Source organism: Podarcis bocagei, assembly GCF_964188305.1.
Source record: "Podarcis bocagei genome assembly, chromosome: W".
Classification (NCBI taxonomy): Eukaryota; Metazoa; Chordata; class Lepidosauria; order Squamata; family Lacertidae; genus Podarcis; species Podarcis bocagei.
The window spans coordinates 10379212-10451300 of NC_138131.1; the positions used below are offsets into that span (position 1 = coordinate 10379212).

At 44.8% G+C, this 72089-nt stretch overlaps 1 protein-coding gene across 1 annotated transcript; it reads left to right on the forward strand.

Annotated features, from left to right (window-relative positions):
* The first annotated feature begins 29786 nt into the window (after positions 1-29786).
* LOC308577837 (protein SET-like) lies at positions 29787-39396 on the forward strand. Its single transcript, XM_081178234.1, has 8 exons — positions 29787-30096; positions 33054-33111; positions 34046-34188; positions 34730-34833; positions 34971-35084; positions 37030-37200; positions 37306-37446; positions 38573-39396. Exons 1-8 carry the CDS (start codon positions 30024-30026, stop codon positions 38594-38596), a joined length of 828 nt encoding a protein of 275 aa, XP_081034360.1. The 5' UTR covers positions 29787-30023; the 3' UTR covers positions 38597-39396.
* The last annotated feature ends 32693 nt before the right edge of the window (positions 39397-72089 follow it).

Below are 72089 nucleotides of genomic sequence, written 5' to 3' on the forward strand. Positions count from 1 at the left end.
TAATGTGGATTACAAAATCTTTGCAGATATCTTGGCTAGAAGACTGAAAAAAGTTTTGGCAGAGGTGATACATAAAGACCAGGCCGGCTTTCTCCCTGGAAGACATCTATCGGACAATATGAGGAATATAATTAACATTTTAGAAAAGCTGCAGGTGAACATTAACACAAAAGCAGTCTTGATTTTTGTAGATGCGGAGAAAGCCTTTGACAACATTTCCTGGAGTTTTATGAAGAAAAATCTTCAGGGGATGGGGGTTGGACAAAACTTTGAAAATGGTATAGGTGCGATATATTCTGAACAAAAAGCTAAATTGATAGTAAACAATATGGTCACAGAAGAGTTTAAAACAGAGAAAGGGACACGACAAGGTTGCCCAATTTCCCCATTGCTTTTCATTTCGTTCCTGGAGGTTTTGCTAAATATGATTAGAAGGGACCATTTGATTCAAGGTATCCAGGTTGGAGTTAAACAATACAAACTTAAAGCTTTTGCAGATGATCTTGTTATGACATTACAGGAGCCGATATCAAGCACTAAGAGGGCCCTAGAAGTAATCCAGGATTTTGGTCAAGTGGCAGGCTTTAAATTGAACAAATTGAAAACTAAGGTTTTGGAGAAAAATTTGACGCCGATAGAGAAAGAGAGGTTTCAGAAAGAGACAGACTTAACAATAGTAAAGAAGGCAAAATACCTGGGGGTGAATATGACATCCAAGAATGTGAACCTATTTAAAGACAACTATAAGAAATGCTGGTCAGAGGTGAAAAAAGATCTAGAAATTTGGACGAATCTGAAGCTTTCCTTGCTGGGTCGAATTGCTGTTATTAAGATGAATGTATTGCCGAGAATGTTATTCTTATTTCAATCATTGCAAATTATTGACAAGATGGACTGTTTCAAGAAGTGGCAAAGAGATATATCTAGATTTGTCTGGCAGGGCAAAAAGCCCAGAATAAAATTTAAGATTCTTACTGATGTTAAAGACAGAGGGGGGTTTGCCCTGCCAGACTTAAAACTTTATTATGAGTCAGCAGCTTTTTGCTGGCTGAAGGAATGGCTACTTCTTGAGAATACAGATGTTTTGGATCTTGAAGGGTATGATAATATATTTGGGTGGCATGCATATTTATGGTATGGCAAGGTAAAAGCACATAAGGCATTTAAAAACCAAATTGTCAGGAAAGCATTGTTTAATGTCTGGACAAGGTACAAAGATTTTTTGGAGAGTAAAACCCCAAGGTGGCTATCACCTATGGAAGTGAAAGCTTTGAAAAAACTCAACATGGAGGCTAAATGGCCAAAATATTGGGAAATTTTAGAACAGGAAGGTGACAAACTGAAATTGCAGAGTTATGACAAACTTAAAGAGAAGGCGCGAGACTGGTTACATTACTTTCAAATAAGAGAGGTTTATAACTTGGATAAAAAAATTGGTTTCCAGGTGGAAAAATCAAAGTTAGAAACAGAATTGTTAGAACCCAATGCTAAGATACTTTCAAGAATGTACAATCTGCTGTTGAAATGGAATACTGAAGAAGAAACAGTAAAATCTGCAATGATAAAATGGGCACAAGATATAGGATATAATATTATGTTTGCTGACTGGGAGAAGTTGTGGACCACCGGGATTAAATTCAGGGCATGTAATGCCCTAAGAGAGAATATTATGAAAATGATGTACAGGTGGTACATGACTCCAGTCAAGCTTGCAAAAATATACCACTTGCCCGATAACAAATGTTGGAAGGTACATTTTTTCACCTTTGGTGGACATGCCCAAGGATCAAGGCTTTCTGGGAAATGATATATAATGAACTGAAAAAGGTATTTAGATATACCTTCCCGAAGAAACCTGCGGCCTTTCTCCTGGGCATAGTTGGCCAATCGGTGTTAAAGAAGGACAGAACTTTCTTTATGTATGCATACAGCAGCAGCAAGAATTCTCATCGCAAAGCATTGGAAGACACAAGACCTACCCACCTTGGAAGAATGGCAGATGCAACTAATAGACTATATGGAGATGGCGGAAATGACTGGCAGAATCCGAGACCAGGGAGAAGAGTTGGTGGAAGAAGATTGGAGGAAATTTAAAACTTATTTGCAGAAATATTGTAAAATTTTTGAATGTTGATGACATTGAAATGAATTGCAGGGGTTCTAGCAACAAGGTAAAATGTAAGACTGGATTAATAATAGATAAACTAATAGGACCTGAATTTGCTGGACCAATTTCTAAAAGGGATACAAAAATGGGAGATGTGAGGAAGTCAGGAAAATAAGTTAACTAAAGATGAGAAATTAAGAAAGAGGGAATTTTTGTTTTCTTTTATATGTGTTCTTTCTTTTTCTTTATTTGTGTTTAATGTCTGTATTTTTGTATTTTGTAATTTTGTATCTTTTTCGTTTTTGTATTTTTCTAAACTTTCCTATTGTTAAAACCTAAAAAAAAATATTTTTTTAAAAAACAAAACAAAACATATCCAGCTGTCCTCGTCCAGAGCCAGAGCCTTTTTGGTGGAACGCTTTGTCTAATGAGACCAGGGCTCAGTTCAATCTATCTCAGTTCTCTCAAATGTCATGGTGAGTGGGCTTGCACATTCCTATGACCCTTGTGAGCGAAGCCGTTGGGAATCTCATACTCCCTGCAGGGTCACCCAAGGCGGTAAGGTCAAAGAAAATTAAATATGCTCAGAGTCCTGTAGTGATTTCATGCTCTTTATTGCAGCTTGCAAAACAGTGACTGAATTTCCCCCCAAACCTCAGGCTTTTATATACATTATTTACACAACGAGTCCCATCTGACTGGCTGATTCTGCTTCCCTCCTGGAGCCTGATTGGTCTTTTCCTGCAAGCCAATCAGTTCTTGCATTCTAGGATCCAAGCTTAGTACATAACATGGAAGGAGCTAGACACAGAATGATCCAAGAAGTCCTCAACGGCAGAACAGGTGGATGATAACAAGCATTGTGTTACAACGGCTGTGAAGGCGGATGAAGGCTGCAGCAGATAGGATCCACCAGTTCGTCGTGACTACTCATGCCATCAGAACAGAGCCCTACTGCGAAGACTGTGCGTTGGTCAGTGTGCACTGATCTACACACATAAAACAAATTCACGCACAGGCGTCTTCCAAAAACCCAACCCAACCCCCCCAAACCCTCCCCGCATGGCAATCACTAAATGGCTACAGGGGCAGGAATGTGAAGCCCCTAGTCATGAACCAACACATGTCCACCGCTCTTAACCACTACACCACACTGGCTCAAAGACTAATAGATGGCAGCTATACATAACCTTTAGCTTAAAAAATAGCAACAATATCTAACTAATGGAACAGTGCAGCGTACTAGCTAGTGTCATAGAATCATAAAATCATAGAGCTGGAAGAGACCGCAAGGGCCATCTAGTCCAACCCCTGCCATGCTGGAACACACAAGCAAAGCACTCCTGACAGATGCCCAGCCAGCCTCCACTTAAAAACCTCCAAAGAAGGAGACTCCACTATTCTCTGAGGTGGCATATTCCACTGTCCAACAGCCCTTACTGTCAGAAATTTCTTCTTAATGTTTAGGTGGAATCTCTTTTCCCATAGTTTGAATCCATTATTCTGCATCCTAGTCTCTAGAACAGCAGAAAACAAGCTTGCTCCCTCTTCAACATGACATCCCTTCAAATATTTAAACATGGCTATCATGTCACTCCTTAATCTTCTCTTCTCTAGATTAAACAAATCCAGCTCCCTAAGTCTCTCCTCATAGAGCTTGGATTCCAGACCTTTTACATTTTGGTCACCCTTCTCTGGACATGCTCCAGCTTAACAATATCCTTCTTCAACTGTGATGCCCAGAACTGGACACAGTATTTCAGGTGTGGTCTGACCAACCAGAATAGTGTGGTAGCATTCCTTCACTTGATCTAGACACTATACTCCTATTGATGCAGCCCAGAATCGCATTGGCGTTCTTAGCTGCCACACCACACTGTTGACTCATGTTCAAGCTTGTGGTCGACTAAGACTCCCAGATCCCTTTCACAGGTACTATTGTCAAGCCAAGTGTCCCCCACCTGTGCATTTGATTTTTTCTATCCAGGTGTAGTACCTTACATTTCTCCCTATTGAACTCCATATTGTTGGTTTTGGCCCAGCTCTCTAGGCTATTCAGGTCATTTTGAATTCTGACCCTGTCCTCTGGTGTATTAGCAACCCCTCCCAGTTTGCAGTCATTTGCAAATTTGATTAGCATGCCCTCTATTCCATCATCCAAATCATTTATAAAAATATTGAATAGCACCAGGCCCAGGACAGAACCTTGTGGAACCCCAAAAGTCATTTTTTCCAGGATGAAGGTGAGCCACTTATGAGCACTCTTTGGGTTCAGCCCGTCAACCAATTACAAATCCACCTAACAGTAGCTTTGTCTAGCCCACATTTTACTAGCTTTTTTTGCAATAATATCATGGGAGACCTTTTCAAAGGCCTTACTGAAGTCAAGGTAAGCTGGTACAAGGGAAAGCAGGATTGTAATTACCGTAAAAATTACTGATCACTTTGGATCAGCAGTCTCAACCTAACCCGCTATGTGGGGAGAGCCACGTGTTCCTTTGGAAGGCAAATGGAATACAGTGTGATATACTGACAGCTGTTTTAAAAGATGTCACTGTAACTTAAAATCCAGTATCAGGAAAAAAATAAAAATAGATGGTCCCTGTGTGGATAGTCAAGTTTGCATGATGGGGCCACCTCCAGTGACCATGTGGCCTGATATAAGAGGATTCTAAAATCAGTCCTGAAAGTAGACTGATTGAGAATGACACACACATAGCTTTTGCTCTGCCATTAACAAGGTGAGCTGCAGCAAATTCTTGCCTCCCTTTGGGCTTAGCAATATTTCCTACAGCATTCTTGTTGAAGGGCATTGGAGAGTTAGGTGAGGGTCACTTTTCTGTTTTTCCATCAAGCTCCCAGACAAGAATGCTACAGCATCAGCCCCAAAAACTCAGTCTCATAACAAAAAATACTCAACTGAGTTAGGGCTGAGGGTAGGGGAAGTACAATCATGATCTTTCCAGTCCTCTAGAAGCTGACCATTTTGGTCATGGAGCCAAATATCTGTTCCCAACTTTAAAGAGTCTAAACAAGTAAAGAACAAGCTTGTCCTTTACATGCAAAAGCCCTGCAATTCACCCATTGGGCAACTGATAATGAGGCTGGGAGGAGGGAGGTAAGGACTAGCACCTTCTCTGCCCTCCACCTCCAACAGCTACACCTGAAAGTTTCATGATGGGGTTCGATTTGAGAAGCTGAATGTTTATAAAGGCACTTAGCCAATTTCTGCCACAGAAATTCTGAACAGAAACACTCTGCAGGTTCAGCCCCCAAAAGAAACTGCTCTATGGTCTCTGTGTTGGGAAATGGGAACAGATCTTGCTCATCACCAACCTTCCCTCCGCAAATCAGTATCACTATGAGGCTGAACTGAACAGCTTGCTCCAGAGTTTTAAGAGATACGTTTCTGTGGTGTAGTGGTTAAGAGCGGTGGACTCTAATCTGGTGAGCTCGGTTCACTTCCCCGTGCTCACTTAACGTAAATGCAGAATCTGAGGCATGAGTTGCAACAGTGTGGAATCACCTTTCCAGAGGCTGTGTATTCCTTCATGATTCTACATTCTTTGGGTTCAAGTTGGGAAGCGATTGCCAGCCAGCTTGCTGTTTTGCCTACTGCTCAGCTAACGGTAGCGCATGTTACTGCTGTAGTGTTGAATGAAGCAGATTGGCGTAGTGCTAGCTGCATCACTAAGGGCGAGTCCTCACAGACGTCATCCCAGAATGCAGTGCAACCACTAGATGGCGCCAAAGCTTTGAAGGCAGTGAAATGCTACTCGTGTGGACATCTAGGCCACGTGAAAAGGGAGTGCAAACATCCCAAGGCCAAGGCAACCGAGCAGCACAGCGAAAGCTCAACGCGTGGAAAAGGCAAAGGCAAAGGTCCAAAATCCAGGACAATGCAAAACAAGGTAATGGTCTCACGCTTCACTCCAAAGGTCCAGAAGACGTCTAGATGTTTCTTCATCGTCGACTCGGAAGCCACCAGGCACGTTTGTCGGGACAAACATCTCTTCGTGTCTTTTACTCCGCAGGAAGGTGCAATTCACCAGGCGGATGACCACACAATCTCCAGTCAAGGCTATGGAACGGTTGTTCTTCACAGCTTGGATGCATTGATACACAACGTTATTTTTGTTCCAGATGCTGCACACAACCTGCTGAGCGTCTCGTAGCTGACTGAACAGAACATAGACGTTTCCTTCAAGAAGAGGAAGTGCACCATCACCAAGAAAGATGACTTTGTATTGCATGCTGATCATGTTGATCGTTTGTTTCTATTGCATTATGATGATTCTGTTGATGTTGTGCAGGATGAAAGTTCTTGTATTGCAGGTACTAACAAGGTTTTGCATGCAGGATGTATTCATGATTATCACAGGAAATTTGGTCATTTACACTTCGAGGCAGTTTCCAAAATGCCTGCCTTAGTTGAAGGTATGACTATTTAACCCTGCAGGTACCACATGAAATGTAAGGCATGTGCAGCAAACAAGGTCAAAATGGTTGCGAAAGGTAAGGTGTCTAGTAGACAGGCTACAGAACCATACCAGGTAGTGCATGCTGATCTTGTTGGTCCACTATCACCCTCTTAGGGTGAAGCCAGGTACTTCATGGTCCTCATTTATTCATTTTCCAGGTATATTCATGTGTTCAATCTCAAGCAGAAATCAGAAGCGTTTCCTAGGTTCAAGGAATTCTGTGCTTGGTTGGAAAATGTGCATGGTGAACAGGTGAAGTGTCTATTTACAGATCGAAGGGGAGAATTCACTTCTCAGCAGTTTGAAGCTTTTCTGACTAAGAAAGGAATTCAACATGATTTGTCAAGTCCACGGTCTCCTTGGATGAATGGACTTTGTGAGAGGGCAAGCCAAACATTGCTTCAAGGCTTGAAAACCTTGCTGCATGATGCCAATCTTCCAGAGAGTTATTGGGCAGAATCGCTCAGCTGTTTTGTTTACACTTATAATGGCAGATTATCATCAGCGATTGGTTGTACCCCCTATGAAAAGATGTTTGGCAAGAAACCATACATCAAGCACCTGAGAATTTTTGGTTCTGACATGTGGGTTCACACACCACAAAGCTCCAAGTTAGGCAAGCGTGGTTTGCCTGGTATCTTTCTAGGGTATCAGAAAGGTTCTTACAGAGTAATGATGACTGACTCTAAGACAATTAGGCTCACTAGAAGTGTTGAGTACAATGCCAAGTGGGGGGAGAATGTGGGAATTTTCCAATGTTATCCTGATGACAGTGAAGAGACTGAGGATAAGCAGCAGCAAAACCCCACACCCACTGATGAAGGTTCAGATTCTGAATCTGAAACTGAATCAGATGATTCAGAGGATTTCAAGTGTGCTACGGCCTCTATGCGACCCTCTGAAGGCTCTGATCGAGAATTGGAGGAACCACTGTTCACTATAGGCCACTTTTCTCCTAAGAAGAGGAGAGCGTTGAAGACCTACGTCTAATTCGCAGGTCTGAAAGAGCCACAAAAGGTAGACCTCCAAAGAGATTTGCTGATGAATTTGCCAAAGCAGCAATAGCTGTAACTGCTGTTAGTAGCTCCAAGAAGGTATTTGAACCTTCAAGTTTCCAAGAGATCCAGGCTTTGGATTCGAAGGATGCTGAGCCATGGTAAACTGCCATGAAGGCTGAGCTTGATTCCTTAGAGAAGAACAAAACATGGGAGATAGTTCCAGTAGTTCCAGGAATGAGGCTGGTTAGCAGCAAATGGGTCTTCAAAGTGAAGACAGATCAAAATGGGAAGATAGTCAGACACAAAGCCAGATTGGTAGCCAGAGGTTTTCACAGGTACCAGGAGAAGACTATCACGAGACCTACTCACCCACCGTGAGATAGGAGAGCATTAGGCTTATGCTCAAACTTGCTGAAGAGAATCTACACATTTCTCATCACGATGTGAATACAGCATTTTTGTACGAAACCTTAGGTGAATCACTTTATATGCTTCCACCTGATGGCGTACAGGTAAAACAGGGATTTGTTTGTTCTCTGAAGAAGTCCCTATATGGTCTCAAACAAAGTGCACAGTGCTGGCACTCTAAACTCACTGAAGTGTTGTTTTCTCTAGGTTTTCAGCAAGGTAAAGCTGATCCATGTGTATTTGTCAAAGAGGAAGGGCAAAAGAAGCTGTATTGCTTGTTTTATGTTGATATTCTTTTCTTTTGGAAGGATGTCAAAATGTACAATAGCGTCCTAGCTCAACTGAAAGAGCACTTTGACATGAAAGATCTTGGTGAGGTATCCCACTACCTATCTCTGGAAATAGAGAAAGACCAAGATGGTGATATTCTAGTACACTAGTCACAGAAAATTGCTGATGTGTTAAGCAAACTAAATCTGATGGATGCTAACCCTGTAGACACACCAATGACAACAGGTTATCAGGTAGATGACACCGAAGAAGCATTTTCTGACACTACACTGTACAGAAGTGTGCTAGGCAAACTAAACTTCATTGCCAGATGTTCAAGACATTGCAGTCAGCTGTAACTTGCTAAGCAGACAAGTCAACAATCCTACGGTTAAGGATTGGAAAGCTCTGAAACGCATAGCACGCTATTTGAAAGGCACTATGCACTACAGACTGAGGCTTAACACTCAGAAATCTGGTGGTCTTGAGATATTTCCGGATGCGAGTTTTGGAAGTGACACTACAGACAGGAAAAGTACGTCTCGAGTTTGCTACATGTACAACCAGGGTCTATTTGGTTGGTCGTGCAAGAAGCAAACAACAGTTAGCTTGAGTACTTGTGAAGCTGAACTGAATGCACTGTCTTATTCACTTGTGGATTGTGAATGGTTGTTACAGTTGTGTAAAGACATGAGAATTCCTGTCAAATGTCCAATCCAGGTTTATCAGGACAACAAAGCATGTTTGGCTTTGCTGACTTCTGAAGGTTGTAAGCAAAGCACGAAACACTTACAATTGAAGCTGCAACATGCTAGAGAATGTGTTCAGAAATGACTCGTAACGGTGTCCTACATGCCAGGTAATGAAATTCCTGCTGATTTATTGTCCAAGGTTGTTCCAAAGGATCAACACTGTACCTATGTACAGAAATTGGGTTTGTACTGAGATTCTACGAACACGCTGCCCAGTGGTGTTCACAGAAAGGGGGAGGATGTTAGTTTCTGTTTCCTCACTGAGTAGCTGCTTGCAGTCACAGGACTGTTTACATTCCACAGTCCAGATACTGTTGGATTCTCACGGGAAAGGAAGACGGGATGTGACGTTTACTGGTTTCCTGTTTTCCTTTGTTCTTTCGTTTTCCTTTGTTTAGTTGCTCTCTGCTTCTCATAGAGAGAAGATGTGTTTTTCTTTGCTCTCTGCATAGCTTAGTAATAAAGCATGGCAAGTAGCCCATACTATCTCATCCTTCCATTAAGGACTTTGTTGTTTTAATGCTCTGCTGTGCTCAAAGGAAGACCGGAGCTGAAATTTCTAATACTTTTGTCCTAAAACCATTTGTAGCTGAACTGACGCAAGACAGGTGATTGTTTTTCATGGTTACTTTGGTGGTCTCCATCTAGTTGGTTTGATAATTTACATTCACAGGTAAGATCATCAGAATCTCTGCCTTGGATATTCTTGAGGTTTAGCAGCGTCAAAAATTTCCAGGTGCAGTTCTTCACAGTGGAAGCTATGAATATGAATGTCATTTTAATACAATGTTCTTGCTAATGCAGAACCATTTCAGATAGAGTTTGTATTTTGGTCATTCCATGGACATTGGTGTGATCTTACAATATAATTTGGTGGAGTCCATTTAACAATCATGACAATCCATTATCTGTATGCAGTAACAGCAGCCAGAACTCTTTTGACCCAGAAATGGGAACAAGAAGAAATGCCTACGACTGAAGAATGGAGATCGAAATTAATGGATTACGCGGAACTGGACAGATTGACAGGGAGGATTCGCAACCGATGAGACAAAAGATTCACTGAGGACTGGAGTAAATTTATAGAATATATTTAAAATATTTGTGATAATTATATAACGTTTGTAAGTTTTCAAGAAGCTCTGTAAGAAGATTTGGTAGAAATATTGTTTAAACAACATGGTAAAGACTTCTGGAGGCGGCGCGAAACGGTAATGGCGGTCCCCTTCGCGCTGTGAAGGGGAGCTCCGCAGAAACGGGTCGTCCGCTACGGCACAGCGGAGACCCATAAAGATAAACCACAGGCAGAGTGAGCCTGTGGCCGTGGGACTCGGCGGGCACCAGAAGCGCCCCCCGAAACGAAGAAGGAACCCCGTAAGGGGCTCCGGAACGTGGAAGGGTGGTGCGGTGCTGTGAGTTGATCGCTCTTTCTGCGGAAGTGAAGCCGCGCGGCTGCTACCGATGAGCGCTGACCTTTTTTCCTGGAACAATTGATTTAAAACTACAAACCCGTAAGTAGGGGAAAATTAAGAAATTTCGGGACTAAAGAGATTGAATTTGGCTGAAAGCGGGAGATGTAACCAGGAAGTCCGTCTCCCGGCTGTGCTTAAAGAACTAAAGTAAAGATTTTGACAAGCTGGAATCGCTTTAAAAAAAAAAGGTTTTAAAAGTGTGGATTACTGTGCAACAACTGAAGACTAAGAGAGACCTTTGTTGGTTACCCTCCCCTTCCTTTGTGGATTGTTTAAAAGAAGCCCAATTCACGGGCTGCCAGGCTAAAGGAAAAAAAGAACTGTCAAGCTGCTGAAACTGTCTAACTGTCGAAAGTGTTACATTGGAGCGTTACAGTTTGGATACAAATGGGGAAGCTATTTCTCACCCCTTTTTAGAGACTTTGTTTTAACTTTGGGAAAGTTCTGCATCGCAAAAGGGAGCTGAAGGATCCTTTCAATGTGTTTTAAACTGCTGGGATTTTAATGGCGGAACAACTTTATTCTTTCCTTTGAGACATTGTTGCACTCCCCCTAGAGGATTGTGGATTTACAATTGTCTGGGACTTGCTTTTTGTTTTGATTCTCTGCTGCCTTGTTGTTTACTCTCTGGAACTGTCTTTCCCATGGGACTGCATATAGCCTGACCTTGGCACGTAGACAGGATTGGAATGAGTGGCACGGGGAAAACAAGATTGGCTAAAACGAAAGCTAAACAACTAGTACAAACAACTTTGACTTCTCAGCCACGCAGATCATCTGTCCCAGCTGTTTTAGGGATACAAGAAGGGGAAGCTGAGCAGACATCATTAGAGGATATGGCTACAGGAGGATCTGCTGCACTTCTAGAACAAATTTTGGGACAATTGGAAAGCTTAAATAAAAAGGCAGATGAGCATTCGATAAAAATTGACCAAGCTACAGCCAGTATCAATAAATTGACTGAACAAGCAATCGGGAATTTACAGGAAGCAACTGCAGAAAACCGCAAATTGGCTGAGGAAGCTAATCAAAAAGCTGTGGAAGCCAATCAGAAAGTTGAAGCAATACAGGTGGAGGTAAAACCTTTGCACAAACAGATTAACGAACAGCAGGCCTACCTGTCTATGATCGAATTGAGAAATAGGGAAAATAATCTCAGATTGAGAGCCATCCCGGAACTTGAACAGGGGGATTTGATTGGTTATCTGACACCAGAATTTTCAAAGTTCTGGGCTACTGAAGAAGATAAGGACTTTAAAATCGTAAGTGCTTTTAGACTGGGAAGAGTGGTGAGGAAGGACAGATCCAGAGACTGTTTGATCATTTTGAGATCCAAGCAAGAGAGAGACAAAATATTAGGCCTCCACTTCGAAAAATCACTTGTTATTCAAGGCAACAGGGCAGAAATCTACAAAGATATTCCGAAACAACTTTTGGACCTTAGATCTACATATACAGAATTAACAAGATTGCTGAAAGGCAACTCAATTCCCTTTAGGTGGGAATTCCCTCAAGGATTATCCTTTAACTTCAAAGGAAAGAAAGTCAAAATTAAAACAGCAGAAGACCAACAAAAATTTCTGGACGACCACGAAGAGGACCTTCAGAAAGGGGCTGTAGGACCTGGGTCTTGGCCACCACCACAGCCTATACCTACACCCTCGGGTCAAGAAGACCAGAAGGAAACGCCACCACAAGACTAAAAGATTAATCCAGGATGTCTCTGCAGCTTCTTAGTTGGAATATAAATGGAGGGAATTCTCTGGAAAAAAGGACAAGAATATTTCACATATTGAAGAAAGAACAATTGGATATTATTTGCTTGCAGGAAACCCATGTGACTAGGCTCCACAGAAAGGTGCTAATTAACAAAAGACTAGGCCAAGAATTTATATCATCGGACAGAGTCAAAAAAAGAGGAGTGGTGATTTATGCAAAGGAGAGCCTATCACCAAAGTTTTTATTTAAAGATGAACAAGGAAGAATTTTGGCAATTGAGATTCAGACTCAAGGAGAAAAGTTTTTGATATTAGGAATATATGCACCGAATGAGGGGAAATCAGAATTTTACAAGAAACTGCATGAGACTATGCTGGATTATCTGGACTATAGCAACATCATTATGATGGGAGATATGAATGGGGTGGTCTCCACAAACATGGATAAGTCACAAAATCAAAACTTAACAAAAGATGGCAGACTACCTAAAACTTTCTTTGAACTCACTGACATTATGGAATTGGTTGACATTTGGAGGATAAAGAACCCCCTAGGAAAAGAAGGAACGTTCTTTTCTGAAGCCCATCTGTCATGGACAAGAATCGACCAAATATGGATAACTAGAGGACTGGCACCTAAGACTAGAAAAGTGGAAATCTGCCCAAAAACCTGCTCCGACCATAACGCTATGAAAATGGAAATGAGACTAACCCCAATTGGTTCCTTCAGATGGAAAATGAATGACACCTTGTTAAGAGATCAGGAGGTTGTGAAGAAGGCCCAAAAGACATTAAAAGACTATTTTGAAATAAATTTGAACACCACAGTGGAAAAAAGAGTAATCTGGGATGCAAGTAAAGCTGTTATGAGAGGGTTTTTGATACAACAGAACACGATAAAGAAAAGACTTTGGAATGAAGAAAAGGACAAGATCTTAGAGAAGATAAGAGATGGTGAGAAAAAATTAAGATCAAAACCCAAATCTCAGGAGATTCTGAGAGAAATCAAATTCCACCAAGCACAATATGCTAAATTGATAAATCAAGAAGTTGAGTGGAAAATTAAATTAATGAAACAAAGATCATTTGAATCAGCAAATAAGTGTGGGAAACTGCTAGCATGGCAGTTGAAAAAGAGACAAAAATTGAACACGGTTACAAACCTAGAGATTGAAGGGAGAAATATCCAGAAACCTGAGGAAATTAGAAAGTGCTTCCAGAGATACTTTAAACAACTTTACACGCAAGGGTCGCAGAAAGAGACTGAGATAGACCAATTTAAAAAAATTAATGGATTACCAAAATTATCCCAGGAAAAGAGAACAGCTCTGAACCATAAAATAACACAACAAGAAATTGAAGGTGCCATTCAGAATATGCAGCTAGGCAAATCTCCAGGACCAGATGGACTCACCTCCAAGTATTATAAGACATTGAAAGATCTCTTGATTCAACCACTAATGGAGGTGTGTAATCAGATCATGGAGGGGAAGAAGGCACCGGAATCGTGGAAAGAAGCTTTCATCACATTTATTCCCAAATCGGAAACTGAAAAGACTCAACTTAAGAACTACCGTCCCATCTCACTCCTAAATGTGGATTACAAAATTTTTGCAGATATTCTGGCAAGTAGACTTAAAAAAGTGTTAAATGAAGTAATTCATAAAGATCAGGCAGGCTTTCTCCCAGGCAGACATTTGTTTGATAATACTAGGAATATTATTGACATTTTGGAACTTCTGCAAACTAATATCAATACAAAAGCAGTGTTAATTTTTATTGATGCGGAGAAGGCATTTGACAATATCTCTTGGAAGTTTATGAAGAAAAACCTTGAAGGGATGGGAGTGGGACGGGGGTTTGAAAATGGAATAGAGGCAATTTATTCAGAACAAAAAGCTAAATTGATAGTTAACAATGTGGTGACAGAAGAGTTCAAAATTGAAAAAGGAACACGACAGGGGTGCCCCATATCCCCTTTGTTATTTATTTCAGTCCTGGAGGTGCTTCTGAATATGATTAGGGAGGACCGGTTGGTGCAAGGAATACAGGTCGGAGTGAAACAGTACAAACTTAAAGCTTTTGCAGATGACTTGGTTTTAACATTACAGGAGCCAGAATCTAGTACGAAAAGAGTTTTAGAACTGATTCATGAGTTTGGTCGGGTGGCGGGATTTAAATTGAACAAGCAAAAAACTAAGGTTTTGGAGAAAAATTTGACACCTTTGGAGTCAGAAAGGTTTCAGAAAGAGACTGAGTTAAATGTGGCTAAAAAAGTGAAATACCTAGGGGTTAATTTGACTGCTAAAAACTTGAACTTATTTGAAGACAACTACGAAAAATGTTGGTCAGAAATCAAAAAGGATCTAGAAACTTGGTCAAGATTGAAACTTTCCTTGTTGGGTCGAATTGCAGCTATAAAGATGAATGTATTGCCAAAGATGTTGTTTTTATTTCAAACCCTACAGATTGTGGACAGAGTGGAATGTTTTGGAAAGTGGCAGAAAGATATTTCTAAGTTTGTCTGGCAGGGCAAAAAGCCCAGAATAAAATTTAAAATTCTAACTGATGCAAAGGAAAGAGGGGGATTTGCCCTGCCGGACTTAAGGTTATATTATGAAGCTGCAGCTTTCTGCTGGATGAAAGATTGGTTACTTTTAGAAAACACTGATGTCCTAGATCTGGAAGGGTTCAATAATGCTTTTGGTTGGCATGCATATTTGTGGTACGACAAGGTAAAAGTTCATAAAGTGTTCAAAAACCATATTGTCAGGAAAGCAATATTTATTGTCTGGACAAAGTACAAAGACTTATTAGAAAATAAGACCCCAAGGTGGTTATCACCAATGGAGGCTAAGGCCCAGAAAAGACTCAATATGGAGGCCGGCTGGCCGAAATATTGGGAAATAATAGAAAAAATTGGAGACAATTGGAGGTTGCAGAGCTTGGAGAAATTAAAGAATAAGGTGCGAGACTGGTTACATTACGCTCAAATTAAAGAGGTTTTTAACTTAGACAAAAAGAAAGGATTCCAGGTGTAAAAATCGAAATTAGAAACAGAATTGTTAGAACCAAAGACTAAGGTACTTTCTAGAATGTATAACTTGCTGCTTAAATGGAACACTCAGGATGAGACAGTTAAATCAGCCATGATAAAATGGGCTCAGGATATTGGGTATAACATCATGTTTGAGGACTGGGAAAGGTTATGGACCACCGGAATGAAATTCACGGCATGTAATGCCTTGAAGGAAAATATCGTGAAAATGATATATAGGTGGTACATGACCCCAGTCAAGCTGGCAAAAATATATCACCTGTCTGATAATAAATGTTGGAAATGTAAGGAGGCTGAAGGGTCATTCTTTCACCTCTGGTGGACTTGTCCAAGAGTGAAGGTCTTCTGGGAAATGATCTACAATGAGTTAAAAAAGGTACCGTATTTTTCGCTCTATAACACGCACCAGACCATAACACGCATGTAGTTTTTAGAGGAGGAAAACGAGGAAAAAATATTCTAAATGAAACAGTGGATGTATGATTTTTATGGTTCATGCTGTGGCCACAGACATGTGATCTGACAGTGAGTTTGGGGTAGCCCAATGCAAAAATCCTGAGGATCCATGTGGATCCGTGCTTTGTAACCACGTTTTAAGTGGGGAGGGAAGGAAAAGAACTCAAGGGACAAGGAGATTTTCCACGGGGAGGAGGGAGGGAAAGAGCACTGTTGCTTTAAAGGTATACTTAAGGTATTTGCCCTGTGCCTGGGTTTTTTTTCCATTTAACAGTTTGCAGCCTTTTCCTTCCGCTCCTTGTTTTGAGGCGGAATAGATTTGAGCAAGTGAGGAGGACTTTGATTGCAGGGGATTCGCCATTAGCTGTGTAAAAGCGCTCCTCCTTGCAGGCTGAACGATAAGCAGCCACCAGCAGCAATAGAATGGAGCACAACAAAGCGGTAGGGGCACTAGGACCCAGACAATGCTCAAATCTATCCTGCCTGAAAACAAGCTGCTCCGTCCCAGCCAATCAGCTGAGACGCGGGGGATTTGCGAAGTTTTCCCCTCTCCCTCATGCCCTCCCCAGCCTTTTTTTTTACTTCCTGGTTTTCACTGCGCTGGCTCAGAGCTTGAGGTTGGTTTTATTTTGCTGCTGGTTGCTTAAATTTTATCTTTCCTGCCGTCTCTCTGCAGCCTCATTGCTCTGTTTAGAGAGAGCGCAGACCTTTGCTAGCGTCTGTCCCTCCTCCCGTGTAAGCGGCTGCTGCTGGCATTGCTGCTATGGCTCTCCTTCCCTCCCTCCTTCCTGGCTCCAGGTCGCTTTAAAGAAAGCAAAGTGAGAGCCTCGTAGAGCGTGTAAGTGGCTCCCGCTTTGCCTGACTGACGGCAGCCATGGCTCTGATCCGTGCATTCGCTCCTTAACACGCACAGGCATTTCCCCTTACTTTCTCGGAGCAAAAAAGTGCGTGTTTTGGAGCGAAATTTACGGTATTTAAATATACCTTTACTAAGAAACCAGAAGCCTTCCTCTTGGGCATTGTCGGCCAGAAAGTGTCAAAGATTGACAGAACCTTTTTTATGTATGCGACTACAGCAGCAAGAATACTTATTGCAAAATATTGGAAGACACAAGATTTGCCCACACTGGAAGAGTGGCAGACGCAATTGATGGATTACATGGAACTGGCTGAAATGACTGGAGAATCCGAGATTTGGGAGAAGAAACAATGGAAGAGGATTGGAAAAAGTTTAAGGACTATTTACAAAAACAGTACAAATTGTATGAATGCTAAGAAATTGCACGAGTTAGAAAAATATGGTTCCAGTAACTTGACTGTGAGATATTGAAAACTAAGTGATATGCAAGAAAAGATCGAAACTTAAAGTAATATTACGTTTATTTCAAGTTATAAGTAATTGACAAAATTGCTTTAAGCTTAGAAATATAACATTTGAGAAGTACAAAACAAGAAATGAAATATGGTAACAATTTGCTGACATTTTTATTATAGAGAATGCAGGGTAAGGGAGATGTGAGGAAGTCCAGTTAGTTATATAAAAAATGTTATGAATAGTTGTGTTTTTTTCTTTTTTTCCCCTCTATACTGCTCGTTGGTGTAATTGTATTTGTTTTTTTCTTGGTTTGTTATTTCCTTGGTGAAGGGAACCTGTGTGTTTACTATGTGCTTTTTATTTTATGTTTGAAAACTGAATAAAATATTTTTTAAATAAAAAAAACAAACAAACTCACCAGGAAGAAAAGAAAAAAAATAAACAACATGGTAAGATAAGATATATATAGTGCAATATAAATTAAGAAATGTGAAGATTTGTGATAATTACGGAAAATTGTCAGACATGTTGATGGAAGTCTAAAAGAAAAAACGATGTGTGATGCGTTTTTGATGTTTAATAATGTTATAAATTTGTTTTTATTGGAAAATTAATAAAAATTATATATATATTTTTTAAAAAACAAACATGACGATCCATGAGGATTAAAGTATTTAATATAGTGTTTGTTCCTTGGCTGTGATCTGTAGTTTTTGAGGTTTATTCTGTGATCATATACATCATGTGTGATTTGATAGTGATTTCAGGGTGACCAAACATAAAAAACCTAAGGATCCATGGGGATCTGTGCTTCATGAGAATCTTTTTACAGCATGGCAGTGCGCCAAAGTGATCTGGCCATGAGCAGCATAGGTGGTTGGGTAATGAATATGGGGCGACCCAGAAAACTGTGGAGCCATAATTTTTTAAAATATATATATATTCAATTTTATAAGGATAGGGAAGTACAGAAAGGGAAAGGGGGGAGGGGATAGATAGATAGATAGCTCAGAAATTTAAAAGACCTATAAAGATTATCAAATCCTACAAAGTACTATTACTACTACTACTACTACTACGAATAATAAGAAGAATATATTTGTACCCTGCCCATCTTGCTGGGTTTCCCCAGCCACTCTGGGTGGCTTCCCAAAAAATGAAATAAAAATACATTAAAAAGTCACACATTAAAAATGTCCCTAAACAGAGCTGCCGTCAGATTTCTTCTAAATGTCAGGTAGTTGTTTATCTCTTTGACATCTAATGGGAGGACATTCCACAGGGCGGGTGCCACTACCAAGAAGGCCCTCTGCCTGGTTCCTTGTCGCTTTGCTTCTCGCAGTGAGGGACCCACCAGAAGGCCCTTGGTGCTGGACATCAGTGTCTGGGCAGAACGATGGGCGTGGAGACGCTCCTTCAGGTCTACTGGGCCGAGGCCGTTTAGGGCTTTAAAGGTCGGCACCAAAACTTTGTTTTTTGTTTTTTTTAAAATAATTTTTATTAACTGGCCAATCACATCAAATTAAATCATATCACATAAATTCCGAATTACAAAGCCAAATTTTAAATTTTGTTGGGGGGACCCATATTTCAAGATCCAAAGGGGGTTCTGATCATCTTCTTGCTGCTGCGTTAATGTCCCAATCAGTCCAAATCAGTCCAAACAAAGTTCATAGTTCTATCCCATCTTATCTTGCTGTTTCCACATCACATCTTGTTCATATATTTTCTCTTTTTTCTTTAGGATCTCTTCTGATAGTCTCCTTAAGCCGATAAACACCAATAGTAATAATAGTCCTGTGTGAATTTTCCGTTCTTCCAATCCTCAAATCGAGATGGTTTCCATATATCGTCTCCTTCATAGATAACATCACTCCATCATAGTCTCGTAAAGCTGTCGCTCTTAAGTCCCACTGAGGAGTTTAACCCACAATATATAAACAGCTCTATTTCTCGCTTTCTCCTCCCAGACTCAAGACCTCCGACAGAACTTCCCAATATGGCGACGGCATTTTTAACTGCGTCATTCCCAAGCTCTTACACATTCCACGCTCTTCTTAAAACGTGCTTTGGTTCGAAAGTTTATCTCCACACAGCCTTAAATCCACAGCTTAAGTCCTTAACACAACGTTTCTGACTCGTGAGGGGAGGGGATTCTTGTTTAATCACATAAGAAAAGTAGGGAGAGTTTTTTTCCCCTCCCCCCTCAGTCATTTGCCGTACCTTGTCTTGGAGTATCTTCTCATGTTTTATTCTTATCTTGTTTTGTCAGAGATCTCTCCTGTTAGCAGTCTTTACTCCCCCTTCTTTCTTGAAACATGTGCATTCCTTTCATCCAAATTGTTTCCTTTGAAGTTCTGCATCTAGTGGCGCGAATCAGGGACGGCGTTCAGGAGTGCCGAAATCCCACAGGAGGGCTTTGTGCCTAGTGCCCCCACCCCCACAAATTCGGGGGTGGTATAGGGCACAGCAGACAAGGGCCGTCCCCCCCCCCACAATCCTGGGGGGGTTAAGGAGGCTAATTACCCCCATCATAGCCTCCAAATTACCTCGTGTGGGTCGGAGAGATGTTATTGTCAGCCATCTTCCAATGCGCCCCCTAGTGGCCCCCTAAAGGTCAGCACCAAAACTTTGAATTGTGCTCGTAAATGTACTGGGAGCCAATGTAAGTCTTTCAGGACATGTGTTATATGGTCTTGGTGGCCACTCCCAGTCACCAGACTAGCTGCCGCGTTCTGGATTAGTTGTCGTTTCCAGGTCACCTTCAAAGGTAGCCCCCACGTAGAGGGGCTTGCAGTAGTTCAAGCGGGAGATAACAAGAGCATGCACCACTCTGGTGAGACAGTCTCCGGGCAGGTAGGGTCTTAGCCTGCGTACCAGATGGAGCTGGTAGACAGCTGCCCTGGATACAGAATTGACCTGTGCGTCCATGGACAGCTCTGCGTCCAAAATGACTCCCAGGCTGCGCACCTGGTCCTTCAGGGGCACAGTTACCCCATGCAGGACCAGGGAGTCCTTCAAACCAGCCCACCCCGTCCCCCAAGAACAGTACTTCCATATTGTCAGGATTCAACCTCAATCCATTAGCTGCCATCCATCCTCCAACCGCCTCCAAGCACTCACACAGGACCTTCACCGCCTTCACTGGTTCTGAGTTGAAAGAGAGGTAGAGCTGGGTATCATCCATATATTGATGGACACCCAGCCCAAACCCCCTGATGATCTCTCCCAGCAGGTTCATGTAGATGTTAAAAAGCATAAAGGGGAGGACGGAACCCCGAGGCACCCCACAAGTAAGGGCCCAGGGGTCTGAACACTCATCCCCCACCACCACTTTCTGGACACAGCCCAGGAGGAAGGAGCAGAACCACGGAATAACAGTGCTCTCAGCTCCCAGCTCCTCTAGACAGTCCAGAAGGATGTTATGATCAATTGTATCAAAAGCCACTGAGAGATCCAGCAGAACTAGGAAACAGCTCTCACCTTTGTTCCTAGCCCACCAGAGATCATCAACCAGCGCGACCAAGGCAGTTTCAGTCCCATGATGAGACCTGAATTCCGATTGGAAGGGATCCAAATGGTCCGCTTCTTCCAGGCGTGCCTGGAGTTGTTCAGCAACCACTCGCTCAATCACCTTGCCCAAGAATGGAAGATTTGAGAGTGGGCAATAGTTGGCCATACTGGCCGGGTCTAAAGATTTTTTTTAAGAAGCGGTTTAATGACCGCCTCTTTCAGCAGGTCTGGGAAGGCTCCCTCACAGAGCCCATCGCCCAGCCCTTCCCAGGTAGCTTTTATAAGCCAAGATGGGCAAGGATCAGGGAGACAGGTGGTTGGTTTCACGCACCCAAGCAGCCTGTCCACATTCTTGGGGATAACGGATTGAAATTGATTCCATGCAACTTGACCAGACAGGGCTCTAGCACTCTCCCGCCCCGGCCCTGCTCCCACGGTGGTGTCTACCTCCTTCCGAATAATAGCGACTTTATCTGCATAAAAATTTGAAAAATCGTTGCAGGAGATATTGGGGTCTTTACAAGGCCCTGGTGATAAAGGTGGTTCTGTTAAACTGCAAACCACCTGAAAGAGTCTCCTGCTACTATTTTCTGCAGATGCAATAGAGGCGGTGAAGAAAGTCTTCTTCGCCGTCGCTATCGCCACTTGGTAGGCTCGACGTTGAGCTCTAACCTGTGTCCGGTCCAATTCAGAATGAGTTTTCTGCCACAGGCACTCTAGCCGTCTCAGCGATTGTTTCCTCGCCCTCAGCTCCAAAGAAAACCACGGGGCTGTCCGGCTCCATGCAGTTGGAGAGGGCGCTTCGGAGCCAGACAGTCGATAGCCCTGGTTAACTCCACATTCCAGCGGGCCACCAGGGAATCAGCTGAAAGGCCATCAACATGGGATAAAGAATGCTCTACCACTCTCTGGAAACCATTTGGATCCATTAAGTGGCAGGGGCGGACCATCCGAATTGTGTAAGAGAAACCTGGTGGACAAGCAGCAGCTATGACAGAACCATCTGCTTCATCCAACCAAGTCTCTGTTACACATGCCAGGTCAAGTCCTCCATCCACGATCAAGTCATGGATGGCAGTGGTCTTATGAATCATTGACCTAGCATTGCACAGCAACACCTTCAGGTTGTGTGGGTTTCCCTTGTTGAGCGCAAATATAACATTGAATCACAATCATACAAAATAACTCAGCAAGCTGACATTTATCAAGAGTTAAACAAAGGTTAGTGTACTAAATATTATTTCCAATTCTAGGTAGTTAGCTATTGGAGAAATGCCATATATGATTATAAAAATCTAAAGCAAGAATTATTTTAAAATATGATTTCATTTCTAGATCAGTCAGACAAGATTTATTCTACTATATATTTCTTTCTTTATCATATACACACAAAGCTTCTATTTTTAAACAGGAAATATTTTTGTAACTAAGGCCTATTATACAAATCCTTACAGATGTTCATTTTGTTACAGTTCTGTTAAGTTGTATACAAATTATAAAGATGAGTCCATTGTTTACTAAATTCGTGAGTTTTGCCATTACTGCATATTCTGATAGTTTCTCTTTCCATACATCTATTTCAGGACATATGTCAGATTTCCATATGTTAGCCAACACCACTCTGACTGCTGTGGTCATATAACTAAATAGTTCCACTGACGATTTCACAATACAGTAGCTGAAGGAGTCATTCCCAACAGCATAGTTTGGGGGTCCAATGCAAATTTAGGGTTGTTTTTTTTACATTTTTTCATTTCGAAATGAACTTTCCTCCAAAACTTTTTGGTCTTTTCACAGGTCCACCATAAATGGAAGAACATTCCTTAAGGTCTATCACATTTCCAGCAATGTCCATTCATTGCATTATTCATATTCTGTATATTTTTCAAAGTTATATACCATTGAAAGAACATTTTTGTACAGTCATACCTCATGTTACGGCCGCTTCAGGTTATGTGTTTTTGGGTTGCGGACCGCGGGAAACCTGGAAGTACTGGAACGGGTTACTTCCAGGTTTTGCCGCTTTCACATGAGCAGAAGCGCCAAATTGCGCCGTCGCCTGTGCAGACGTGGCGCTTCAGGATGCAAACGTTGTGGGTTGCGGACATGCCTCAGTCATGGGTTATGTCTGCAACCCGAGGTTTCACTGTACCAATTTTGTTTTAGGGCTTAACTTGCAGTAAATTTTATTCCTTTATTCATAATTGTTCTCATTGTTCCACTGTGAACTGCTCTTAAATTTTTTGCATACATTTCGTCATATAAGGTTTTGCTTGTTCGGGCTCAGTGGACTCAAATTCTGTCTTTTCACTGATTTAAATGTTTGCCATACAGTCTTTCTTGAATCTGGATATTAGTTGACCGTATGTAAGCAGTTTCATATTTTTTCTCCTCTTTAATACTTTGGCATGTATTTGATCTGTTCTTGAACATGAACCATATCTTGGTACAATATATACCATATTTTCTGCTTTATAGGATGCACGGGACCATAGGACGCACCGGACCATAGGAGGGGGGAAACAGGGGGGGGGAATTCTCCCCATCTCCACGAAGTGCCCCTTCAGCGAAGCGGGAGGAGAAACAGAGCCCCTTCCATTTCTCCTCCCGCTCCAGCGAAGCACCGACCCCTCTCGCTCTCCAGGCTTCAGCGAAAGCAATGCGTAGCCTCAGGAGTGCAGAGGGAGCACTCCCTCTGCGCTTCAGAGGCTTCGTGTTGCTATCGCTGAAGCCAAGAAGCCTGCATTCGCTCCATAGGACGCACACACATTTACCCTTAATTTTTGGAGGGTAAACAGTGCGTCCTATAGAGCGAAAAATACGGTAGTCATATATTCTCCTATCGGCTCTAACACTGGTCAACAACAAATTTGTTGTCTGCGTTTTTTCAGTTGATTTAGGATGAATCTGATGTGCTGAATCCAAAAATCACATCGGTTTTCCTCAATCAGGTCAAGTTTTTGAGCTATGGCCACATGTCTTTTTTATGTTTTTGTGCACATGAACGCTTGTTTGGAGCATTTTAGAAGAAGTTGGTGGGGGTAAAATGCCATGTCGAATAATTGTTTTGATTGGAAATGATTATTTTAATGACAAGAAGTATTCAGGTCCGATAGTTTTGGGTGATTATGTCGAAAAGGGATCAGTTTGAAGTCATAAAACCTCGAAATCTTCCATAATTTGGTGCGGCTGGGATCAACAGAAAGAACCAGAGCAGCCTCAAGTATCCTGATCTTCAATCAGCACGTTGTCCTGTAGCTCATTGTGATGAAATTCCATTGCCTATCTTCGGAGAACTTCCTGACATTAGTGACGAAGATGCCTCCAGTGTTGAAGGACACGAAGAAGAAGAAGTGGTTCTTGAAGATGATGCTCCACATCCATTTTCCCAAAAGGAGTTGAATGATCTAGCTCGCGACCTCAGCTTGTCAAAGGACTCTGCCGAACTGTTGGCATCCAGATTGAAGGGGAAAAAAACCTCCTCTCTGACAGTGCTCGCACCAGCTTCCTCCGCAACAGGCATCAAGAGTACCTCTGTTTTTTCTCGGAAGAGAAGGACTTGGTGTACTGTGCAGATATTGCGCAGCTTCTGCTCAAGCTTGGAGTGCCACAGTACGAACCCAAAGATTGGAGACTGTTCATTGACAGCAGCAAGCGATCACTGAAATGTGTTCTGCTACACAACGGCAACCAGTTTGCCTCTATACCCCTGGCTCACTCAAGCACACTGAAGGAGAACTATGAAGTGGTGAAGTATGTGCTGGAGAAAATTGGTTATGATCAGCATAAGTGGTTTATTTGTGTTGACCTGAAGATGGTGAACTTTTTGTTGGGACAACAGTCTGGCTTCACCAAGTACCCTAGTTTTCTGTGCATGTGGGATAGTAAGGACCGTGCTCAGCATTACACGAAGAAGGACTGGCCTGCGCGGGAAGAATTGGTGTCTTGCAAAGAAAGGAACGTCATCAATGACCCCCTGGTGGACAGAGACAGAATACTCTTCCCACCGCTGCACATCAAGCCCGGCTTAATCAAGCAGTTCACCAAGGCTCTGGACAAGGATGGTGACTGCTTCACTTACTTGTGCCAAGCTTTTCCAGGATTGAGCATGAAGAAGTTGAAAGCTGGCATCTTTGACGGTCCTCAGATCCGTCAGCACATCAGAGATCCAGAGTTCGGAAACTCAATGAACGAAGTGGAACTGGAAGCGTGGAAGGCATTTGTTCTGGTAGTGAAGAACTTTCTTGGCAACAATAAGGCCAGAAACTACACAGAACTTGTCAACAACATGCTGACTGCTTTCAGAAACCTGGGCTGCAACATGAGCGTCAAGATGCACTACCTATTTTCACATCTGGACCGGTTTCCTGAGAACCTGGGTTCAATGAGTGACGAGCAGGGGGAGAGATTCCATCAGGACATGAAAGAGATGGAGACCAGGTATCAGGGTCGTTGGGACGCAGTCATGATGGCTGACTACTGTTGGACTCTGAAGAGAGACCTCCCTGCCGCTGAGCATTCCAGGAGTTCCAAGAAACGGAAGTTCAAGCCCTGAAGTTTGAAAAATGGTGAAGCAACATGCAATTTACGTGTACTTACCTTTATCAATGCCCACCATTCAGTTTACAGTAAACCTGACCTGATGGAGAGAAACAGATGCCATTTCCTGATTCAGCAGTGCAAAAATACCCTAAATCAGTTGTAGAAATCTAGAATCATAGAATCATAGAGTTGGAAGAGACCACAAGGGCCATCGAGTCCAACCCCCTGCCAAGCAGGAAACACCATCAGAGCACTCCTGACATATGGTTGTCAAGCCTCTGCTTAAAGACCTCCAAAGTAGGAGACTCCACCACACTCCTTGGCAGCAAATTCCACTGTCGAACAGCTCTTACTGTCAGGAAGTTCTTCCTAATGTTTAGGTGGAATCTTCTTTCTTGTAGTTTGGATCCATTGCTCCGTGTCCGCTTCTCTGGAGCAGCAGAAAACAACTTTTCTCCCTCCTCTATGTGACATCCTTTTATATATTTGAACATGGCTATCATATCACCCCTTACCTCCTCTTCTCCAGGCTAAACATGCCCAGCTCCCTTAGCCGTTCCTCATAAGGCATCGTTTCCAGGCCTTTGACCATTTTGGTTGCCCTCCTCTGGACACGTTCCAGTTTGTCAGTGTCCTTCTTGAATTGTGGTGCCCAGAACTGGACACAGTACTCCAGGTGTGGTCTGACCAGAGCAGAATACAGTGGCACTATTACTTCCCTTGATCTAGATGCTATACTCCTATGGATGCAGCCCAGAATTGCATTGGCTTTTTTAGCTGCCGCGTCACACTGTTGGCTCATGTCAAGTTTGTGGTCAACCAAGACTCCTAGATCCTTTTCACATGTACTGCTCTCAAGCCAGGTGTCACCCATCTTGTATTTGTGCCTCTCATTTTTTTTGCCCAAGTGCAATACTTTACATTTCTCCCTGTTAAAATTCATTTTGTTTGTTTTTGCCCAGTTCTCTAATCTGTCAAGGTCGTTTTGAAGTATGATCCTGTCCTCTGGGGTGTTAGCCACCCCTCCCAGTTTGGTGTCATCTGCAAATTTGATCAGGATGCCCTTGAGTCCATCATCCAAGTCGTTGATAAAGATGTTGAATAAGACCGGGCCCAAGACAGAACCCTGTGGCACCCCACTAGTCACTCTTCTCCAGGATGAAGAGGAACCATTGATGAGCACCCTTTGGGTTCGGTCAGTCAGCCAGTTACAAATCCACTGAGTGGTAGCATAGTCAAGACCGCATTTTACCAGCTTCTTTACAAGAATATCATGGGGCACCTTGTCAAATGCCTTGCTGAAATCAAGGTAGGCTACATCCACTGCGTTCCCTTCATCTACCAGGCTTGTAATTCTGTCAAAAAACGAGATCAGGTTAGTCTGACATGACTTATTTTTCAGAAATCCATGCTGACTATTGGTGATCACAGCATTCCTTTCTAGGTGCTCACAGACTGTTTGCTTCATGATCTGCTCCAGAATCTTCCCTGGTATTGATGCCAGACTGACTGGGCGGTAATTATTTGGGTCCTCTCTTTTCCCCTTTTTGAAAATAGGGACAACATTTGCCCTCCTCCAGTCTGCCGGGACTTCGCCTGTTCTCCAGGAATTCTCAAAGATGACTGCCAGTGGTTCTAAGATCACATCTGCCAGTTCTTTTAAGACTCTTGGATGCAGTTCATCTGGCCCTGGAGACTTGAATACATCTAAACTAGCCAAGTATTCTTGTACTATCTCCTTAGTTATTCTGGGCTCTGTTTCCTTTGCTGAATCATTTGCTCCAAATTCTTCAGGTCGGGCATTGTTTTCTTTATCGGAGAAGACTGAGGCAAAGAAGGCATTGAGGAGTTCAGCCCTTTCTGTGTCCCCTGTTTGCATTTCACCATCTTCTCCTCTGAGTGACCCCACTGTTTCTTTGTTCTTCCTTTTGCTACAAACATACCCATAAAAGCCTTTTTTGTTGCTTTTAACCTCTCTAGCAAGCCTGAGTTCATTCTGTGCTTTAGCTTTTCTGACTTTGTGTCTACACGTGCTGGCTATTTGTTTGAATTCCTCTTTGGTGGTTTCCCCCCCCTTTTCCATTTTTTGTACACATCCTTTTTTAATCTTAATTCAGTTAAAAGTTCTTTAGATAGCCACCCTGGCTTCTTTAGGCACCTTCCATGTTTGCGTCTCATTGGTATTGCCTGACGTTGTGCTTTTACTATCTCCCTCTTAACAAACTCCCAGCCATCATGAACTCCCTTTCCTTTTAGTATTGCTGTCCATGGGATCTCACCCAGCACTTCCCTAAGTTTTATGAAGTCGGCTTTCTTAAAGTCAAGAAATTGAGTCCCAGTATGCTTGGCTGCTCCTTTCCGCTGTATAGTAAACTTCAGAAGAGCATGATCACTCGCGCCTAATGATCCTTCCACATCTACCCCACTAACCAGGTCATCAACATTGGTTAGGACCAGATCTAAAATGGCTGTTCCTCTTGTTGCTTCTCCCACTTTCTGGACAATGAAGTTGTCTGCAAGGCCAGTGAGGAATCTATTTGACCTTATGCTCTTGGCTGAGTTTGACGTCCAACAAATATCCGGGTAATTGAAGTCCCCCATTACTACTATCTCCCTTCCTATTGCATGCTTGGCCATCTGTTCCAGGAAGGCATCATCTTTGTCCTTCGTTTGGCTTGGGGATCTATAGTAAACTCCCACAATGAGGTCTCTGTTATTCTTCTCTCCCTTAATTTTGACCCAAATGCTCTCACTTTGGCTTTGAGGTTCTAAATCTTGGATCTCTTCACAGGTATACACATCCCTGACATATAACGCCACTCCTCCTCCTTTCTTGTCTGGTCTGTTTCTCTGAAATAGATTGTATCCCCCCATTATTACATTCCAATCGTGGGACTTATCCCACCAGGTTTCAGTGATGCCTATTATGTCATATTTAGTTTGCTGTACCAAGAGCTCAAGCTCATCTTGTTTATTTCCCATGCTTTGCGCATTAGTGTACAGACATTGAAGTCCATTAATCATTCCCCCGTGTAGACAACATTCTAGACAACATTCAAAAAGTTAAACATTATTACCCAATGTAATGTTCCAGTGGTGACATTAACAGTGTATGTAAGGGCATTTCTGTGATTTTTGTAATGCAGCTCATGATTTTTGTCGTGCAGGCTGTGCCCCTGGACATGATGTGTGATTTGATGGTGAGTTTGGGTTGTCCCAATGCAAAAAGCATGAGGATGCATGAGGATACGTGCTTCAAAACCATGTTTTCGGGCCATGGCGTTGCCAGGAAGCCGTGGATACTGGCTTCTTGTGGTGCAGGCTGTGCCCCTGGACATGATGTGTGATTTGATGGTGATTTAGGTGTAGCCCAATGCAAAAAGTGTGAGGATCCATGAGGATCCATGCTTCAAAACCACGTTTTTGGGCAATGGAGTGACCAGGAAGCCGGGGATCTGAGTTTTCTGTGGTGAAGGCTGTGCCCCTGGGCATGATGTGTGATTTGACAGTGGGTTTGGGGTGGCCCAATGCAAAAAGCATCAGGATCCATGAGGATCCGTGCTTCAAAACCACGTTTTTGGGCCATGGTACGGCCAGGAAGCCGTGGATCCATGATTTTTGTGTTGCGTGCTGTGCCCATGGCCATGATGTTTGATCTGATGGTGACTTTGGGCTGATCTAGTGCAAAAATCATGAGGATCCATGCTTTGGAACCACGTTTTTGGGCCACGGTATGGCCAGGCAGGTGTGGATCCGAGTTTTTTGTGGTGTAGGCTGTGCCCCTGGCTATGATATGTGATTTGACGGTGTGTTTGGGTTGGCCCAATGCAAAAAGCGTGAGGATCAATGAGGATCCGTGCTTCGAAACCACGTTTTTGGGCCATGAATTTGCCAGGAAGCCGTGGATCTGTTATTTTTGTGGTGGATGCTGTGCCCATGGCCATGATGTTTGATCTGATGGTGACTTTGGGCTGATCTAGTGCCAAAATCATGAGGATCCATGTTTTTTAATCATGTTTTTGCGCCCCTGCGGCCCCACAAAATAGTGGGTGCATGATTTTTTTGATGCTGTCTACAGAGTAAGACATGGTCTACAGTATCATGGTGGTTTTATTTAATTTGAATGAAAAAATCATATGAATTCACGAGGATTCGTCTAGATCCGCCTTTTACCTTTTTCCCATTTTATTTGGTAAAGCCCAAATTACATTATTGGGAAAATTTCTTGAAAAGCGAGGGGCTGCGAGCACCAGCCTGCCCTTTAGAGCTTTTGGTAATGCGTCCGCGCAGGCGCGTGGTGTGTGTGTCCCATCCTACTTTCGCTTCTCCTCAGATAGCATATTCCCATTGAAAGCCGTAAATATTAGTTCATAGACCCACAGCCATGGCGACCAATTAGCACGCGCGGGAAGAACTCTCTAGCTACCCGATGGGAGGAGGAAGTTAAATGCTTACGCCCTTTTCGACACCTATGCAGTAACTCCATTTTCTCCTTTCCTCGATGGGCAGCTTCTGCAGCCAACGCACCCGTTTTCTTTAGGGACGCTTGTACGCTTGCGCGGCTTCTTGCGCACGCTCACACAGGAAGTAGGCGACGGGGCGGGAAAAAGGTCTACACCTCTGGTGGCCGCGGGAAAGGAGAAAGGGAGGGAAGGGGAGGGGGAGGGAGGAGAAAAAAGGTTTATTTGCGCCTGCGCAGAGCTTGCTCTTCCCTCACCAAAAGCAGGAGGCAGCTCTCGCTGTGTGGAGTTAGCTTGAGGGGCCCTCAGGTTCTGCCGCCGCCACCCCGTTTTCTCACACGCGAAGGAAGAGCCAGGAGGAGTAGGAGCAGCGGGTTGAGCTAAGCCCGGTGTGAGGTGAGGCTCCTCCGCTTGTTCAGCCTCACGTCCGTGTCTGCCTGCCTCTCTCGCTTTCCCCGCTTCTCTTTCCCAACATGTCGGCGCCGGCGGCCAAAGTCAGCCAGAAGGAGCTCAACTCCAACCACGACGGGACCGACGAAATCTCAGGTACAAAGGCCGAAAACGGGGGTTTGTGTGGAACGTGGAAATGGTGGTCGATGCCCTGCGGGCGGGAGTGAAGCGCGAGAGACATTCTGGTTCTTTTGCACCTCCGCAGCCGCCATCTTCTCCAGAAACAGCAGTGGCAGCCACCACAGGAGGCGGGAAGGGGAAGAACGCTTTGGAGCTGCGGGGGGGGGGGGCTCGCTCGTGTGGGCCGGATGTGTAGGACGCGGCGGCTACAGCCAAGCAAGGAAAAGGAGACCATGTTAAAATTCTTTTGTCTTCCACGCGGTGGACACTCGCTCGCTTGTTCTCTCTTCGTTCCTTTACTTTTCTCGCTTCTCTTGCAGCAGCGGCAGCTGCAGTAAGAGGCCTCATTTTTCGTTCCCTTTACCTCAGTCTTTTTCTCTCCACATCCTCGCGGACTCCTCGGGAACTCTGCTCCCCGGCCCCCTTTTTGCTTGCCCGCCATGATTGGCTTTTCTGCGCGGCATGGCTTCGGGTTACAGCAGCTTTTGCATTTTGGAGGGTAGTAGCGCGTTTTGGGGTTTTTTTTGGGGGGGGGGGAGGGAAGCGCCTGTGCTTCCTACATTCATGTTTTTGTATATATATGCTGGAAGCCGCCCAGAGTGGCTGGGGCAGCCAGATGGGCAGGGTACAAATAAATTACTATTATTATTATGTGGATCGCTAATTCCACCACTACCACGTGCGGCTGTGGCGTGGCTTCCTCGACTAAATCTCTTTGTAACTTTTTGCAGCGCAATCTGTTATTCTGGCTTAATCCTCTCTAACAAAATAATATAAATACACTTAGATTTCCAGTTGCTGCATCTTAAAAAAATCGGTGTTTGGTTTTTAAAGCGACTATAGTTTTCCATGTATTGGAGAGAAGCGCTCCCCCCCCCTTAAGTCGCGCTGCTTGTAGCCCCGCCCCCCCCCCTCGTTGGATGGCAGAGACCAGCCTACAAGAGAGTTCCTAGCGTCCGGCTCTGCGCACGTGTTTCCTCCGCCTTCATTTTTACCCGCCTTAAAAAATAATAATAAAACCCTGGAGGGATGAACTGCAAGGTGATTGTGCTTCGGTTGCCTTCAATTGCACGTGAGTGAGGCACGTTGTACAGTACAGATGAGTAGGTCGTGCAAAATTAAAACTTGGTCCCAAGTAAATTGTATGGAATTGCAGCCTTAGGTAGGCCATAGGTGAAGTGGGCGTGGGGGATCCTCCTAGAAAACTTTTCTGTCTAGGTTTGTGGGATCCTGCCTTCTGGGTTTTTAAATAGCTGCTTCACACTGCCTTTCTGTTATCCTAAAGCATGCTCACCTACTCAACTCTGTGTTTTATTTCATAAAAAATAGTAATCCAGGAAATCAATGTGTTCCCAAGTATGTTATATATAGTTTTTCAGTTAAGTTAAACTGGTCAGTTGTATAGTTGAACAAGCTTTTGGATCTATTTAAAGTGCCCTGAATGGTCTTAAAGCTTACTATACTGTCTTTTAGATGAGCGTGACTGGCAAGTTGAGAAATTTTAGAACAAGCAAAATATGTTCTACTGGAGCAAGAAAGCTAAAATAGTGGCAATATCTTGATCTGGAGGGATTTGGCAACAGGTTTGGGTGGCATGCTTATTTGTGTTAGGATAAAGTCAAAGTTCATAGAGGTTTTTTGAACCACATAATAAGAAGTAAGACTAAATTACTCTCCAAAATGTATAGACTCTTACTGGATTGGGAAGTGCTAGAGGAGGAGGCTAAATCTGTGACAATTCAGTGGTCTAAAGACTTTGGTTATAATATTTAGATGGCATCTTGGGAAAAGCTTTGGAAAAAGGACAAAGTTTACGGCTTGCTATACGTTAAAAGAAAACTACATGGCGATGTTATGCTGATTGTACATTATGCCAAGTAAGCTGGTGACAATGTATAAAACCAGCTCAAATCTTCGCTGGAGATGTAAAGAATCAGAGGGAACAATGTACCACATGATGTGGAAATGTAAAAAGATTAAAAAAACTGTTGGGAAACTATAATGAGCTTTAAAAAATGTTCAAATTAACTGTCATCAAAAAGCCAGAAGCCTTTTTTAGGTATTATTGCTGCAGATACACCAAAAGAATTAAGAAAGATGTATGCAACTACTGCAGTGAGAATATTAGTAGCTAGATGGTGGGCGGGAGATAAAACAACTAAATTGGAATGGCAGGTGAAGTTATTTGAATATGTAGAATTGGCAAAGATGACAGGGAAAATCAGGAATCAAACCAAGAGTTTAACAAAGAATGGGATTTATATATTTAAAAGAACATTGTTCTCAGATAAAATCTTTGAAATGTCTTGAATAACTTCTGCAACAAAATATTCTACCAAGAATATGGACAATTAACGGTAAGTTTAAAAATATGCAATTATGCAGTCAACAAAGTAATGATGGACCCATATTGAGGATGACGGAAGTCACAATATACGGAAGAATCATATTTTCTATGTAAAAATTTCTCTGTATGTGAGGTGATTTGTTTTCTTGTTTTGTGGTGGAGGGATTTAATATTTAAAATCAATAAAGATTAAAAAAATTAAAAAGTGGCAATATCAATAATGTTGAAAAATACCTTTTGAATAGACAAGAACAGCTCTTTTTACCTGTAGACTTGGGCCCAGATTTTGGATTAAAGTTTTTCAGCACAGTATTATGCTAGTTTATACTCGGGATTTTCTTTTTTTAAAAAAACACAAAAATCCTTAACTTCCTGTTTTAAGTGTGCAAAGGATTGCAGCTTAAGGAAGAAAATACTATGTTTCTTTGTTAAAATATATCCTCAGGAAAGGGGAGTTTGAGCAACTGAATACACAGTCAAAAAGCACTGCAGATTGAGAAACATTCATGTCATCCATCCACAATATGGATACTTGCATTGAATTGTGTTACTAATTGGAATTTGACTTGAGCCACTTTTTTTCCAGACAAAGAGCAACAGGAAGCAATTGAACATATTGATGAAGTACAGAATGAAATAGACAGGTAACCCAGATGGTGTTGTAGCTGTTTTTTTAGAATACACTTAAAACTACTCTACATATATTATAATAATGTAGATATTCCATAAAACAGCATTGCTTGTAACATCTGAAGTCTGTTTCATGGTTAGACACAGTTTCATCTCTTAATAAAAAGATGAAAAGGAAACTGTTCGGAGCCATAAGAAGCTTACCTTTTGGACAGAGATGTTCATAAATTATGTGAGCCACGGCTCCTTAATCAGAAATGCTGGCTATGGGTGTGCAAGGAGGAAAAAAACCATGCCTCCCCCCCCATCCCACTACCAGCAGCAACAAATGCAGCCTAGCTACTGAAACTACATAACTTTCAGCCTGTCAGCTTGATAGCATGCTTTCTTGCTTCTCTTCTGTGGATTTTACATAAGCTATAAAAGTATTTCAAAAGTGCAGGGGATTGAAAAATAAATCAATGGGAAACTAAATTGTTTTATTTTTTATTCCTTTTATGCACACCTAGTGCCAGCAATCAAACAGGCAAATTGGGCCATTGTAATGCTGAATTTTCTGAGTTAGTGAGTAAAGAATTGAGCCACAGTTAAAACAGATTTATATGTGGGAAATGCTGTGCAGTATGGTAGCATACTGTACTTTACTCTGTCAATGCCGGTCTTTGACCTGAGAATGTGTACTACTGTACAGTTAGGACTGACTTCATCACCATTCAGATATTTGGTTCTGATCTGTAAGGATAGATTTGTGTTGTGTGTTTAGTGTTGTGGCTTGTTTGAACCAAAAATACCACACTTCATTGAACACATCAACTGAAGACCCAGTTCTGTTGGTTTCAGATTAAATCTTCTAATTTAAAAAATCTTCTATTGAATTCCATGCTGCTTTGATACTTCCCTTAAACCTCAGATTTCCCACTGTGTTTGTATATTGTCTTTGCTATATAGACTGAATGAACAAGCCAGTGAGGAAATTTTGAAAGTAGAACAGAAGTACAACAAACTCCGCCAACCATTCTTTCAGAAGAGGTCAGAATTGATCGCCAAAATCCCAAATTTTTGGGTAACAACATTTGTCAACCACCCACAAGGTATGCTAAAGTCCTATATTTTCTTAAAGCTTAATTTTATAAGCTTATTTGTAATAGTTTTGTAAAGTGACTTCCAATATTCAATATCCTATTCCAACAAGACAGCCTATCAAAAAATAGCTTAGATGTACTCTTTCCCAAATGTGAAGTCTGTGATTCAAATTCCTAAATACTAGTTTTCATTTCAATTATTTGGTTGTATTGAGCAGTGTTGTTGAGTTGGCAGCAAGGCTTCTGTCAGTGGAACCTCTGAAGAAGTTGGGAAGAGTTGCTCCTGGAGGCAACCCGATTCACTTAAACTTCAGGCCTCAATAGTCTGTAAACGTAGTTCAGAAATAATTCATTAGAAATTAGGTTGTATTAGTTGATTGGTGCATATGGCCTGTAACAACGTATTATGGACATAGTTTGAAAACCCTGAAGCAAGATATATTTTGGAGAAGAGCACAACTGTAAGTTTAAAAAATAAAATGAAGTAGGGTGGTGGTGCTAAAGAATATGGAAAACAAACTTTGGATGGAAATTTTTGTAATTTTGATAGTATCTGCACTTTTGGGAGAAGAAGATGAGGAAGCTCTCCATTATTTGACCAGAGTTGAGGTGACGGAGTTCGAAGACATCAAATCAGGTTACAGAATAGATTTTGTAAGTAAAGGTGTGCTGCACCTTCCTTACCACCTATGTGGATGGCTGAGAGAACAGCCTGATAACTCCCCGAGGCCTTGCTTTGAAATCCATATGCCTTGTATTGGTAGCTACATTTTATGTTCTCTTGACTGCAGTATTTTGATGAGAATCCATATTTTGAAAACAAGATGCTCTCTAAAGAGTTTCATCTGAACGAGAGTGGGGACCCATCATCAAAATCAAGTGAAATCAAATGGAAATCTGGGAAGGTATGTAGCTGTTTGTGTTTCTTTAAATCAGTGTCTATTTTGAAACAGTGTTTCTTTTCCCTGCGTGATTCGTGATTCTAGCCACTAGTACAGGCAGTGGCTGTTCTTGGTGTGCCCAATATGTGCACAACTGCACACATGCCAAACACAGAATTGACCCCCAAAAAATCACAAAAGGAGGGGTGCAGTATGGGGCAGCCTTACATGGACCCTGCCAACAAGGAGGGGGTGGTCTGGAACATAACAGTCACACAAATCGGTTGCTGCCTGTACCATCTCCAGCTAGAATGGTTTCCTCCAGACATGGGTGCAACAAAGCATGATTGTACCTCTGTTGTGGCGTTAAGGTTGTTCTGTGTTTCAGAGCTGAAAACAATGCTAATATACCCTATTTCACATCTGGCAGCCCATGCGCCCCTCTGGTTTCAGATAGTACATGAGTAGACAAGTCTAAAAAGCTCTAGGAGGCTTAGTTCAGTCAGAATAGAGTATACACTTCCAGAGTTAATGCTAAATACATTACTTCGGTAAATGACCTACCATAGCTGCTAAAGGACCATGAAATATTTGTGTCCCAGTCTTTTTAGACTCTCCTATCCTTTCTGAAATCAAAGGGGCACATTGTTTGCCAGGTGTGAATTTTTTTTAGCTCTCCTACCCCACTAAGTGAAATTCATAAGCTACTCCTGAGATTGGTATGAGAACCTTATGAAGCAAATAATACACGTGAAGACCAATCTGTGGGTTGTAGCCAGTGTTAGTCATACTTGGAGTAGTTCCATTGAAATTAATGAGCATTCAGTGGGTCTCCTCTGAGTAGAACTTAGTTGAGTGCAACCCTTTTTATAGTGTGAAGGGAAATGGTTAATCTATAAAAGAGCATGGTATTAGTCTACTGCTGAGAGATGGAAAAAGGACAAGCATATACAACTCTTAAAAGCTAATTGCTTCAATTTATTCATCCATTTATATACATTTTTTATTCTGCTCTTCCAGGTTGCTCAGAGTAGCATATATGGTTCCTCCCTTCTGTCCTCACAACAACTTTGTGAGGCAGGTTAGACTCTGAGAACTGACTGGCCTAATGCCATCCATTCAGTTTCATGGCTGATTGAGGATTTGAGTGTTGTGTTGTAACCAGTGTGCTACACTGGTTCTGACCAGTGTGCTACACTGGTTCTGAGTAACTCTTATAAAGAGACCCGAGGAGGGTTGGATGTCAAATTTTAGTAACTCGGTTGTTTGACCTTTGCTACTTGTCTGGCCTAGAATTGTCAGAAGATTCATATTAAGAAGGGCAAATCTGGTAGGTTTATTCCTCCTCCCATCAAATATTTTAATGGAGAGAACCAATAATGCTGTGATTGGGTTGTTCACAAGGGGATGTGACCCTGTTGTAAAAGTACAGCTGATGGTCATGGGATATTCTTAATAAGAAGCTGTGCTTCCTTCAACGCTCTGGAATTCTCTACCGTGTTAATGTGTTGCATCACATCTACACAATTTAAAGTGCCCTTATACCACTTCCCCAAAGAATCTAGGGAACTATAGTTTAAGGGTGCTAAGAGTTGGGACATCCTTAACAAACTACAATTCTTAGCATTCTTCGTATGGAAGCCTTGACTGCTGAAGTGGTATGAGTGCTTTAAGTGTGTGCTGTGGAAGAAGTGACCTTTGTAGAACTACTTCAAAATGGCCAGATTGTTTGTTATGTCTCAGGTGCATAGTCTTTGTTTTTCCAAATGGCCACTTTTTTCTGAAATTGATGGGGATATCAAAATCAGTTTGATGTTCCTTATCACACAATCCTATTCAGTAAGTGGCTTGGTAGTCTCTGAATAAAGATGACAAATAGCAGTCACATAAGTTAAAGTGAATGCTTTTTTGATGGAAAAACTCATTTTCAAAAGAAAGTTATGATTTCTCTGTGTGGGTTTTGTTAAAGGATCTGACAAAGCGTTCAAGTCAGACACAGAACAAGGCCAGCAGAAAGAGGCAGCATGAAGAACCTGAGAGTTTCTTCACTTGGTTCACTGACCATTCTGATGCTGGTGCTGATGAACTAGGAGAGGTCATTAAAGATGACATCTGGCCGAACCCATTACAGTACTACTTGGTAAGGGTCTTCTAATGAGTTTACACCATGCTTGTAGCAGGGTGTTTATGGCTGGTTTAAGACAAATAAGCTAACAGTAGCATATATTGTTGTTCTTTGAATAAGGTTCCTGATATGGATGATGAAGAAGGTGAAGGAGAGGAAGATGATGATGATGAGGAAGAAGGAGGCTTGGAGGACATTGATGAGGAAGGTGACGAAGATGAGGGTGAAGATGATGAAGATGATGACGAGGGAGAAGGAGAGGTTGGAATGATTGATATTTTCCATTTAGCAATGGCTTGTTAATAGAATTGTAGAATTAGAAAGGACCCTGAGGATCATCTAGTCTAACCCCCTCCATTTCAGGAATGTGCAGCTGTCCCATACAGGGATAAAACCTGCATCCTTGGTGATATCAGTACCACTTTCTGACCAACTTACCTTGTAAGTTGCAACTTTGCCAGGTTTGAGTTGAGATTCATTCGGCCCCATGATTTCTTAAGCTTGTGTGACTCATATTCTGAATACATGTATTGAGTTCAATAAGGGCGTGTTCATGGTAACTTTATGAATGTCAAATATTATAAGCACTTGAAGGATTTTTACTAGTTTACCTGATATTTGTGGCACAAGAATTGACTGGAAACTTTTCCCTACCTGTTGTGTGGAGACAATAGTTCCTTGCTATGGGCTACCTAACAGCTAGCAACTTCAGGTGTGGTTAAGGGCAAAGTGGCAGTGGTGTGTGCATGTTCTGCCTGGTGTCAGGCAACTTTGTTATCATCTCTGCATGCATCTAATCTTTGTGTGCCATAATTTTGAGCGACTTGGGTTAAGTAGCTGTGTAATTCAGAGGATCTCTTGGTGTGGAAGAGCAGTGTTTTAAAAGTATAGGAGGTTTGCTCAGAAGTGTGCCCAGCTGTGTTTCTTTGTTTATATTTAATTATGAATTAGATTTATATTCCACCCTTCATCATAAGATTACATGGTAAAAACAATCAGTACTTTTTTTCTAAAAAAATGTTTAGGGGTACTCTCATTTTCCTACTCATATTGAAATACTGCCGCTCAATGAGGCCAAATCCAGATTCAGAAAATGTTTAGGAGTATGCGTACCCCCAGAAAAAAAACCACTGAAAACAAGTAAATGAATAAAACAAAGTAAGTAAAAACAGAACCGCAAAAAAATTAATTGTGAGAGTCCCTTTAGCAAGCATTGTAAATGAATAGCAACCTTGCCTTGTGATGTCTAGGTAGAGCAGAAAGGAGGATTGTAGAGCCTCTCCTGGAAAAGCAACAACATAGTGATTAATAAGGAGAGAATGGGTGGTATGATGTTTGTATTAATGTGATGATTACTTAGCGATGTGTAAATTTTGTATTTCAACAGGAAGATGAAGGAGAAGATGACTGAACACTGACAGATTCCAACCACCACCCCTCTTTCCAGTCCTAGAAGCAAGTTGCTATTTCTCCCTGCCCCCTCCTTTTCGTTGCCTTGTTCTCCTGAGGTCTCCCCCCCCCCTTCACTATGGTTCACAAATAAATTTTGGAGAAAATATCAAGCGACATACCGTGGAAATGAAACCTCTACCTTCTACCCTTTTTTATTATTCCTGTTTTGAAGCAAAAACAAAAGAACTGTTAATGGAATCAACACACCGTGCTTTGTGGGGAAGAAAAGAAGCCTTCTGCTCCCTTCATTCTGCTGGAAACTGAAGAGTGCTAGGCCCCTGTGTAGTAGTGCATAGAATCTAGCTTTTTCCTCCTTTCTCTGTATATTGGGCTCAGAGATTACACTATCTCTCTATGTGAATATGGACAGTTAGCATTTGCCAACATGTATCTGTCGTCTACTTTTTTTTATTCTTTTAGCTTTTTCATTTTTTAAAAACGGAGTTATAGACAAGGCGGCAAGCAGGGTTGGGTTTCAGATGTTAGGGTGGGTTAAATGGGCATTTTGACAAAACAAGGCTCATTTGGCATGCTCGTTTGCGTGTTAAAAAGATGAGTTAAAAAACAAAATCTCCTAATTACAGTTGAGCCCTGCCACTTGATGGAGAATCAACAGAACCTGTAGGATCTTATGTTGAATTTACATTCTCTGTTATACTTTTGTTCTTCGTTTTGTTTTTTGTTTGACTGGGAAAAGGAAGGCTTAAATGTTAAAAAGTGTACAAGTTGCTTTGTTACAATAAAACTTAACGTGTACACGAGGAGGCTTATATTCTTCACTGGGTGGGACCCCTTGGTTTCTCAACATGTAAGTTCAAAATCTTTTGGCCTAATAAATATGTTCCAAGGAAGAAAACTGCAAAAAACCAGTTGTGCATTAAAAATGAAAACAAGCCCCTCAAGCAGACTTACACTTTCATGGGTTAAGGTTGGAGCAGAGGCGTAGCAAGGTCAGGTGGTACCCAGTGCAGCATTTTGTCACCCCCCCTTGAAATTATTAAAAGAAGGAAAAATAAGATACAGTTGCAAGTGTTATTTTCTGGTTTGTTTACTTAACATTGTGAGCATAAGCACTTAAAGCCTTTTTTTTCTAACTTTGTTCTCTGCAAATTTTGAAATCACATCAAAAATCAATTCCATTCGCCATTATGGTGCTGGAGAAGACTCTTGAGAGTCCCATGGACTGCAAGAAAATCAAACCTATCCGTTCTGAAGGAAATCAGCCCTGAGTGCTCACTGGAAGGACAGATCGTGAAGCTGAGGCTCCAATACTTTGGCCACCTCATGAGAAGAGAAGACTCCCTTGAAAAGACCCTGATGTTGGGAAAGATTGAGGGCACAAGAAGAAGGGGAAGACAGAGGATGAGATGGTTAGACAGTGTTCTCGAAGCTACAAACATGAGCCTGACCAAATTGCGGGAGGCAGTGGAAGACAGAAGTGCCTGGCGTGCTCTGGTCCATGGGGTCACAAAGAGTCGGACACGACTAAGTAACAACTTTGTTTTCAATTGACAAGATGGCTAAGCCAGAGAGCTGAGCTTGACTCATAGTGGACCTAAGATAACTCTTGATTGACCATTTTAGCCTTACATCAACATCCTTGTGAGGTATCTTAAACTGAGAGTGAGTGGCCTGCCCATTTCTTGGCTGAATGGGGATTTGACTTCTGATCTATTGGGTCCTAGCCCATCACTCTTTAAGCACTACTGGACCATACTTTTGTTTAGCCGTAGGCTCCTAGAGTGAGCTCCACCCAAGCTACAGTGTAATGGCTGTAAAATGGAACCAAGTGCGCTTGCATGTAGCATGCAGTAGAAAACTCAAGGCAGGGATGATGCAGCCTATTGTGGCTCTTACCTGAAGAGCACACCTGCCTGAAACATGCATTTCCAAAACCCATCCCAGTCTTAGATTTCTCAGTGTGCACTTTGCAAAACCCTGAAACCTAGCTTTCACTCATCCTAACTGTTGCCATTGGCTGTCTCTCTAAGAAGCCGGCAGAACCCAAGCCAAGAAAGGAGGGATAGGGAAGGGGGGCACTGATTTTTATTAAGTGTAGGCTGCTGTTATGTATTCCCATGTCTCTTGAAAACACATAATTGAAGGGGGAGGAAATTAATGGACTCTTGTGGGGTTTCTGGCAGAGGCAAGTGTTGGGGGCTATCTGTCCAGATAAGAGTTGCAATTAATTTCCTTGCATAAGCTGGGTTTTTTGTTTTGTTTTTTTAATGCTGCTAATCATGGAGGCCACTTGGTCCTCCAGTGACAATGCTAGATCCAAGAGCACTCTGATTACAAACCTGATCCCTTTAGGCCAGGGTAGTGTAACCTGCTCCAGAATAGGTTGAACACTAGGAGGCTGGACAAGACAAACCACCAACAAATTTCCTTTTTGTCAGGATTATTGACTATCACAGGGTAGGCCAAAGCTGAGTGAGCAGGGTGGATTTCATTTAAATCAAATTGATAATAATCACTATTTAAATCACTAGTTAGTAAGAGACTATTTGAATCACTTTTTTACAGAAAGACTCATTCTTGCTGGTATAATCTTAATTTTTACAACCAGATGAAGGTATCATTTTTGGAATAATAAATGCTACCTTCACGCAGGGAAGACTGGGGGCAAAGGGGAGGCCAGCCTGCCAAGCACCCAGGGTGGCACTGCACTGCTCCTCCCAGCGCCATGCATGAGCAAAACAGGACTGCCGCTGGTGCCATTGTCCCGCGTGCTCCGCTTTCAGGGGCAGCAGGGGCTTCTTGGAGGGGGATCAGGGCCTGAAGGGGATGTGTGGGACAGGCAGCGTCCTCTGCCTTGGCAGGCCGCCCATACAGAAACTTTTCTAAACCAGAATCGTGGCAACTAGCATGCCAGAAATGACTAATGCAAGTTATTTGAAGGAGGCAGCATTGTATCTCTTGTGGTCTTACCTGCAAGTCAGAGCTCAATGAACTATTTTCATCAGTCCATACTAAAGATGCTGGAAGAGATTCCTACTTCTGAACAACCACTTCAATGAACTGTGTCAACTGGAGGTGCCATTTAGTTCTAAACCAGCATCCTTTGTTAAGTTAAAAATAAGTAACCAGGGCTGGATGGCATTCACCCAAGAGTTCCTAAAGAGCCCATATGTGAAACTGCTGATCTTTTAACAAAAATATGCAATTTACCACTAAAATAAATCATCTTAGAAAAGGACTGGAAGGTAGCCAATGCAGCATCAATTTTTAAAAAAGTATCCCGGGGGGGGGGGGGGAATCCACATAATTACAGACCAGTCAGCCTAACATCTTTCCCAGATAAATTTGCAGAAAACGGGGAGGGGGGTCCCCTAAGGATCTGTTTTGGGATGGGTGCTATTTAACATATTCATAAATGATTTGGAGTCAAGGGAGAACATTAAAGTAACCAGGTTTGCCAATGACACCAATTATTCAGGGTAGTGCAGATACTGGAAAGTTTGAAAAAGGATTTCTCCAAACTGCTGGATTGGCCAACAGAAAGGCAAATAAGACTGAAAAACAGTAAGTGCAAAAGTGATGCACGTAAATTCTGACGGCTGTGCATACCCAGAAGGTAGGTCTTTAAGGACATAGCAGAAAGCTCACTGAAAGTGGCAAGTAAATAAAGTATTAGGAATTATTAGGATGCGGGTTGAAAATAAACCAAGAATCACAATGCTGTCAAGAGAATTTGAAAATATACCCCCAAAAAGACTTAGATGAAGGCGCCCCCAGTGGCACAATGGGTCAGTGTGTCTGGCTGTTAACCAGAATGTTGGTGGTTTGAGCCCACCCAGGGACAGCTGTGGGCAGGATTCCTGCATTGCAGGGGTTGAACTAGATGACACTTGGGGTCCCTTCCAGCTCTACAATTCTATGAGGCCAGCTGAGGGGAGTGGCATAAATGCCACTGTGCCGTGAGAGAGAACGTGCCACTAGTGGACTTCTACAGGTAGTAGGGAAGGACAAGGCAAGGCAGCCTAAGATTCAGAGGATCCAAAGACCCAACATTATCCTGACACATACACAGATCAGGCCAGGAGCAGACATAGTTAATTTTCCTCGTATTGGTGGCAATTGGGAAAAGGAGAAACAGAGAGGGAGGTAACTGGGCAGGGCTTTGGATGTTCTGCAGCAGCTGCCACTGAATCAGATACAGAGAGAAAGAGGCAGGCAGGCAGGCAGATACAAAGATGTTGGACTACAACTCCCATCACCCCTAGCTAGCAAGGCCAGAGCTCAGGGATGATGGGAGTTGTAGTCCAACATCTGGGGACCCACAGGTTGAGCAAGGCTGGTTTAAACTGAAACAACTAACCTAAACACGCAATTACCATTTAAAAAATCAGAGTAAACAAATATTTTCTCTCGCACTAGTAGGCCTTAGGATCCCCTAGTAAAACTGATGGGCAGCAGATTCAGGGAACACAAACACAAAAGACGACTTTGTGCAATGCATAAATAATGTAAGGAATTCAATGACACACAATGAAGCAATAGCTACAAGATTGGCTTTTTAAATTCACAGATGCATCAATGCCTATTAGTCATGATAGCTTAAAACAGAAGCTGCATGTTCAGAGAAAGGTGACCTCTGCCTATGAAATAAAATGGGGGGACGATCATCATCAAACACTGCATTTGAGATTCTTAGATGCATCTAGCTACCCTTTGAGAATATGTTTGAATATGTTGTACAGGTGGCGAACATCAGCCAACACTGGCTTACAAAGCCCCACGATCCCCCCAGAACCTCTCCAGTGATGGGACAGGCGGAGCACGTCGGGCCGCTGCCACAGCAGGGGCTGCTCGAAGCGCTTGAACCTCCCCCCAGAGCATAGCTACCTGCGTGTGGAGGTTCTGCAGCACTGTGACGAGATAAACAGGCCAGGCTCCGTCCATCTTGCACCCTGGCTGGGACGTAGGTTGGCCACAGCAAACTATCACGGTCCGGGTTATGGGCAAAGTCCTGGCGGAGGACGTTGGGACCAGGGGCAAGACAGCTGGGTGGGAGCAGGAACGAGAGTTCTGAAGCCAGGAGCCAGGAAGCCAAGGGTCTGAGGGTCAGAAAACCAGGAGTCAAGAAGCCAAATGCAGCAAGGTAGGAAGCTTGTTGCTGTGGCAAAGAGCCGAAGGGAAATGCTGACCTTCTATCCCTTCCCAGCACTTGCCACCAGGTTCTGTGAGTTACCAATTGGCCTCACCTGTGCGGCCGCGCCTTGCCTCTTCAGAACAAACTTAGGAAAACCCCAGTCCTGCGAAGCCCTACCGGTCACAGGGCCTGGCTCCTGCACGCACTCCCGTCACTTCCCACACTGTGGAATGAAAACATACACCATCATGTGCTAAAAACAATCCCATGACTGTAAGCATGGGGCAAGAATCCTAACATCCTCCCCCGATTCGTGTACCTTGTTGTAGTCATCACTGTAACTGCAACAACCATACAGATGTCATACACACAGTATATCCCTGTATCACCCGTTCCACCCTTGGAACTACCTGCAAGTGGACTGGCCTTGGGCCTTACTATCTTGCACTTCTGACTGGGCTTGATGTCATAGCTCCCCTGACTTATCAAGAAGTTTCACACCTGGCTTTGTTGGGACTTGAACCCTAATCTCGTTCCTCTCTGAGGAAACAGTGTCTACCCTTACAGCCTTTGGGCGTGGTTTTCCGTCCTTTGAGGACAAACCCTGTACCCCTTTCAAGACTTCGGCTTCCAAGACCTGTGTCGAGCTACTAGCCACAGCTAAATCTGCAACAGCTGTGTTAGCAAACTCCTGAGCAAACCTGATGAGCGATGTCAGTGTGCATTCGTAGCCCGCTGTATCAGTGGACCTCACACCATCAGACTCAGTATCTGAGCCTTCAGCAGTGGGGTAGCTTTGAAAAACACACACATTTTCTTCCCATTTTGCACTACACGCAACATCCCTAGTGAGTAAAATCAGCTTGGTATGAGGCCTCAGTACTTTGCACAAGCCATTTCCATACCCTAGGAAGATTCTATGCTTCCTGCCTTGTGACATCTCCACCCACATGTCAGACCCATCCGTTGGTCCCTTTGCACTTCTTGGGTTTACATTGTCACAGTCCCTATCAGACCCTTTGTCTGAATCCAGGGAAAGGCCTTGCAAACTATGTTTGCCGAGCGTATCGCTCTGTTGCTTCTGAATCCACACATCAAAATCTCCATTACCAATAGGGTGCCTTTGTATTTTTTCCCCCAATTTTTTTATTGATTTCCCAAATTTATAACAAATATAACACACACAGAAGAAAAACATTACAATATTAAAAAGAAAAACAAACATATAAACATCTAACCGTTCAAAAAACCCCACAACCAACCCAATTTAATTTTCATTGTTAAGTGACTTCCTCAAATCCCCCCTAACTGAATTTCAATGGATCTCCTTGTAGCAGTTTTCCAATATCCACTTTCTATTATTGGGGTGCCTTTGTAAGATACCCATATTGCCTCCCCCTTTTGCTTCATCCTGAACACATTCAGTACACATGACCATCTTCGTGTCAGACATCAGCAATATGGAAGATCAATGCACACATCCTGCATGAAAAAACAGTTATCACATGTCTCTCCAACCTTCCCACCACCCCCTATGTTAACATCACAACGTAGTAAGAACAAGCCATTTATAATGTCGCTTTCGTTCTTCTGGATGGTTGCACACTGTTTGTTGACATAAAAAGAACAGCCATGCTGCATCAGCTGGGCTTCTCAACCTGGAATGAAAAACACGTTAAACAACACAACGTTACAGCTTTTTAGTTCCACAGTCCTGGTGCTCTGCAACTCCAAGGAGTCTCCACCCGACTGGTGGATTGGACCCTTTTTTGGTGTACAGATGGTGAACCAGTTCCACCCTCCACAAAGGTGTGCCTTCGCCTCTGCACTGGAACAGCCGGTCACCATATCTGCACAGATTGTCCTGGCCCTTGGACTTTGTCCAAATTTCCTACAGGAAAAACATTCCACTGCTGTGGGAGTGACGCTCCACCTGTGCTGAGGCACACCAGAGAGCCAGAGAGCCTTGTGCCCACTCTCCCTGAACTCTAGCCTCTTGACCAGAAGACAGAGTTTCCCCCTGACCTTTTGGAGCTATGGAGGTAAGGCTCCGCTTGTGCTGAGGCACACCTGAGGCACACCTTGCACCCGGCATGCCACAGTGTGCCAAGGAGCCTTCACCTACGCTCCATGAACTTGTGGCCTCTTGGCTAGCAAACAGGGTTTTTTGCCTGACCGTTTGTCCTCTCACAGATTTGGTTACTAGACATAACGCTTGGCTGGAGCATGACCGGGGACGCAGAAGTAATCAAGTATCGGGGAAAACATTTTAGGGAAGCACCTGCTAACACGTGTATTTGATAACGCCGGAAATGTGCTTAGATGGAAATACGTCATGTTCACAGTGGTTTCACTACTATTTCCAGTTGTTGACTTCTGTTGGGATGCTGCCGGGGAGATGGGGCATTTGGCAGGCCCCCAGCTCGCTCCAGCCACCGGCCAGCAGCCAGGCGATCTCCAGGTCACGGAACAGCATCAATCAATCAGCAACTCGAGCCTCAGTAGCCTTCTGAAGCTACCAAGCACGCTAATCAGCAGAGTGGATAACTTCACACAACAGAAGTGGTGGACAGAGACGTGTGTAAGCATTATATACAGCAATTTATTCAGCATAGTTCAGGAACAAAGGAAAACATGTCTGCTTCCCTTCGTCTCCAGCAAAACAGCAAGAACAACGGAAATATACAAACAGAAGTTCTCAGCAGACTGTGCTGGAAGTAAACAGTCATGTGACACACAACAGTCATGCCTGTTCCCTTTTAAGGTGGAATGGAACTATATCCTAACAAATAAAAGGAGCCTCTGCACAGCTAGTTGGCAGCCTGCTTGGAGCATGCTTGCCAGCTTGCTCCTACACCACTCACCTGCATCCAACCTCCCATCTCCTCTGTTATTCCTACGTACTGCTTCAAACTCAGCAGCACCACCTGCTGGTTGCAGTGATGGCTGGGACGACGTGGCAGTCAACTCCCCTTGCTCCTTCTGCTCTGGAGAGACCTCCCCCTGAACAGGAAACACCCCCCTCTTACATTCTTCCTCCAAATGCCTCCCCTCTGTGGAGCTTTTGGTTTCAGGAAAGCAACTCTGCACCTTTGTCTGGGATACTGTATCAGCCTCCCCCTGGGTGTGACTTCTGGCCATTGCCTCCCACTGCATGTGGACGTCGGAGAGAGCAAATCCAGCCCTCTCTGGCATCCTGGTCAGCAAACCCCCGCCATCTAGAAGTGTCCATTGTGTGACACAGCCTTAATTTCTGCCACACACACAATGCTTGTTAGCTCAAACTGCTTTTGCAGCTTCGGGAACAAACAAAGCAGCTCCCCCATTCCCCTTTCTCTTCTCAGGGAATGAATCAGAAGCATCAGGGAATGTCCTCCCTCTCTGTAGCTCATAAATCAAGAGCTACATTTTTGGCAAAGGCTTGCTGCATCAAGCAGCTCTTCTCTCTCTCTCGAAAAGCAGCTTTTCTCATTCCCTCTATGTAACTCAGGGACAGGGACCCATTCCTGCTTACTCGCCGTTCCAGAGATTACTCTGAGCCAGGACATAGTCATAAATCAAACAGCTTCTTCTGTGTCTTGGGGCTCTTCCAGTTGAGCACTGTCTTCACCTTCTCCAGATCCATGGCCAGCCCTTTATCCGATAACCTGTACCCCAGGAACTCGACCTCCCAGGCATGGAATTGGCATTTCTCCAGCTTGACCCACAACTGATGCTCCTTCAACCTCTCCAACACTTGCCTGATGTCTCTCACATGCTGTGCCTCGTCCTCCGAAAAGATTAAGACATCATCCAAAAAGGCAACACAATTCCTGTACAGCAGGGAGCCCAACACATGGTGCATGAAGGCCTGGAAGAAGGCACTGCCCCCTTGTAATCCAAACGGCATGATGAGATATTCAAATGCCCCAAGGGGGGTGAACATGGTCATCTTCCATTGTCTCCCTCCCACACCCTAATCAGGTTGTATGCCCCCCAGAGATCCAGCTTGGTAAAAAATTTCCCCTGCCTGACACATGCCAAAATACCGTCAATTCTGGGCGTGGGGAACGCTATGGGTTCTGTCATGGAATTGACGACCCGATAGTCTATGATCAAGTGGTGTTCGTTTGTCCCTCGCTTGTCCACAAAGAATACTGGACTGCCCCCTACCGCTTTGGATTCCCTTATAAAACCCCCCTTTAATTTTTTGTCAATACACTGCTTCAACTCTTGTATCTGTTGGTCGGACATTGAATACAGCTTACCCACCGGCAGCTTGGCCCCTGGGACCAGATTAATCTGGCAGTCCTAAGGTCGGGGGGGGGCAGCTTGTTAGCCTCCCTCTCACTGAACACCACCTTCAAATCCGCATATTGTAGTGGAATGCTCTTCCTCTCCTCCAGAGTCGCTCCGGCGACCTTGGCCATAGCCACCCGTGGCTCCTCCCCCCCAAACAGTGTTCCACACAGTGTGACGACCTAAAGGTAAGGGATCGTTGATGCCACGACACCACCGGGTCATGAAGTGCCAACCAACTCATTCCCAGAATAATGGGGGGTCCCGCCAAGGTGGCCACATGAAAGGCTTGGAAACCCTCATCCTCATCGGGGGTGTCTGGTGCATGACTTCCCCTCCCAGTAGCTCTCTCCCATCAATAGTGGTCACTTGCAAGGGGAAATCTAGTGGCAGCAGGTGCAGCTGGTGTTCTAAAGCAAAGTCTCTGCTGAAAAGGTTCGTGGACGCTCCTGAATCAATTAAAGCTTGGACTTCTATTGGGTGTCCATTAGGGAGCTCTAGCATCACCTTGACTGCTATGCCTGCCTTGGGAGGGTCTGGTCGGGACTCTTCTACTGGTCGCCTGCCTGGCTGCTGCCCCTGTTGGTCTGCAGCCAGGCTCTTTCATTTCCCTGCACCTGAGGCTTGTCTCCCTCCTCCTCTTTGCCCGCTGCCCCCACCATGCCTTGCCAGGCTTTCCTCTGCGGACAAGCCTTGGCAAAATGCCCGGGATGTTGACAGATGAAGCACTTTTTGGCTGACTTCCAGTCCCTTCCCCCCTTTTTCTTGAGAGCGTCAGCGTTTGAAACCTCCCGCACGTGGGCTCCATTGATTTCCATAGGTTCTGATGGAGGCAAAAGCTCAAAAAAAACTCAATATGGAGGCCAGGTGGCCAAAATATTGGGAGATTTTGGAGCAAGAAGGAGACAAATTGAAATTGCAGAGTTTTGAGAAATTAAAAGACAAAGTGCGAGATTGGCTTCATTATTATCAAATAAGAGAGGCTTATAATCTGGACAAAAAAATTGGCTTCCAGGTGGAAAAATCAAAGTTGGAAACAGAACTGTTAGATCCTGAAACTAAGATACTTTCTAGAATGTACAACTTGCTGTTAAAATGGAATACTCAAGATGAGACGGTTAAATCTGCCATGATTAAATGGGCACAGGACATAGGATATAATATTATGTTTGCTGACTAGGAACAGTTATGGACCACAGGTATGAAATTTACGGCATGTAATGCCTTAAGAGAGAATATCATGAAAATGGTATACAGGTGGTACATGACCCCAGTCAAGCTTGCAAAAATCTATCATCTGCCCGATAACAAATGTTGGAAATGTAAAGAGACTGAAGGTACATTCTTTCACCTTTGGTGGACGTGCCCTAGGATTAAGGCTTTCTGGGAAATGATATATAATGAAATCAAAAAGGTATTTAAATATACCTTCCTGAAGAAACCAGAGGCCTTTCTCCTGGGCATAGTTGGCCAATTGGTGCCGAAGAAGGACAGAACTTTTTTTATGTATGCAACAACAGCAGCAAGAATACTTATTGCAAAGTATTGGAAGACACAAGATTTACCCACTCTGGAAGAATGGCAAATGAAGGTGATGGACTACATGGAACTGGCAGAAATGACTGGCAGAATCCGTGACCAGGGAGAAGAGTCGGTGGAAGAGGATTGGAAGAAATTTAATGACTACTTGCAGAAATACTGTAAAATTAATGGTTCCAGTTACAGATAGGTAGCCGTGTTGGTCTGCCATAGTCAAAATAAAAAAATTCCTTCCAGTAGCACCTTAAAGACCAACTAAGTTAGTTCTTGGTATGAGCTTTCGTGTGCATGCACACTTCTTCAGATACACTGAAACAGAAGTTGCCAGATCCTTCTATATAGTGAGAAGGTGGGGAGGGGTATTACTCAGAAGGGTGGTGGGAATGGGAGATTGGCAGATAGCTGAGATGAGCCTGTTGACGACTCTTAACGATAGAGACATTGGATTCTTATCTCATTATACATGACTAAGCCATGTTTCACCTTCTCACCCCTTGCCTTTTCCTGTAAGACCTATTGCAGCCTGTGTGAAGCCCCTGCTGGAATTTCAGGAATGCGATTGCCATAGAAACGCTCCCCTCTGACCTCCCGCCTCTCCTGTGCGTGCGCCTCTTGTCGAACCCCAGTGGCTAACGCTGCCTTGGTCAGCTCATCCATGGAGCGTGGGCGAGGACCTCTAGACAGTTCATCCTTCACCTCTGGATTCAAGCCTGCCTCAAAAAGCGCTTGCAGGGGTTCAGAGGCTAAATCCCAGTTTAACTTGTGCACTAGCATTGCGAAGCGTGACCAGTAACTCCGGACTGTCAGAGATCCCTGTCTAAGACCCAGCAATTCCTGCCGAGTCGCATTCCCCTCCACTTTGCTGGAGAACTTCGCGTCCATCGCCTGATAAAACTTTGCTAGGTCCTTCAGGGCATCATTCCCTGCTGCTATCAGGGGTCTGACCCACTCTCTTGCAGCCCCCTCCAAGTGTCCAATGACGAAAGCAACTTTCTCCTGGTCATTAGCAAATTCCCCTTCTTTCAAGTCCAACGCATATTTTATCTCAGTTTTAAAAGCGGTGTAATCCTGAGGCTTCCCCCCAAACTTGCTCACAAGCGCTGGGACCTTTCTCCCAATTGGAGTAACTTTGAGCTGGTGGTCCTGTGCTCGGTGTTCCTCAAGCCTGGCTGTGAGATCAGCAATGTGAGCCTCCAGTTCTCTGTTCCTCTCTGCCAGGGCTGTTACAGTTTTCGCCTTCTCCGTCTCAGCACCTTTGCCTGTCTTGCTCATCATGCTACCTTTTCGCTGCTACACGTGAGCAACCTCAAAGACTCCCAGATTGCTGTCAGGTGCTAGTGTGGTTGCTCGAGAGTAAGCAGGCAAGACTCCGACCTGTCTTTTCCAGGCTTTATTCTTGGTGCAAACTATTTACAGTGAAGAGTGCCGTAAGTTCATGTCTGGCTCAATCGCTAGCAGAATCTGGAAGTGGTTGGTCTTTGTACCTCCCCCAGCATAAAAGTCGCGTCACCCCCAGCATTTTCCGCCCCTCCCTGCACTGAAGCCTACTGTGCAGAATGGGTGCTGGCAAAGGGGTACTTTCCTCCTCTCCAGTTTGCTCAGGCTCGGTGTTGAGGCTCTCTTTAGCATCCCCTGGTCCCTGCACCTCCTCTCCACTGCCGGAGGAGGAACTGCTTCGCAAGATTTTCGGAGGCTCCCTATAACACAACTGCCCTTCCACCTCTCGCCTCTGAGAAGATGGCAGTTCCCTGACAGCTTGCGCCCATTCTGGTTCTGTCTTCTGCGGCATTAGGTACAGTTTGCAGGTGACAGTTTGGTGTCATCTGCAAATTTGATGAGCGTCCCCTTAATTCCTTCATCCAAGTCATTTATAAAGACTTTGAACAACAACAGGCCCAGGACAGAACCCTGTGGCACCCCACTTGTCACTTTTTTCCAGGATGATGAGCCATTAATGAGTTCACTTTGGGTTCAGTCAGTCAACCAGCTACAAATCCACCTAACAGTTACCTTGTTCAACCCACATTTTACCAGCTTCCTTGCGAAAATATCATGGGGGGGGGCGGCGTTGTCAGAAGCCGTACTGAAATCAAGATGCACTGTGTCCACAGCAATTTCCCTGATCCACCAAGTTTGTAATTCCATCAAAAAAAGAAATGAGTTTCGTCTGGCATGACTTATTTTTGAGAAACCCATGCTGGGTCTTAATAATCACAGCATCCTTTTCTAAATAGACTGACTGTTGAATTCTCTGTTCTAGGAACTTCCCTGGTATCTATGTCAAGGTCACTGGTCAGTAGTTACCTGGGTCTTTCTTCCCCCCTTTTTGAAGATGGGGGACAACATTTCCCTGCCTCCAGTATGTAGGGACCTCACCTGTTCTCCAAGAATTCTCAAAGATTGTAGACAAAGGCTCTGAAATTACATCCACAAGTTCCTTTAGTATCCTTGGATGCAGCTCATCAGGCCCTGGATATCTGAATTCATTTAAAGTAGCTAGGTGTTCCCTTACTATCTCTTTTCCTATCTTGGGCTGCAGCTCCCTCCTTACATCATTTATTCTGTTATCACCAGGCTGGGCCTCACTTTCTTTTTGGGTGAAGACAGAGGCAAAGTAGGTGTTGAGTGTTACATGACATGATTGAGTAGTGAAAATGCTACCAAGGCCACCTTATCATTAAAAGTGTTACTTGAATTAAGTATTAATGTAAAGTCCCTCATAACCCACTCCCAAGAGAAATAAAGATTTTTAATTCAATAAGCTCTGAAGGACCAGAACCCCCTAATGTATAACTGTCAGGGACTGGACAGATGAGGAAGAGAGGTGGAGACTGCCACACCACAAAATAAGAAAGGGGCTGGGAAATAATGGATGATGAAGAACAGGAACAAGGTAGCGGTGAACAGAAAACAGTACAGCAGCCAAGTAACATGCTGTCTCTGGAGAGTTTGTCAGAGTCCCCTCCTTCCCCTAGGATCAGATGTGCTCTGCGTGTCTCAGAGCAGAAAGCCCAAAAGTAAATGGCCCTTAGCAGCCACTGTAGGCAGCAGCAGGAGCTCTGACTCCTAGGAAGTAACTGCCAGGGCGGTGGAGCAGCACTCTGAGCAATGTCGGCTCATTTACTGTGTCTTCCTGTGTTCCTGTGTATTAAATAAAAGAACTGGAAATGCTTCCTCTGCGCCTCTGATTTCACTAGGCAGATAGCCAGTGAGCTGTTGATGGCACCCTTGACAACAGCAATGCATAGAACTAAGCGATTTTTCAATTTATCATCTGAAATAGGTATGACGTTCAGATCACAATACCAGTTCCAGTCTTTTTGAGCTGGCAATATATTGTGGCTCCCCAGCCACCGCCAGCACAGTACATGTCAGGCTGCGAGGCAAGGCTTACCTTTCCCCCATCTCTGTAAATAACAGCACAAAGTGAAAGTAGTCTTTTTCCAGCAACAGAAAGGTTTATTAAACACAGCACAAAACCCAGCGTCTGTTCTCACCGTGCAGGTGCTCCCAATTGAGTTCCTCCCACTTCCCTCTAGCCACTTCCGTCTTCCCATCTCCTAGCCACATGATCCCTCCACCACTTAGCCTTCTGAGAGGCTACCCTAGGACTAATAGGCTGCACACTTTCTAATGAGGGAGAGCCAACCAGCCAGTGTGGTGTAGTGGTTAAGAGCGGTAGACTCGTAATCTGGTGAAAAGGGTTCGTGTCTCCGCTTGACAGAGGCTGGGAATCTAAGCAAGCCAAGGGAGATAAGGACACTGGAATGTGAACTGGAATGTGAGAGGGAGGAGGGGAAGCCGAGTGGCATAGCTTCAGAAAAATTCAGAGAGCAAGCAGAAGATAGCTCAGAGATAGAAGGGGAGAGGCCGGGAATAGCTAGCCCAAAAACTCGAAGGCGCGAAAAGGTCAGCGAGAGGAGGGGAAAAGAGTGGAAGCCAAAGGGTTTCTTCCTCTGTTGGAAGAAGAGGAAGGCGCGGAGTTTAGACTCGTCAACTGCTAACTTGGAGTCAGACACGGAGTGAAGGAGCTCCGGAGTGATTTATGTGTTTGAGCAATAAACCTGAGATAATTACTGCCGGTGTCTTGCTTCTGTGGGAGAGCCAAGCCATTACTTTGGCCATTAAATCCTGCCGTCCAGTCAGCGCTTCCCTGCGTAGTTCTGCTTGGGGATGTCCTGGGCAGGAAAACAGAGTCGCAGCAGTCCTGCCATCCGTGTGAGGTAGAGGGATAAATCAAGTCCAGAGACAGTTTGTTGCTATCTCTAAAAGTGTTTACTTACAAGCCATAAATCATTCTCATTCCATCGGAGCTTTCTGGCATCTTTCCCGTGCTAAAAGCACACGCAGCTTCTTTTGCAGCGTCTCTCAGTGACAGGCATCTGCACCAGAAAGAGCCTGTCCTTCCCCTCAACACTGTAGAGCTTCTTCCCATCCCTGTAGAAATAACACATGTTGTTAGTAAACACCACATCAAAACCATCGGCAATAAGAGCTGATACACTTAAAAGAGAATGAGCAAGCTCGGGGACCACATAAGCTTGCACCTCATGATCTATAAAGGGACAGTATAAAAGACCAGTTTCAGTTAATTGTCTCTTAGAACCATCTGCCATCGAGACAAAACGTCCAGATTTAACTGTCTTGCAATTTCTCAGGAGCCCACCAGATGGCACCAGGTTGTGGGTTGCTCCCGTATCGACAACAAGAGATAAAGTGGCTCTCTGGCTGTCTTCCAAGGTTGCCATGGCGATGCTCGCACCCCCACTGGCGCCTCTGCCAGTGTCCTTCCTGGTTGCCATCGTTGCTGCAAGGCTTCTGCTGGTGTTCTCATGCTTCGCCGTCTGAGAACTGTTGCTTATCTGCCTTAGCAGGTGGCTGTCCTTGCATTCCAACGCCTCTGCAGAACAATGCCCTTCGCTGTTGGACTTCGCCTCAGAGCACAAACAACTCTTGGAGACTTTGGCTTTCCCAGAGCTCTTGGAACGGCCTGCACCCCCACTCCTGGGTGTCCAGCTGCCTGAGGAACAGACGGCTACTGCCTTCCTCTTCCCAGCTCTCAGCCTCTCTCCCGGACCATCACACAGACGTGCCGAAGCATAGAAACAGCTTCCCAAAACAGTCCCAGCCCCCTCTGGGCTTAGTGCTCTCTCTGGGCCTCTCTCAGCCCCCTCTGGTCTGGCTCCCACTGCGGCCTGACATGCCGTCTTCAGTGCCTGCCACGCGACCCAGGGCTTCTTCCCTTGGAGCTTTGGCAACAGCCTGTGCTGGTCCCGGGAGGAAGGTTACAGTTATCGTCCAAGTTCAGTCCTGAGTCACTAGCCTGGAAACAGTTCACAAGGAGTGAGGCGAGGTCCGAAGCAGGAGGTTGGGCGGGAACAGGAAGGCTGGAAAGTCAGAAGCAGGAAGCCGGGCGGGGAACAGGAACACTGGAAGGTCAGGTCTGGGTCCGGGTAGGAGCAGGTACTCAACAACAACGTTGCTTCCGCAACCTGGGGCCGGGCTGACTGGCCTTTATCTTCTCTGAGGCCAGGGGCGGTCCCGGCCCCCAGGAGACCCGCCTCTCCTGGCCTTAAGGCGAGCACTCCTCCTGGGAGAAACCAGTTCCCTTCGCCTCTCTGCCCTGAGCCTCTGCAGTTCAGGAGAGGCTGAAGGGTTACTGGGCCCAGGGGGAGACTCACCTGTAGGCACTGAGTCCTCAACCACCTCTGGAGCCAGAATGGATTCACCTGGTGCCTGCTGCTGAGGATCCGGCACAGGTGTAGGTGTCTCAGAATCAAGGCCCTGCCCCAGTTCAGCCGGCCCTGGAGGCGGGGACTCCTGTGCAGGCTGGGATTCCTCTGGTTCATCCTCTGAATCGGAATCCCAGGCCATCACACCGCCAAGCATCAATGCTGGCCCTTAAAATGGCTAGCACCCTTTGCTCTCTTTCCAGAGCAGCAGCGACGTCTGCTTCACAAGCTTCCACTGTGCCTGCAGACTTCTCAGCCTCTGCAGCTGCAGCACTGGGCTGGGCAAGAACTGGATCGGCTTGTGTACACTCCCAAAGCTGTTTTCCTTCCAGCCAGTAGTACATGCGCTTAGACCAGGCTTCCCAATTGGCCCCATTCAGTCTTTCACCGGGGTAGCTCTCATGGCCTTGCTGTTGCTGAGCAGCAACCATCTTCCTCCCCCCAGGGCTTAAGCGTACTCATGAGTTGCCAGCTAGCTGGTCTTCCGAAGCAGCCTCCTCTTGGCTCCTCTCTCCACCAGCGTCTCCCACTGCCCTTCCCGGCAGGAGCTCAAAGCAGCTTAAAGCTGGCAGTCTTCTTCCCTCCTCACACTTGGCAGGAAACACGGAAGACCCATAACCTTTGGCCATTGAATCCTGCCGTCCAGTCAGCGCTTCCCTGCGTAGTTCTGCTTGGGGCTGTCCTGGACAGGAAAACAGAGTCGCAGCAGTCCTGCCGTCCGTGTGAGATAGAGGGATAAATCAAGTCCAGAGACAGTTTGTTGCTATCTCTAAAAGTGTTTACTTACAAGCCATAAATCATTCTCATTCCATCGGAGCTTTCTGGCATCTTTCCCGTGCTAAAAGCACACGCAGCTTCTTTTGCAGCGTCTCTCAGTCTAAAGTGAAACCAACTCTCACAGACAACACAGACAAAGCCTGTGACTTACGGCCCTGCGTCAGGCCCCTCCCCAGATACAGGACACCAAGGAGTTTTAACCCTGTAAACTCCAAACTCCACAATTACACCACTCCTCCACTTGCAGCTGCCGGGTTACCTTGGGCTAGTCACACTTCTTTGAAGTCTCTCAGCCCCACTCACCTCACAGAGTGTTTGTTGTGGGGGAGGAAGGGAAAGGAGAATGTTAGCTGCTTTGAGACTCCTTCGGGTAGTGATATCAACTCCTCTTCTTCTTCTTCTCTCCTCCCATTCCTCTTCCCCTTTGTTAGAAATGAAATAATGGCCCCCAAGACTTAATATTTCGAGAGTCATAAAAAGAAAATAATCTTGGAAAATGTTGGTAAATTAGGAAGATTTTTATTAGTACATTTGCAAATGGGTAATGGGTAAAGGGGACCCCTGACATTAGGTCCAGTCGTGACCTACTCTGGGGTTGCAGTGCTCATCTCGCTTTATTGGCCGAGGGAGCTGGCGTACAGCTTCCAGGTCATGGTGAACCAGAGCAGCGCATGGAAACACCATTTACCTTCCCGCTGGATGGATTAAAGATTGGGTCATGCAAAGAAATACAGAGATTCTAGACTTGGAAGAAAAGTGTCTCTTCTTTAGTTTTTAGTTTTCAGGCTTCAGGCACATTTGCAAACAAAGATTTAGTCATTTTCTTACTCAAAATAGGGGTTCAGGTTTAAGCTACAGGTAAAGTGAATAAAATACCTATTTTCATGAAGAGGCAGCATTTATCATTTCTCATACCTTGTTGTTCTTCTCCCAGTTCAGCCCAACTATCAGTCTCCGAACTGTGTCGCTCCACAAACCATTGCTCTGGGTCAATACTATCCTCCTGCTCCTGTGGAGCTTCAGGATCCCAGCCTTGCACAGAGGGAGAGGGGGGGCTTCCACCATTCCAGGAGGCATCGGGACACTGCTGTGGAGGAGGCCGCTCCCTGCTGAAAGGCCCTTCTCCTGAGAGGCAGCAGCAAGCAAGAAAGTTTTTAAATGTTTTTAAATATTTTAAAATAGTTATTAGTATTTGGCGTTTTAAATGCTAGTTTTTTATGTTGGGGGGGATAAATGTTTAGTTGGGGTGGGAATAAGTTTACTTTTAGGTGGGGTTGTTTTTGTTTCTTGTTTAGTTTCTATTTTATTGGTGTATTGTTTAGTTTGTATTTTGGTTTTAAGAGGAGAGGGTCAGGGCTGTCTGGGAGTGGGCCCTAGCCAACAGAATGTCTGGGGCAGGTTCCATGGGGGGGGGGGATTATCTGGGATGCCCAATCTCAATGATCACGGGTAGGACTCCCCTGAGTCCAGGAGGACTCCCCTGAGTGAGTGCTTGAGGGCCCTGCTCTTGCCACTTACCATCTGGCCTGGGGCGGGGCCTGAAGCCTCATAAGGACTGCGTGCTGCTTGCTGCCTGCTGCCCAGGAAGACTCCCCTGAGTGAGTGCCTGAGGGCCCTGCTCCTTCCTGCCACTTACCACCTGGCCAGGGGCGGGGCCTGACAGGCCTCACTAGGACAGTTGTTACTGCCGGAGGGGCACAGAGTGTTTTCAAAATGTTTTTTATTTTTATTTTTTGGATTTTTTGTATGTGGGGGGTGGGGGTGGGATGGATGTTTGGTTGGGCTTGAGGAATTATAATTTTTTTTTATTTTGATGTTTTTGTAATTTTTACATTTTTTTTGTTTGTATTGTTTTATTGGTTTTGCTTGTTTGTTTGTTATTTTGTTCTTAGGGGGAGGGGTCAGGGCTGCCGGGGAGTGGGCCCCAGCCCACAAAATGGCTGGGACATGTTCCACAGGGGGGGATGCACTCGGACAACTGATCTCGGTGATCACGGGTAGGAGGAGGAGTTACGCTAAGACTAGACCATGTCATTACAGAGGGGGCAGGTTTAGTCATTGTCTGAGGAATATTCCTGCCTCCGGGTCTGGTCCTGACCGGATGGATACTAGAATCAGCAAGGGATACCCACATGACCTGAAGGTGCTGCTGTGCAATGCCAGGTCAATGATTCATAAGACCACTGCCATCCATGACGTGATCGTGGATGGAGGACTTGACCTGGCATGTGTAACAGAGACTTGGTTGGATGAAGCAGATGGGCCTGTCCTTGCCGCTGCTTGTCCACCAGGTTTCTCTTACGCACAGCAACCCGGGTCATGTGGGCGGGGAGTGGGGGTTGCAGTGATTTTTAGGAAGTCATTAGTTTGCACCAGGCATCCTATTGGGAAGACCCAGTTTTCTGAGTGCATGTTCTGGAAGTTGGGCAATAGGGGCAGTACAGGATTCCTTTTGGTGTACCGACCTCCCCGCTGCACCAAGGATTTCCTGCCCGAGCTGCTTCAGGTCGTGGCGGATGTTCTCCTGGAGACACCTAGCTTGGTCGTCCTAGGGGATTTTAACATCCATGCCGACACAACCTTACAAGGGGCCGCTCGGGACTTCGTGGAAAGCATGGCCTCCATGGGGCTGTCCCTGAATAATTCTGGCCCAACCCATAGCCGTGGACATGCCTTGGACCTGGTGTTTACCTCTATGGATGTTGGTGATCTGATACTAAGTAAAAGCGAAACGAAAGAAGTGCCATGGTCAGATCACTTCCTGGTGCAACTGGACTTCTCTGCGACCCATCCCCTCTGCAGGGAGGTGGGACCAATTCGGATGGTCCGCCCCCGCCACTTAATGGATTCAACTGGTTTCCAGAGAGTAGTAGGGGATGCTTTATCCCATGTTGATGGCCTTTCAGCTGATTCCCTGGTGGCCCGCTGGAATGTGTAGTTAACCAGGGCTATTGACTGTTTGGCTCCGAAGTGCCCTCTCCGATTGCATGGAGCCCGGACAGCCCCGTGGTTTTCCACGGATCTGAGGGCAATGAAACAATCGTTGAGACGGCTAGAGCGCCGGTGGCGGATAACTCATTCCGAATCTGACCGGACACAGGTTAGAGCTCAACGTCGAGCCTACCAAGTGGCGATAGCGACGGCGAAGAAGAATTTCTTCACCGCCTCTATTGCATCTGCAGAAAACAGCAGCAGGAGACTTTTTCAGGTGGTTCACAATTTAGCGGAACCACCTGCAACATCGGGGCCCAGTACGGGCCACATGTTCTCCTGCAATGATTTTGCAAAGTTTTTTGCAGATAAAAACGCTCAGATTCGGGAAGAAGTAGACTCCACCGTGGGAGCAGGACTGGGGCGGGAGAGTGCTAGAGTTCTGTCTAGTCAAGTTGAGTGGGATCAATTCCAATCTGTTACCCCCGAGGATGTGGACAGGCTGCTTGGACGAGTGAAACCAACCACCTGTCTCCTGGATCCTTGCCCATCCTGGCTTATAAAAGCTAGCCGGGAAGGACTGGGCGATGGGCTTCGTGGGGTGGTGAATGCTTCCCTCCGTGAGGGAGCCTTCCCAGACCCGCTGAAAGAGGCGGTTATTAAACCGCTTCTTAAAAAAACATCTTTAGATGCGGCCACGATGGCCAACTATCGCCCAGTCTCAAATCTTCCATTCCTGGGCAAGGTGATTGAGCGAGCGGTTGCCGAACAACTCCAGGCACGCCTGGAAGAAGCGGACCATTTGGATCCCTTCCAGTCGGGATTCAGGCCTCATCATGGGACTGAAACTGCCTTGGTCGCACTGCTTGATGATCTCCGGCGGGCTAGGGATAAAGGTGAGAGCTGTTTCCTAGTTCTGCTGGATCTCTCAGCGGCGTTTGATACCATCGACCATAGCATCCTTCTGGACCGTCTTGAGGGGCTGGGAGCTGGGGGCACTGTTATACAGTGGTTCCGCTCCTTCCTCCTGGGCCGTGTTCAGAAAGTGGTGGTGGGGGATGAGTGTACAGACCCCTGGGCCCTCACTTGTGGGGTGCCTCAGGGTTCTGTCCTCTCCCCCATGCTTTTCAACATTTATATGCAGCCGGTGGGAGAGATCATCAGGAGGTTTGGGCTGGGTGTTCATCAGTATGCGGATGATACCCAGCTCTACCTCTCTTTTAAATCAGAACCAGTGAAGGCGGTGAAGGTCCTGTGTGAATGTCTGGAGGCGGTTGGAGGATGGATGGCGGCTAACAGATTGAGGTTGAATCCTGACAAGACAGAAGTACTGTTTTTGGGGGACAGGAGTCGGGCAGGTGTGGAGGATTCCCTGGTCCTGAATGGGGTAACTGTGCCCCTGAAGGACCAGGTGCGCAGCCTGGGAGTCATTTTGGACTCACAGCTGTCCATGGAGGCACAGGTCAAGTCTGTGTCCAGGGCAGCTGTTTACCAGCTCCATCTGGTACGTAGGCTGAGACCCTATCTGCCTGCGGACTGTCTTGCCAGAGTAGTGCATGCTCTGGTTATCTCCCGCTTGGACTACTGCAATGCACTCTACGTGGGGCTACCTTTGAAGGTGACTCGGAAACTACTACTAATCCAGAATGCGGCAGCTAGACTGGTGACTGGGGGCAGCCGCCGAGACCATATAACAACGGTCTTGAAAGACCTACATTGGCTCCCAGTACGTTTCCGAGCACAATTCAAAGTGTTGGTGCTGACCTTTAAAGCCCTAAACGGCCTCGGTCCAGTATACCTGAAGGAGCGTCTCCACCCCCATCGTTCTGCCCGGACGCTGAGGTCCAGTGCCGAGGGCCTTCTGGCGGTTCCCTCATTGCGAGAAGCAAAGCTACAGGGAACCAGGCAGAGGGCCTTCTCGGTAGTGGCGCCCGCCCTGTGGAACGCCCTTCCAGCAGATGTCAAAGCGATAAACAACTACCTGACATTCAGAAGACATCTTAAGGCAGCCCTGTTCAGGGAAGTTTTTAACGTGTGATATTTTACTGTATTTTTGGTTTTTATGGAAGCCGCCCAGAGTGGCTGGGGAGGCCCAGCCAGATGGGCGGGGTATAAATAATAAATTATTATTATTATTATTATTATTATTATTATTATTATTATTATTATTGCAGGAGGAGTTACGCTAAGGCCAGACCATGTCATTACTGAGGAGGCAGGTTTAGTCATTGTTTGAAGACTACCCCTATCTCCAGGTCTGGTCTTGACCAGAAGGATACTGGAATCAACAAGGGAGACCCACATGACCTGAAGGTGCTGCTGTGCAATGCCAGGTCAATGATTAATAAGACCATGGCTTGATCATGGATGGGGTACTTGACCTGGCCTGTGTAACAGAGACTTGGTTGGATGAAGCAGATGGGCCTGTGCTTGCTGCTACTTGTCCACCAGGTTTCTCTTACACACAGCAACCCAGGTCATATGGGCGGGGGGGGGGGTGTTTGCAGTGATTTTTAGGATGTCATTAGCTTGCACCAGGCATCCTGTTGGGAAGACCAAGTTTTCTGAGTGCATGTTCTGGAAGTTGGGCAATAGGGGCAGTACAGGATTCCTTTTGGTGTACCGACCTCCCCGCTGCACCAAGGATTCCCTGGCTAAGCTGCTTCAGGTTGTGGCGGATGTGCTCCTGGAGATACCTAGTTTGGTTGTCCTAGGGGATTTTAACATCCATGCCAACACAACCTTACAAGGGGCCGCTCAGGACTTCGTGGAAAGCATGGCCTCCATGGGTCTGTCCCTGAATAAGTTTGGTCCAACTCATAGTCGTGGACATGCCTTAGACCTGGTGTTTACCTCTATGGATGTGGGTGATCTGACACTAAGGAAAAGTGTAACAAAAGAAGTGCCATGGTCAGTTCAATTCCAATCTGTTACCTCTGAGGATGTGGACAGGCTGCTTGGATGAGTGAAATCAACCACCTGTCTCCTTGATGCTTGCCCATCCTGGCACATAAAAGCAAGCCAGGAAGGGCTGGGTGATGGACTCTGAGGGGTGGTGAATGCTTTCCTCTGTGAGGGGGCTTTCCCAGACCCACTGAAAGAGGTGGTTATTAAACCGCTTCTTAAAAAAACATCTTTGGACCAGGCAGATATGGCCGACTATCGACCAGTCTCAATTTTTTAAATATATATTTTTCTTTATTTTTTACCAACAACCAAAACCCAACAGTGAAACCCCCCAGGCGGCTGATACACTGAGTATACATAACATATTTAAATCAACCATATGTACAATTCTATAGACATTAACACTCCTCGCTCCACAAGGTTTATTTAACTTTTAACATTTTAATTGCCCCAAATTGTTCAAATCTACCCAAATAATTCAATATCTTCTCAAACCAACCCTCCTCTTTCTCACTGACCTTAAACCCTTTCATTCTGTGTATCTTCACTGTTAGATATTCTAAAATTATAATATTATTCAATTTTTTCCTCCATTGGTTCACCCCTAGCTCTTCTGCATTTTTCCAATTACTCGCTATAACCTGTCTGGCTGCAGTTACCATCAATTTTACCCATTTACATTCCTCTTTTGTTTTTAACTCGGTGCTACTCAGGCTAATAAGAACAATTAATTTAGATATTTCCACCTTCCTACCCACAATTTCCGATATTTCTATACCAATCTGTTTCCAAAATTCATTAACTAACAGACAACCCTACCACATATGACTGTACGTTCCCATCACTCCACATTTCCTCTAGCAATTCTTACTTTCCGATTTTGTAATATGATATAACCTTACAGGTGTATAATACCATTTTTGTACCAAATTCAACCCCTGTTCCTGGATTATCCTTGAGGTTGCAACAAAGGGTGGTTGCCGAAAGATTCTTTCCCAATCTTCATCTAAAATCTGTTCCTGAATATCTAACTTCCAATATTCTTTCAAACTTTCCTTTGGTGATTTCCCCTTGTCTAATAACACCTTATACAATTTTGAAACTATTTTGGTCCTTTCTGTCCTATATCCGTTCACTAATTTTTTGAAGGGTGTAATAATTCTTTTACCACATTTTTAAACTTCTTCCTTTAGCAGAGAGTAAATTTGTCTTTTCTGTAACCAATTAATTTTATTCCAAATACCACTTTCCTGTTCCATCATACCTTCTGTTCCCCAATTCTTCTCCATTTCCTCAGTTGAGATCTCCTTTAATTTATCCCCTACCTCCTTTGGGATGAGCTCTCTTAACAGGGCCATTTTATCATAATACCACATTTTGGTAAGGGGAGAGAGGCCAGGAAAAAGTTCCCTTCTCCACTTCTCCCATACCCAGATGGACCACGTAAATGTTGATATTTTATCTACTTCCTTTTCCCTTTTCCTCCTATTGAATATTCTTATTTTCCCTCCTACTACTTCCAAATTCTCCTGCTCAATACACCCCAAATCTTCCCCCTGTTCTACCTCCAACCAAATCAGAAGATGTCTAAGTTGGTAGGCTTCGTAATATAAAACTAAGTTGGGAATCCCACATCCTCCATCTTGACTCCTATGATACCTATATCTACCTGCCATCCTTGGTTTATTGGATGCAAAAACAAACCTATCGATTTCCCCTTGCCACCCTTTCAATATCTATGTGCCAGTGTAATACATTAAAAATATACGTTAATCTGGGTAACAAAAACATTTTAACTAATGCAATTCTTGTACTAATTGATTCCTTCCTTTCCCCCCATATTTTCAACTTCGATTTTTTTATAATTATATTCAAACATTTTCTTCACATTTTTAGTTATCCTTACCCCTAAATATTTTACCATCTTATTTGCTATAGGAATACCCAATAATTTAGAGGCTTCTAGTTGAATTTTAGGTTTCACATTTAAACACATCATTGATGATTTATTAAAATTAACTTTTAACCCTGATACTTTTGAAAATCCTTGCAAAATTCTTTTTAATGGCACCATTGCGGTCACCATCATGTCATCCACATACATGGTCAATAACTCCCCCTCTGCTCTCCCTTTCTCTGGGATTTCAAATCCTTTAATTTCATTATTATTTTTGAGTTTAATTGCTAATGGTTCCAATGCTAAAATAAAGAGCATGGGAGAAAGTGGACATCCTTGCTTTGTACCACTTAGCACTCAGGCTAACCCCCTTCTGACCCACCAATTCCTACCATTGCTTTGGACTCCGTATATATTGCCTCAACCACCTATTGAAAATTCACTCCAAATTTATATTTTTGCAATATCTTTTTCAAATATTTCCAATCCACCAAATCAAATGCTTTATATATATCCAATGACATGAGAGTAAGAGGCAAATCTTCATTTTTCGCTAAATACACCATACCCATCACCTTCCTGATTGCCTCCACCAAATACTTCTGGGGCATAAACCCAAATTGCTCTTTCCCCACTAATTGTACAATACGTTTTTTTTAGCCTTATTGCCATAAGTTTAGCAAATATTCTATAATCCATTATTAGTAATAGATATTGGCCTATATGAATCTGGCAGGGTTTGAGCTTTCCCTGGTTTGGGAATTAATACCAACCATGACTCCAACCAGGTAGGTGGGGTTGAAGCTCCATTCAAAATTCTTTGGTACAATACAGTCATATGTGGCACCAATATATCCTTATAATGCTTATAGAACACCACATTGAACCCATCCAGTCCTGGTTCCGATTGCACAGTCATAGAGTTGATTGCTGATCTAACTTCCTCTTCTGATATATCCTTATCCAATTCCCTTCTATTTTCTTCATTTAATTCTGGGAGTTCCAGTCATTCACAAAATTGATCCACCTCTTTGTCCTTAATTCCTTTATTTGCATACAATCTATTATAGAAACCTAAAAAGGTCTCCAATATCTTCTTAGAGTCTGTTTCCAATTCCCCTTTATTATCTCTAATAGCTCTAATTTTTCCTTACCTGATAATTCTTAATTTTATTTGCCAATATTTTCCCTCCTTTCCCTTCAAATTCATAATATTTTTGTTTACTATACCATAACTTTTATGCAGTTTTATTTATAGCTAAAACTTTCAACTCTTCCATCTTTTGGTCTAATTTTACTTTATCCTTCATTTGCTTAGACATCCTAAATTTCTTCTCCAATATCCTGACCTCCTCTTCTACCTCCCTAATCCTTCTATCTTTCCCTTTTTTTAACATTGACAAACTGAATACATTCTCCCCTAATGACTGCCTTCATTGCTGCCCATTTTATTGTTAATGGGATATCTGGGTCTTTCCCCCCCTCAAAATACCTTTTTAACGCTGTTTTAGTTTTAAACTTACTCCGCTCATCAGCTACCAACCAAGGGTTAAACCTCCAAGAATAGGACCTATTAATATGACCTATTTGAAGGAAGGCAGATATGGGGGCATGGTCAGTGCTCTTAATCATTCCGATATCCATTCCCTTCACCCATTCACTAGCCTCTTGCGATATTAAAATACCATCCAGTCTTGAGAATGTTCCATATGGGCTAGAATAAAATGAATATGAGTGATCCTTGGAGAACAACTCCATCCATGGTTCCAATAATCCAAACTGTCCACATATTGTTTTAAACTTCACACTCTTTCCCTTTTTGGAACTATTTTCCCCTTGCAAATCAACATTAAACTCCCCCCCCAACTACTTTTGAATGAGGCGAGAATTTCTCGAGCTTCTGTAAACACTTATAAAGAAAATCCAGCTGGTGCTTGTTAGGAAGATAAATTGACGCTAATGCCACCAGCTCTCCCTCCAAGCAACCTTCGACAAAAACAAACCTTCCATTCTTATCTCTTAACACCTTATTCTCCACAAAGTCAACCTTGGATTTAATTACAATTCCCACCCCTCTACTTTTCAACGATCCAGAAGCCATAAACTTTTTCCCTTTCCCAAAGCCAGGAAAATTAACCTCCCCCCCCCCCCTTATATGTTTCTTGCAAAAAAAAATCAGCCTTCAGTTCTTGAATATACTTCCCAATCCTCACTCGCTTCACCTGATTATCTAAACCTCTTGTTATGTACTGAAGTTCTCACCCTGGGCTAGCAGGGGGATACTGTAGATAGTTATGCAAATGAAGGATCGAAAAGTGACGTTCAGTGATTGGATAGTTTTAGAAAATGGCAACAGTTACATTGTTCTGGAGCTCTATATAAGCAGGCTGACTGAGCTCCTCAGCTTAATTCTGTTCCAGCGTACAAATAAAGAGCTGCTTTGGAAGAATCGCTGTGTCGTCTGATATGTTTGCCCACAACTTAACACTGGCGACGAAGGTGGGATCAATAGACATCAGAGCACAGCCAGATGCGGCCATCCTATGAACTGAATCACTGAGCTGAATCACTGAGCGAAATCACTGGACAGAACCAGTTCAGAGCTGACTGTTCTTTTTTTTTTTTAATTCATAAATTTTTATTCATATTTGCACATATATACAGGAAAAGCATAAACAAAAAATCCACCACATACCTTATACAAATTATATCCACTTCACAAATCATAAATAAAATACATAACTGAGTTAGTCTCAACTGAGCCTTGGACTTCCCTCCACTCCTTTGGTAAGTATCGAATAAATTATATAGTCGCGTACTTTTTAACTCTTTTACATAGGCCTTTCCCGCTGTTAGAGTTATTTCAACCCCGCCAGTGTCACCTGAACTTTAGATTCCATATACAATAAATATTTCTTCCAACTATCATGAAATTTCTGTTCGCCTTGGTCCCTTAATCTTCCTGATATTCTGTCAAGCTCAGCATAATTTATCATTTTAACCTGCCACTCACTTATGTTGGGTATTACTTCTAATTTCCAATTTTGTGCTAACATAGTTCTTGCAGCTGTCGTGGCATATAGAAACAAGATCTTATCTTCTTTTTTAATTTCTTTACCGACCATTCCTAACAAGAAAGCTTCTGGCTTTTTGGGAAATGTATATTTCAAGATTTTTTAAAGTTCATTATAGACCAATTCCCAAAAGCTTCTCACTTTGCAACACAACCACCACATATGGTAGAGGTCACCTTCTACCTCTCTACATTTCCAGCATCTTTTATCCTTCAACTTATAAATCTTGGCTAATTTCACTGGTGTATGGTACCACCTGTAGATCATTTTCCACAGGTTTTCCTTTAGTGCCGTGCATGCCGTAAATCTCATATTCTTGTTCCATAGTTCCAACCACCTCTCAAAATCGATGTTATATCCAATGTCTATCGCCCACTTAGTCATTGCCTCCTTCACCTCCTCATCTTTAGTATACCACTCCAGCAAAATATCGTACATCCTTGACAGTGTTTTGTTCTTACCTTCTATAACCTCCACATTAAATTTCGATTTTTTATCTTCAAATCCTACTTTCTTTTTGTCTTCTTTTAGCAGGTCATTTACTTGGTGGTATTGCAACCACCCAGTAAATAAATTTTTGATCTCTTCATATGGTCTAAATTTAATCCCTTGATCTGTCTTCCAAATTAGTTCTTCATAGGTGGCATTCTTCCCTTCCATATTTTTTCTTATTATAGTTAACACCTCAATTGGTAAAATCCACCAAGGTGTCTTCCTTTCCAATATATTTTTATTTCTTTCCCATACTTGGAATAGTGGTCCCCTAAAAATATGATTTAGAAAGCCTCTATGAACTTTCACCTTTTCGTACCACAGGTACGCGTGCCACCCGTACCTGTTATCGAAACCTTCCAAGTCCAAGATGTCCCTATTTTCCAATCTTATCCAATCCTTCAACCACACTAAACACGCCGCTTCATAGTATAAACTTAGATCCGGTAGAGAGAATCCCCCTCTTTCTTTTTGTCCACCAATATTTTCATTTTTATTCGTGGTCTTTTGCCTTGCCAGATGTATCTCGCTGACTGTTCTGGCTAGAGCACTGTGTTCCATCCATCGCCCTCCACGCCGGCATCGGAATCATGGCTTCACTTGTGCCTCTATCGCCATTTGTGCCAGCCTCTGAATCATGGGACTCCTACCTCGCTCGGTTCGACTGCTACCTCCAAGCCAACGAGCTGACATCAGTATCAAAGGAACGGAAGCGGGGCCTATTCCTCAGCCTCTGTGGGCCTGAGGTGTTTGAGACGGCCCGAGCATTGGTTGTGCCTGAAGCAGTCCAGGCAACACCATGGGACACGATCCAAGAGAAGCTTCGCAACCACTATGCGCCAAAGCCGTCCAAGATTGGTGCCCACCATGCGTTCTACCACCGGAACCAGGCAGAGGGGGAGTCAATCAATAACTACACCACCGCCCTGCGACAGGCTGCAATGCACTGTGAGTTCCGAGACTTAGACGATGCCCTGATGGATCGAATCATCTGTGGGGTCCAGGACATCCATCTGCAATGGCGTCTCCTCGCCAAGCCAGACCTCACGCTACAGAAAGCCATTGAGGAGGCTGTGGCCTCAGAAGCTGCTGAATGCTCCGCCCAGGAGATCCACAAGTCCAGCAGCCCGTGTATTGCTAGGAAGCCAGTTCCAGTGCATCATGAAGAGGCCAGCAGTGATGAGGCATCCTCCAGTGAAGACGATGACGTGCACCAAGCAAAGCGGGAGCGCAGGAAGTTCCAACAGAAGTCCAAGGGCCAACCGGAATGTGCCAGCTGTGGAGGCAACCATTCCCGTGCCAAGTGTCGATTCAGAGACGCCATCTGTCGGAAGTGTTCCAGAAGGGGCCACATCGCTAAGGTCTGCTGATTGGCTCTGTCTGACACCCCCCTTCACCGACTCACAAGTCCAAGTCTTCACTCCAGTCTGCCAAGGAAAGCTGTTTTGCTCTCACCAACTGCCGCTGCCCGTCTGGAACCACGATTGGCCAAACTGACTCGCCTACGCGACGCAAACTGAACATCACGGTGCTCATTGAAGGAGCTCCATGTGACATGGAGATCAACACTGGGTCTGCCCTGTCCATCGTGTCTTGGAGCACCATCAAAAGACTGGTACCCAGAGTGTCCAAAAGGCAACTCAACTCTCACCGCGTACACCTGAGAGACTACCAGGGAAACGACATTCCCGTGGTAGGTGTTGGCCGGTTCCGGATCGCCTTCAAGGATTTTTCGGGCCTGCTCCGACTGGTGGTGGTCGAAGGTCAGCGGCCAAGCCTCCTAGGGCTAGACTGGTTTGATGCCCTCGGCCTGGAAGTCACCGGCATCAACTGCATCTCTAACGCAGAGACTGAGGGTCTGGTCAAAGACTTTGCCGAGGTTTTTGATGGCACTTTGGGGCAATTTACAGATACGCCCATCTCCTTTAGCCTTGATCCACAAGTCGCCCCCATCAAACTAAAGCCACGCCGGGTTCCCTTTGCTCTCAAGGCTAAGGTGGACGAACAACTGGACAAGCTGATTGCCCAAGGAGTTTTGGAGCCGGTTGACCACGCCAAGTGGGAAACCCCCATCGTCATGGCTGTCAAGCCAGACGGGTCGGTGAGAATCTGCGCTGACTACAAGTGCACGATCAGCAAGGCACTTCAGCAGCACGCTTATCCGGTTCCTGTTGTCCAACACCTGCTGCATTCCCTGGGTGAGGGTAAGGTCTTCGCTAAGCTGGATCTTGCCCAAGCCTATCAACAACTGCCCGTCGATGATGCCACTGCTGAAGCCCAGACGATCGTCACCCACCGAGGGGCATTCCATTGCCGTTGGTTGCAGTTCGGGGTGAGTGTGGCTCCTGGCATCTTCCAAAGCCTTATGGAGCGTCTCCTGCAAGGGCTTCCAGGCATGGTACCATATTTTGATGACGTCTTGGTGTCCGCAGACTCACACCAGCAGTTGTTCAAGCGCCTCCGTGCCGTGCTGACCAGGTTCCAAGAGGCCGGGCTCAAGGTAAAGAGGGAGAAGTGCCAGATCGCCGTTCCACAGGTAGAGTTCCTGGGCTATCTTATCGACGTCTCTGGCCTTCACCCGACCACATCCAAGATCCGCGCTATCCAGCAGGCCCCCATCCCAAAGAACAAGACGGAGTTGCTGGCATTCCTGGGGCTGCTGAACTTTTATAACATGTTCCTGCCCCACAAAGCCACGGTGGCTGAGCCTCTTCACCGACTCCTCAGCACAAAGACGCCTTGGTTCTGGGGTCATCGGGAGATGGCCGCCTTCAACGCGGTCAAGGCTCTCCTTTCATCGGACAGTGTGCTGGTACAGTACAGTGAAGCCAGGCCGCTGGTGCTTGCCTGCGACGCCTCACCTTTTGGCATCGGCGCTGTCCTTAGTCACCGTTTTCCAGACGGAAGAGAAGCACCGCTCGCCTACTTTTCCAGGACGCTATCTCCAACGGAACGGAATTACAGCCAGCTCGACAAGGAGGCACTGGCACTTGTGGCTGGAGTGAAGAGGTTCCATGAATACCTCTATGGCAGGACTTTTGACCTCATCACTGACCACAAGCCGCTCCTGGGCCTCCTCGCCGGTGATCGTCCAACTCCACCGGTCCTCTCGCCGCGCCTGCTGCAATGAACTGTTTTCTTGGCTGCCTACCACTACTGGCTCGTCTATCGCCCGGGGAAATGATGGGCCATGCCGATGCCCTCAGCCGTTGCACTCTTCGAGCGTTTGTGGAAGACCCGGCTCCAGCTTCATCGCTCCTCCTGATTGAGGATCTTCCGGCAGCGCCTGTATCGGCTGCCACTGTGGCCTCCGCATCTGCCCAGGATCGCACCATCAGCCGTGTGCTCAACTGGGTGTGGAAGGGGTGGCCACAAGGGCCTTTTGCATCGGAGTTCCAGCCCTTCGCAACCAGACAACATGAACTCTCGGCTCATCGCGGCTGCCTGCTGTGGGGAGACCGCGTCGTGATTCCCCAAAGACTCCGTCAACGCGTCCTGGAGGCTCTGCACGTTGGCCACCCAGGAATTGTCAAAATGAAGGCGTTGGCTCGGTGTTACGTCTGGTGGCCTAACATGGATGATGCCATCACTGCCTGGGTGTCCGCCTGTCAAGCGTGCCTAGAATTGAGGCCTGCACCACCGGCAGCTAAGGGACACACCTGGGAGACGCCAAAGACACCCTGGTCGAGGCTGCACATCAATCTGGCCAGCCCCTTTCACGGCCGGACCTTTATGGTAGTGGTGGACGCCTATTCCAAATGGCTGGAGGTGGCCCTGATGCCCTCCACCACTACCGAGGACATCATCTGGGTGCTGTGAGGCCTGTTTGCGACGCATGGGTGTCCTGATGTCCTTGTCTCCGACAACGGACCGCAGTTCACGTCAGGCACTTTTGAGCGGTATATTTTGGGACTGGGCATCCGCCATGCCCTAATGGCACCATTTCATCCATCCAGCAAAGGGCAAGTGGAGAGAATGGTGCACTCGGCAAAAGAGGCACTGGCGCGCCTGGACCGGGGAGATTGGCACGAGCAGGTCGCCGAATACTTGTTCGTGCAACACATCACCCCTCATGCGGCCACAGGGCGGAGTCCTGCTGAACTGCTTATGGGCCGCCGCCTCAGGTCACCGCTCGACCGGCTGCACCCGGACTTTGCTGTGGCCGAACCCCCAGGCTGTGCCAACGCGCCACGGTCATTTGTTCCAGGAAACCAGGTCTTTGCCCGGAACTATGTGGGGGACATTCCTTGGGTGCCAGCCACAGTAGTGGGAGTCACTGGACCTCGCTCGTACCAGGTGGCACTCGAAGACGGATGCTTGTGGCGCCGGCACATAGACCAGCTTAGGCGCAGGGTTGGGGACTTGGAGACTACCGTGGTGCCCCCAACTGCGCTCGTGGCTCCGGAAGAGACACTTACAGATGGCAAGGCTCCACCTACACCTCCCTCGCAAACTGCCAGCGTGGAGCCAAACCAAGCCACTTCAGAGGGTATGCCAGACTTACCACAGGCTCAGACCACTCCACTTGCAGAGGCTCCAACCACAGCAGCGGATATCCAGGGGATTTGGTTTCAACGTCACCTAGGGTTGCACCACAGCCTCAGCAAGAATGGTGTGGCCCCCCCCCCCGGACTTGGCTACCAGTCCCCGGCGGTCTGGCAGAGTTTCCAAGCACCCAACTTATTTAAAGGACTATGTTGTTGGACATGTATCACTGTTGGTCTAAGTAT

What these genes read in the sequence shown, in the direction of transcription:
- LOC308577837 (XM_081178234.1), top strand. Translation starts at nt 30,024, where the DNA reads ATGTCGGCGCCGGCGGCCAAAGTCAGCCAGAAGGAGCTCAACTCCAAC. An exon ending in CGGGACCGACGAAATCTCAG is followed by an intron (nt 30,097 to 33,053) that starts GTACAAAGGCCG and finishes CTTTTTTTCCAG; the next exon opens with ACAAAGAGCAACAGGAAGCA. An exon ending in CAGGTTACAGAATAGATTTT is followed by an intron (nt 34,834 to 34,970) that starts GTAAGTAAAGGT and finishes TCTTGACTGCAG; the next exon opens with TATTTTGATGAGAATCCATA.